The following is a 72,089-nucleotide window of genomic DNA, read 5'->3' as shown; positions in this document are numbered from 1 at the left end:
TTTCACCGAGCAATGTGAAGAAACGACCAGGAATTATTCTAATGAAAAGTAATTACAGTTCCCTGAATGTTTCAGGCTGAGATTACCGCAATCATTCAAATGAGGAATCATCAGATATTTACAATGAGGCATCGAACGGGAAGTCATTGGTTCCATTATGGGTTCGTTCACCTGAACAGTAAATTGATTTTTATGTTGTAGTGTTCGTACTAAGAAACAATTAATGCAATTAAAATGCGAATAGCACTATATTTATGAGAAAGACTAACTCCAACAACTGTGCAAATTATTGTCATGGCAGTGACTGGAAAATTACGTTGTAATCTAAAAAAAATTCAATATTTTAAAAGCACTTTGTTGTGATGATGATTGGATATTCATTAAGATCGGTAAACTGAGAAATTTAATATGGTGCTAGCTTTATGATTCAGAAAAATGAGCCATTCAGTGATTATTCAGCAGAATTGCTTTTGGTTCAAAAATGCAGGATTACAAGAATTACATGTTTCCATCCATTGGTTTGCTTATTGAGATGTAGCTTTAATTTACAACTTTTTGTTCATGACCAATGTTTAGACATTCATGTCAGACATACGAAGTAAATAAGTAGATAGTGAAAGTGCATATTGCAGTGAACATAAGATACAGGGAGCTTCCATAATTTTGTGATTATTGCACATTGACAAATAACTCGGGAGTAAAATATAATTATAAATCAACATGGAAAGCAGTTTTGTTTCTTACAACAAATTGAAAAAAATCCTTATGCGTTGCACATAGTTTGAAAACACATCAGTCACAAAAACACCAGTCAGAAATAAAATCAAGGTCATAAAAATCATCGGTTCATGACAATAAGACCCAATGAAGAGTATTCTGCTCAACAGCAGTTAGAGGACCTTGAACATCTTCATGTCGTTCTTGCAGAGAAAACTCTTTCATTATGCATAAAGAGTTAATATCGTAAATATTTTGACATGTGTATCAGAACTAGTAAGAAAATGAGAAGCAATTCACATGATTGTTTTCGTGAAAGAAAGTCAAAATAAATTAAATTTACAGATCCACCTTTCAGTATTTTCTCTGAATAAGCAGGTAAAGGTTTTTAATGCGCACAATCAATACGTTTTAGCCTACAGTTGTAGTAAGCCAAAATTAAATTATTTTGTTTTGCAATACTTCAACTGGAACCCTGATTGGCAAGCTGCTACATATGTTGATATTAGCATCCTCGGTCATTTGTAATAAATTTGTAATTTGTGTAAGGAAACCTTAAACGCATGTCACATAGTTTTTGATGCTTCAACTCTGGGAAAAACTTTCTGACCGTCAACACCATCTACGTATCTCATGATTGTAGAGACTTCCATCAAGTCTTCCCCCAGTCTCCGCCACTCCACAAAAAAGCAATCTGAGTTTTTCTCGCCTTTCTGAATCCAGGCAGCATCCTGGTAAACGCCCTCTGTACTCTCTCCAAATCCTCCATACCCGTCCTGTAATGTGGCGAACAAAAGTGAATACAATACTTCAAGTATGCCTTAAACAAAGACTTATAAAGTTACAACATGGCTTCCTGACACTTGTAACCAGTTCTCTGACCAATAAAGGCAAGCATACCATTTGCCTTCCTAACCACTTTCAGGGAGCCATGGTCTTCAACACCAAGATCCCTTTGAATAATAAAGCTGTAAGGGTCCTGCCATTAACTATCTACTTTTCCTTAACATTTGAGCTTCCAAAGTGAAACACCTCACACTTGTATGAATTAAACTTCACCTTTAATTACTCTGCCCATATCTGCAATTTATCTTTTTCCTCCTGCATTATATGACAACCCTCTACATTGTCCCCAACTGCACTGAACTTATTAACTCCCCCAATTCGATTATAATCCATTTCACTTCTATATAATTGTATCACAAACAGAAGGGTTCCAGTACAGGTACCTGTGGAAAAAAGACCGGTAATGAGGGAAATGCAGAATTATTGAAGAAATGAGGTTTTTTCAATGACAGAACAATTCTGATGAATAATCTTTTAAGGTGTGATTTTTGTTTTTAAATTAATCCAATGTTTTAATTCTCAGTTTATGGATATTAATGAATATCCAGTACAAACTGCTTTGTTGATATTCAATCATTTTAAGTGTTGAGTTCTAACGTTAATTATTGTTTAATTGTTATTTCAATTCACACACCATCATGAGATTCACAGTTTAGTTGAATCCATTATTTCTTACTGCCAGTATCAGAATGAAATATTAACATTCTTTTCAGATCAACTCACCTGCAATCAACCAAAGTTTTCTCATCCAACGTCTAACTATCTCATTCTCTTTCATTTGAGTTCTCATATTAATGGAGGAATCATTAAACAGTCTTATCAATTAAGAGATGGCTAACTATTTTTCACATAAATATTTCATTTTTTCCAACATATTGCACAATTACATTGCAAAAAGGAGATTTCTCATCATTCTTAAATTTGTTATCAGCCATTTTAAAACTAATTATTGTCAATATCTAACCGGTAAACATTGTTGAAATCCAATATCTTCAGCTGTCGATGTGGATCTACGGTTCAATACATCAACTGATGTAAACAATATTGCACTCTGCAATCTCTTAATCTTAGCAAAAATAATTTTAAGTGTTTAAACTTAGCTGGATTGAATTGGTTGTGAGCAAAAATGCAGTCTGAAGAAAGGTCACTGGCCCAAAAGTATTTACACTGATTTCTCCCCACAGATGCTGCCAGACCTGCTGAGTTATTTTCCAGTAATTACTGATTTGCTTGTGATTTCCAGCATCCACTGTTTTGTTTACATTCTTGTATTGATTGTATTTCACTTCAATTCGAACATTTCTATATACCTGATTATTACAATAAGAGCTAAGTATTTTTCATGTTAAACATGATTTGAATTTTCCGAGTTTCTTGTGTAAATAAAACAGAATTAACAAATGTTTGTTCTATGCTTTAACAATAAATCTTGAATTCTTAGCAATCCTAATTTTTTGAAAATGAGGAAAGTAGTCACATTGAATGATTAATGCTTCATTTCCATTTCATGTGCATTACAAAGCGTGTTAATTGTTATTTATGCAGATGAATAACTGCTTCAAACATATTGACTTACTTGATTATCATGAGATCTATGTTTATTTAAGATCATTGTTGCTTCGTTCCTTCATTATTAGAAATAATTAATTCTTTTTATCGATCCATTACACTCTGGAACTGTCTAATACAATCCTAGTCCAATTATAACAATAAATATCTCAGTAGTTTTCCCTGTGAATAAACACAGTAAGTATGTGATTATAGTCCTGCCCTTCCTGCATGGGAATATTAGGGAGTGCTCTGGTAATGTGTGTACTAGTCGACCAGGGGGCATGGGTTCAATTCCCACCTTTAACAGAGATGTGTCAAAACACCTCAGAGTTGATTAGAAAATATCTAAGTGTCGATTGAACTTCTTTTCAACCAACATTGTCTCAACTTGTAACTGCTGTTCATTATAATGATCACAACATCTTGAATTTATTTGCTTCACATCACTGATTAAAGTATGAATGTTATTACACTGCTTCTAAATACCTCTCAACTTTTCATAACTTCGCAGTCTTAAAGATTCTACAGTATATATAATTTTTAAGGTGAGGGGGAAAGATTTAAAAGGGGTTTGAGGGGCAACTTTTCCTCAGAGTGTTTTTCACATATTTGGATGAGCTGTGAGAGGAAGGGCAGAGGCTGGTACAATTACAACATCTAAAAGACTTTTGGACAGTTTATTGGATAGAAAACGTCCAAAGGGTTATGGGACAAACACAGGGAAATGGGACTAGTTTAGTTGAGGAAACCTGGCCGGAATGCCAAGTTAGGCTGAATGGCCTGTTTCCGTGCTGTATCAGTCTAGCATTCCACAATTCAAACTTCACTGTGATTGGTAAAGGAAAGAACAAACGGGTGTTAATTCTATTTTGTGTCCATAAAAAAGTGATATGAATTTTAAATAATTTTGTCACATGAAATAGTTCGCTCCTATTGTGATTAAAAATACAATGCATGTGAGCATTGAAGTGAAATATAATTAAATCAATTCAACTGTGTTTCCATGGTTAAAATAAAAATTGATCTTCACAATCATTGTGAGTTTGTACATTGCAATATCTTCACATTACTTCATGTACTGAGCCATTATTACACATTTATACCCCCAACTGAACTGAAAAATAATTAGATATTAGCAACACTCAGATTTTCGAAAATCTATCAGTACACTTCGAAGAAGGACAGATTCAATTTCGCTACATGACTGCAATGCGCAGACATGAACAGGAATTTCTGCAGTGATAAGTAGTTACAGTTCTCTGAATTCATAAGGCTTAGATTACTGTGATTATTCAAATGACCTTAAGTCAGTTTGCAAAGCGCGTTGGATGCAAAATGATTGGTTCCATTGTGGGATAGTTGACCTGAAAACAATAGCATTGCTGCAATGGATTAAATTAAAATATGGATTAAAATAATATATGGATCTGACGATACACGTTAGGAAGACAAACAAATTATTCTGCAAGTATTATAAGGATAATGAATTCAGAATAAATGTTTTACTCTGAACAAATAAATTGACTCAATATTTTAAAAACACTTTGCTCTGATGTTGATTAGACATACACTATGATCGGTAAACTGAAGACTGAAATATAATACCTAGATTGATGGATTGAGGACAATAGATGAGCCATTCAATAGTTATTGAAAAGAATTTATATTTTTGTCAAAATGCAGACAATACAGAAGTCATGCATTTCATTCAATGAGTTTACTTGAAGAAACATGTGTTCTTAATTTATGAAATTTTATTCTGATCGATGTTCAAACATTTGTGTCTGAATTAGGAAGAAAATAAAAAGATAATGAAAGTGAATATGAGAGTGACCACAAGATACAGTCCATGACATTTGAGAGAAAAAGGAATTTGCATAATCTCATGAGTATTTAATGTTAATAAATAATTAACTCCTCAGGTACTGAAGCAGTCCAAGTCCAAGTACAACAAGATCTGGACAGTATCCAGGCTTGGGCTTACAGGAGGCAAGTAACATACATGCCACACAAATGCAGGCTATGACCATCACGTGTAAGAAATAACCTAACCACCATCCCTTGACATTCGATGGTGTTACCATGACTGAACATCCACTATCAACATTATCCTGTGCATTATCATTGATCAGGAACTGAGTTGGTCTCACGACATAAACACAGTGGCTACAAGAGTAATTCAACTCCTGGCTCCTGAAATCCTGTCCAAACGCTACCAGGCACTAGTCAGGAGTGTGATGGAATACTCCCCACTTGCCTGGATGAGTGCAACCCTAACAACACTCAAGAAACTTGATACCATCCGGAATAAAGCAGCCCGCTTGATTGGCACTGCCGCTGCTGAGCATCAGTGGTGGTGGAGGTGGATGCTTGTGGATGTCCTAGCTGCAATCTCTGCTTCTTATTATTAACAACGATAAAAGAATCTTACATTGCTCAACTTTCTCATCAAAACCCAGTACTGTATTCACCCCAACCCTCCAACCACAAGGGATGAACTCAGATTTATTCAGTTTCCTCATTTCTCCTCCCCCTACCTTGTCTCAATCAAATCCCTCGAACTCAGCACCGCCTTCCTAACCTGCAATCTTCTTCCTGACCTCTCCACCCCACTCCATTCCAGCCTATCACGCTCACCTTGACCTCCCTCCACCTATCGCATTCCCAACGCCCCTCCCCCAAGTCCCTCCTCCCTACCTTTTATCTTAGCCTGCTGGACACACGTTCCTCATTCCTGAAGAAGGGCATATGCCCGAAACGTCGATTCTCCTGTTCCTTGGATGCTGCCTGACCTTCTGCGCTTTTCCAGCAACACATTTTCAGCTCTGATCTCCAGCATCTGCAGTCCTCACTTTCTCCTCCAGCCCTTTTATACCAACCAGCAGCATTTCCACCACCAATAGCAGCTCCTCTTAAAATATTTTGTCAGTAACTTGTAATAAACTGGTTACGACAATTACAACTGAAAATGTGTTGCTGGAAACGCGCAGCAGGTCAGGCAGCATTAAAGGAGTAGGAGAATCGACGTTTCGGGCATGAGCCCTGCTTCAGGAAGGTCCTGAAGAAGCAGTGAACCACATTTTGAAATGATATTTCGAAACATAATATAGATTTTGTTAAAACTGAAGTAGGTGTTCAACTTGCTGAAAGGACACAGACAGTAGAATCTGAGGTGATCATGAGCAGGTGGAGGTGAATGTGGGAGACAAGCTGGGACTGTATTGGATTAGTCATGGTGCGAGGGAACAAATGCTGGATACAGGGTTTCAGCAGATGATGGACTGACGCTCAGGTGAGCCATCAGAAACTGAGCAAGTGACCACCATCTAATAGGACAGAGAAACTGATCCATCAGCCTGAAACTGACTGACCACGTGGCTGTCAGTGACTCCAACACAAGTGAATGGAAACATTGCTCAGAGCCTGTTTCTGTAACATTTAACACAACCAGGAAATGGAAAGTGAATAATTAGCTGAAAACAAAGCCACTGCTCGGTTAGAGTCAAAATCATTCAATGTTCAGTTATTGAACATTATTGACTCAGAATATTCTAACCTGCAGAATCACAGTAAAAGGGGAAAGTAAACAGCATTCTTGGCAAAGACATAATGAACCAACTGCTTGTATAAAAACAGCTCAGAACAAAGGGGTTGAATCCTCTACAAACTGACAAACACAGATACCATTAGATTTATAGAGAGTGATTGGAATTCTTTAGAAAAACACTTCCCTGTTTATGGTGTGTGGTAGAAACCATTCTCAGTGTGAACTGCCACTTATTTGCTTTGAAAAGAATCTCTGTTTCCCCTCAGAAAAGCAGGTGTGTCACGCACTTACAGACTGACGTACAGACAAAGGAACCCTGTTGTGAGACTCGCAGGTTAATTAAGCTATTAGTGACAGTCTATTGCACACAACAAGAGCTTAGACCACAACAGATTCTAGTGAAATCAACAATGCAATGAACAAGGTGAATTGGTTTTTATAATCTTGCAACTTCTCTCAATCAAATAATCCCAGTCAACATTCAAACATTTTAAAACTATTAATACAATGTGTACATATTTATTTACTTTCGTAATTTCCTCCAAAAATATATCCGATAATTCTCTTCAAAATATATTTTAAATGGTCAATTCATAATCACAATTCATTTCCAATTATTCTTAGAGCAGAACAAATTGTAAACTAAAATCGTTTTCATGTCAATAATGACACTAGAAAATTTAATCTGTAGTTTAACCATATTTCCAAATATTGTTTTGGTTCATTATTGCAGTGAAGCTGAAATTAAACTCTATTTTTTTTCTCTGATATCCTTCCATTACTTTATTCCCTAATAACAATGTCCATGGTGCAATGGGTGACAAACATTAAATAAAATTGAATTTTCATTGCAAGAACTTGTACAAATAATCACATATTATTCAGTTCATTCATTGTCGTTGATTATCAGTTATTTTCACTGTATGATCACGTTAAATTCACTTAAATAATCACAGTACAATTTTCACCTTTATAGATATGTCAAATGAATGTCAAATTATTCTTATTTCATGTAAAAATAAATTCACATTTTGATCTGTTTTATTCCAGGAATGACAGGATGTGTTGAATTATTATGGGAAACAGGAACAAGTGAAGGTGGTGGCTCTTAGACGTGAGGCCTTAAAGCCAAAGGGCCAGGTGGTAGTTACAGTGGGGGGAGGTACCGAGTGCCCCGCTCTCCTCAGATGGCAGTGAGGATGATGACAAAGCGGACACGTATGGACAGAAGGGCAGCAATGGGTGGGATCACCCACCACCCTGTAAGGCCCAGTAGGCTATGTCCATGGCACCACTGGGCATCAAAGCTCAACTTGGACAGACAGTAGGGAGCAACAAAGGGAAGTGTCAGAAACCAAACATGAACAGTTCACCCGCTGAATGACAGATGTTGGTGAGTTAACACCCAGCCTGATAGAGAAATGGTAATAATGGGCCTTATTGGGAGAATATGGATGAATTAGTTGATGTACAGTATCACCGATGATGGTGCCAGGCCAAAATCTGTCAGGCCAGATACCCTGACGTGTACATGAGAACCTGTCCCTGCAATGAGAGGGTGAGGGTGTGAGCTGGTTCCCCCAGTGCACAGCCGATCAGTGTCTCCAGGCATTTACAGATATTACAGGGACACACTGGGGAGGGGACAGGCTGAATGGACTAAAATAACCTTGGTGTCTCAGGGAACAAAGGGTAATATCGAGGATCATACAGAGAGGAAGCCTGACGTGTGTAAGGACCATGGGGGATTACCAAACCCCAATCTGTGATGATGATGTCATTTTTTTGTTTTTAAACTGGGATCCTATTTAACTGTAATTATATACATGGGACTCCCAGTGGGAGATCATTCTAACCACTTTCTGAATTGGACCATGAGAGCTGAGGCAAACTCAGAAACACAGGGGAATAGCTGCAGTACAGAGAGTGTAACCAGACTGGCAATGTTACAAGGGAAGCAAGAAATGTCACATAGCCAAGGAACGGAGGCAGAGAGAGGGAGATAGATGTTCACATTGTGTGTGTACCTGTGTTCACGTAGGCACATGAATATTCTTTGATGCTGTGTTTGCGAACCAGCAGAACAAATATTAATACAGGAGCATCTATATCAATGACTGATATGGATTTGCCCCTTACCACCTCAATTACTAAAATGAGAGCAGTCGGAGAAGGAATCAAGGAAGCTGAATGAAATAAACTTCTCCCGACGCAGATCATGCATATGGAAAAATATATTCAGATGTCGGGTGTGGGAAACTGAGGAAGGGACCACTCTGGGAGTTGTCCGTTTCGAACAGTTAGGACCAACTATTGATGTAGAGACACAAACTGTAATATGGGAACAACCTGAACAGGCCTGGGACAGGAAGCAAAGGAGAGTCGACATCTCCAGAGTAGTTACCTTGCAGGGAGACTGGAACAGTCAGGGAATCTGGGGAGTTATAGCTAGGACCCAAGCAGCAGTGTGGGTAACTCAAACAGGAATGTGGGTTATTATTTGTAGATCCTGTAAAGATCAAGGGCCCTCTCACTCCCCACACAAACCGGATCCCATTAAAGCTGAGGAGGCAGTAATTGTGACAGTGTCAGATTGACAAAAGTAGTGAATAGTCAGACCAACAGTATCCCAGACTAACTCACAGAAGCCGGTCGGCTCATCCCACCTCATTATTGATTATACCTCCCTCAGTGAATCCGCCACTAAAGAGTATCCTACATTAGCGAACCACACTACTGTATTTAATGGATTGAATTCGCAACAGGATATAGTTTCAGTCCTTGATATTGTGAATGGGTTCTGGTCCATACCTGTGGACCTGGAATCCCAGAATAGGCTGGTGTTTACTGGCTGAGGAAAATAGTACTCCTGGATCCAGTTACCTCAGGCATCCCACAATATTCCACTATATCCCACCAATATATGGCTGATGGAGTTAGTCACATTGATCTTTCCAACACCTCATGACCTCAGATATTAAACAGAATATAGGGTCAGGTCAGGCAGGCCGGGCTTAAAATTAACCCACAGAGACTGGAAAGGTAGGGAGAGATGTACCGGGGACATCACATCAGGGAGATCAAATCAGGAAGGAAGAGGGGACAATCCCAGCGGAACGATAGACCATGATTTCAAAACTATCCATCCCCACACCGTGAAGGGGGTAAGGCAAACTTTAGGATTGTTTAATTACTGTGGGAATTTTGTGGAGAATTCTCCAGAATTGGCAGAACCATCACAAGATGAAAATGTGTTGCTGGAAAAGCGCAGCAGGTCAGGCAGCATCCAAGAAACAGGAGAATCGACGTTTCAGACATTAGCCCTTCTTCAGGAAGGAGGAAAATGTGTCCAGCAGGCTAAGATAAAAGGTAGGGAGGAGGGATTTGGGGGAGGGGTGTTGGGAATGCGATAGGTGCAGGGAGATCAAGGTGAGGGTGATAGGCCGGAACCATCACAAGCCCTGACAGAAGCACGGACATTAGTCAGGGGTCAGGGAGTCAACATGAACACAGACAGTCAGCATGCCTTTGGTATTGTTCATGACCATGTATTGGCCTGTGCTCAGTGAGGGTACATCACCCTGTCTGGGGGCCACATAGAGCACGAAGTACAGGTCAGAGAGTTAGTGGGAGCAGCTAACTATCCCAGTGAAGCAGCAATAACGAAGATTAGAGCTCACAGGGAAGTAGAAACCCCACACCAACGGGGCAGTAAGTTTGTGGGTAAGGCGAGTGAAATACTGACTGAAACAGGGCAGATATTTGGGGAAGTGGCAGTGGCAGTAACTGCATAAGTGAGCAAGGAAAGTTTAAAGACCTTCATAGATACAGCCCCACAATTGAGAATAATTTCATCAATAGGCTTATAATTCTAGATTTGTATTGAAATCAAATTCCACATCTGCTGTGATGGGATTCGAATCAGGGTTCCCAAAATATGACCTGGGTCTCTGGATTAACAGCTCGGCAACGATACCATGGGGCTGTTACCGAGCTGCCAAGGGACGGTTTTTAGGGTGGAAACCATATCCTTGATCAAACAGGTAGAAATTAAGGAGAGCTGATAGAATGGAGGAGAATTGAAGGAAATGGGGGAAGAGAATGACCAAGTTTAGGTTCAAGGCAGCAGAAACTAAAGCCACCAACAGGGAGGAGAATAAAAGAAGAAACACTCACACAGCTGGAATTGGATAAATGCAGATACCTCAGGGAGGGGTGGAACTACGCTGGGAGGACAGGGTAGGTTAAAAAGCAGTGAACCATATTGTGAAATGATCTTTCTGAACATAATACAGATCAGGTTAAAACTGAAGTAGGTGTCTTACAGAACTTGCTGCAAGGACACAGACAGTAGAATCTGAGGTGATCATGAGTATATGGAGATAGAATGTGGGAGACAAGCTGGGACTGTATTGGATTAGTCATGGTGCGAGGGAACAAATGCTGGATACAGGGTTTCAGCAGATGATGGACTGACGCTCAGGTGAGCCATTGGAAACTGAGCAAGTGACCACCATCTAATAGGACAGAGAAACTGATCCATCAGCCTGAAACTGACTGACCACGTGGCTGTCAGTGACTCCAACACAAGTGAATGGAAACATTGCTCAGAGCCTGTTTCTGTAACATTCAACACAACCAGGAAATGGAAAGTGAATAATTAGCTGAAAACAAAGCCACTGCTCTGTTAGAGAGTCAAAATCATTCAACGTTCAGTTATTGAATATAACTGACTCTCAGAATATTCTAACCTGCAGAATCACAGTAAAAGGGGAAAATAAACAACATTCTTGGCAAAGACAGAATGAACCAACTGCTTGTATAAAACCAGCTCAAAACAAAGGTGCTGAATCCTCCACAAACTGACAAACACAGGTACAATCACTTTATAGATAGACAATGAAATTCTTCAGAAAAACACTTCCCTGTTTATGGTGTGTGGGAGAAAACATTCTCAGTGAGAACTGCCACTTATTTCCTTTGAAAAGAGTCTCTGTTTCCCCTCAGAAAAGCAGGTGTGTCCCGCACTTACAGACTGACGTACAGACAAAGGAAATCTGATCTGAGACTCGCAGGTTAGTTAAGCTATTAATGACAGTCAATTGCACACAACAAGAGCTTAGACCATAACAGATTGTAGTGAAACCAACAATGAAATGAAAAAGGTGAATTAGTCTTAATAATCATGCAGCCTCTCTCGATCAAATAATTCTAGTGAACTTCCAAATATTTTAAAACTATTAATACCAATGTATACATATTTATTTCCTTTCCAAAGTTTCCTCCAAAAATATATATCTGACTATTCTCTTCAAAATATATTTTATATGGTCAATTCATAATCACAATTCATTTCCAATTATTTTTAGAGCAAAGCAACTTGCAAACTAAAATAGTTTTCATGTCAATAATGATACTGGAAACTTTGTTATGTATTTTAACCATATTTCCAAATATTGTTTTGGTTCATTATTGCAGTGAAGCTAAAATTAAACTCTTTTTTTTTCTCTGATATCCTTCTATTACTTTATTCCCTAATAACAATGCCCACGGTGTAATGGGTGACAAGCATTAAAATAAAATTGAATATTCAATGCAAGAACTGGTACAAATAATCACATATTATTCAGTTCATTCATTGTCGTTGATTATCAGAGTTATTTTCATTGTACGATCACGTTAAATTCACTTAAATAATCACAGTACAATTCTCACCTCTATAGATATGTCAAAGTGAATGTCAAATTATTTCAAGTAAAACCAAATTCACATTTTGCTCTGTTTTATTCCAGGAATGACAGGATGTGTTGAATTATTATGGGAAACAGGAACAAGTGAAGCTCGTGGCTCTCAGACGTGAGGCCTTAAAGCCAAAGGGCCAGGTGGCAGATACATTGGGGGGAGGTACCTAGTACCCCGCTCTCCTCAGAAGGCAGTGAGGATGGTGACACTGACTGGAACGGGTTAGATGGTGAAGCAGCCACGTATGGACAGAGGGACGACAATGGGTGGGATGACCCACCGCCCATTAAGGCCCAGAAGGCCATGTCTATGGCACCACTGGGCATCAAAGCTCAAACTTGGACAGACAGTAGGGAGCAACAAGGGGAACTGACAGAAACGAAACCTGAACCGTTCACCCGCTGAATGACAGATGTTGGTGAATGAACACCCAGCCTGATAGAGAGATGGTAATAATGGGCCTTATTGGGACAATATGGATGAATTAGTAGAGGTACACAGTCTCACCGAAGATGATGTACGGACCCTCCCTCGGGCCAAGATGCCCTGAAGTGTACAGCAGAATCTGTCCCTGCAATGAGAGGGTGAGGGTGTGAGTCGGTTCCCCCAGTGCACAGCCGATCAGTGGCTCCAGGCATTTACAGATATTACAGGGACACACTGGGGAGGGGACAGGCTGAATGGGCTAAAATAACTTTGGTGACTCAGAGACAAAAGGGTGATATCGAGGATCATACAGAAAGGAAGCCTGAGGTGTGTAAGGGCCACGGGGGATAACCAAACCCCAACCTGTGATGATGAAATAGGCTTGATGTATTTAAAAGATGACATGGGACCCTATTTAACTGTAATTATAAACATGGGACTCCCAGTGGGAGATAATTCTAACCACATTCTGAATTGGGCCATGAGAGCTGAGGCAAACGGAGAAACACAGGGGAATAGCTGCAGTACAGGGAGGGTAATCAGACCCACAATGTTACAAGGGAAGCAGGAAAGGGCACATAGACAAGGAATGTAGGCAGAGAGAGGGAGATAGGTGTTCATATTGTGAGTGGCCTGTGGTCACGTAGGTATATGCATAGCCCATGAATATTCATTGACGTGCTGTTAAGGGGCCAACACTTACATGATTCTAACACCGGAGCATCTTTGTCAGTTACCGATAAGGATTTACCCCTTCCCCCCTCAATTACTAAAATGAGAGAAATCGGAGAGGGAACCTAGGAAGCTGGATGAAGCAAATCTGCCCCGATGTAGACCGGGAGTATGACAAAATGTATTCAGATATGGAGGTGTGACACTCAAGAAGGGACCAATAGAATTGCTCCTATTTGTTCTAAAATGGCAACTATTCACATCAACACCCGAATTTAAACATGGGGATGCTCCGACTAGGACTGGGACAGAAAGAAAAGGAGAGGCAACCTCTCCAGAGTAGCTACATTGTAGGGAGACTGGGACAGTCAGAGAATCTGGTGGGTTATAGCTTGGACCCACTCAGCAGTGTGCGTAACTCAAACAGGAAAGTGGGTTGTTATCTATCGACCTTGTAGAGATCGAGGGCCCTCTCACTCCCCACACAAACGGGATCTCATCAAAGCTGGGGCTGAAGACGCAGTAATTGTGACAGTGATAGATTGACAGAAGCTGGAAATAGTCTGTGTCAATACCTGTGGACATTGAATGGCAGATGAAAGTGGTGTTTACTGACCGAGGAGAACAGTCCACCAGGATACTATTACCTCAGGGATCCCGCAATATTCCTGTATATCTCACCGATGTGTGTTTGATGGATTTCATCACACTGATCTTACCAACACCTCATCACCTCAAGCGGTGAGAAAGAACATATCCCGATATTATACAGAGTATTGGATCAGGTTAGCCAGGCCAGGCTTAAAATTAACACACAGAGAGTGCAACTGGGATGGTAGGGAGAGACGGAACTGGAACATCATGTTGGGGGGATCAAATCAGGAAGGAAGAGGGAACAGTCCCAGCGGGAACAAAAACTATGATTATAAAATTATCTATCCACACACCGTAAAGGGATCAGGCAAACTTTAGGATTGTTTAATTATTGTGGGAATTTTGTGAGGAATTATCCAGAAATAGAGAACCATCACGAGCCCTGGCAGAAGCGTGGACATTAACCAGGGGTGAGGGAGGCAAAATGCACACAGTCAGCATGCCTTTTATATAGTTCATGACTGGGCTCGGTGAAGGTATATCACCCTGTCTGGGGGCCACATTGAGCATGACGAACAGGTCAGAAAGTTAGTGGAAGCAGCTAACTTTCCCAGTGAAGCAGCAATAATGAAGATTAGAGCTCACAGGAAAGTAGAAACGCCACACCAACGGGGTAGTTGGTGAGCATGGGTGAGCATACTTACTGAAACAGTGCAGACATTTGAGGAGGATGCAGTGGCAGTAGCTACAGAAGCGAGAAAGGAAAGTTTAAAGACATTTCCAGAAACAGTCCCATAGCAGGAGAAACAGGAATGGGAAAAGGGTGGGGCAGTAATAGGACATAGGATGATCCAGCAGTGTCACTGTATAAGACAAACATTATGGAAAACATATCATGGACTGGCCCATATTGAGCAGGATAAAATGCAATATCGGATGATCAACTACAGGGTGTTCTGGAACAAGAAGGTTTTGTCGAAGGAGTGTAGTCTGTACACAGTGTGAGCCAGGGTAAACAATCAGGATAAAATGGAGACAGCCGCAGGGACCCAGGGGCCCACGGGAACAATTACAGATGGATTTTACATACACCCCCATCCCAATCCCAGGGAAGGAAATCCTGCTGGGTCTTTATAAACAGGTTTACTCAGTGGGCAGAAGCAATCCCCTGCAGATTCTGACTAAGGGACACATGTTCCAGGAAACAAAGTTAAGCAGCTCTGTGGCCTGTTTGGTACTGAGCAGAAATCCCATCTCACATCCCACCCCCAGAGCTCAGGGACAGTAGAAGGAATGAAGCAGACACTGAAAACTAGTCTGACTAAGGCCCTGACAGAGACAGGCAGGGATGGGTTAGTGTACTCGCCACAATCCAAATGAACTATGCAGCTGCCAGAGGGTATGGTAGTGGGAGAGCAGGAGATGTACAATGGCAAGGATAGGGTGAAACAATTTGTGAAAGAACTGACAAAGCAACTGCATGAGCTGAGAGGGGAAGTTGCAGACGGACAGAGAATCAGAGACTGGGAAAGGGAGTTCATAAACATCCGAGCTGACATCCCGAACCCAGGAGATCGGGTCAGCGGGGAAATATTAGTGGAATGTATGAAAGAAATACATCAAAATGCTGGACTTGGCTGGGGGAGCCACAGAATTCCAGAGAGGGCACTCTTCCATCCTGCATTAGTAAGGAGCTCTGAATAAACATTGGTCGTGCTGCTCAGCACAGAACTCAAGGCTCCTCTTTGATATTTCTCCCAGTAACAGTTGTGCAGGGGTATGTTGGTGGCTGGAGGTCTGTAACCAGTGCCTCTGTTCCAAAAGGGTCAGAGCTGGGACATCTGTCCTTTGTAATACATATAAATGATTACCCTGAAAATGTAAACGATTTAATTAGCAAGTTTATAGATGGCACAAAGTGAAGAAATTGTGAATCGTGAAGAATGTTGTCAAAGGAAACATCAAGGACGAGATCAGTTGTAAGGTTATGCGGAGAAATTGCAGATAGATTTTAATTCAGACAAGTGAAGACGTGATGCGTTTTGGGAGGCTCATTGTAAGAGGAATGTATACACTAAAAGGAAGTGCCCTGAGCAGCATTGATATACAGAGGGATCTTCAGGTGCAAGTTCACAGCTCCCTGAAAGCGGTGAAGGAGGTGGATGGCAGGCTTGCCTTCTTCTGTCAGGGGACTGAATATAAAACTGTCATTAGGCCACCTTTGCAGTATTGTGTGCTGTTTTGAGCACCGCATTTTTAGGAGGATGTGGAGGCTTTGGAGAGGGTGGAAATGGGTTTACCGGGATGTTGCCTGGATTGGGAGAGGTTGGAAAATCTTGGATTATTATCTTTGGAAAGTCAGTGGCAGTGGAGTGATCCGAGAGGCACAGAGAGAGTTAATAATCTGAATCTTTTTCCAAGTGGAAATTACCAATTCCACAGGCCATAGATTTAAGGGGAGAGGCGGCAAGTTTAAAGGAAATGAAAACTGAAAGAACAGCAGATGTTGTAAACCAGAAAAAAATACAGAAGTTTCTGAAAAAGATCAGCAGTTCTAGCAGCATCTGTGAAGAGAAATTAGTTAACATTTCTGTGGAAGGGGGACCGAACCCGAAACATTAACTGATTTTTCTTCACAGATGCTGCATGACCTGCTGAGCATTTCTAACAACATCTGTGCAAGTTAAAAGGGAGTTGTGTCAGACAAGTTTCTTTTGTAGGAGGTGGTCAGTGTCAAGAATGTACTTGTTTGAGAGATGGTAAAAGCAGAAACAATCACAATGTTTAAGAGGCATTTGGACAGACTAATAAGCAGGTGTGGGTTGGCAGGGATATGGATCATATACAGGCAGATGGAACCAGTTTGGAATTGCATCATGATCCACACAGACATGGTGGGCTGATTATTCCGGTGGTAAAAACAATGACTGCAGATGCTGGAAACCAGATTCTGGATTAGTGGTGCTGGAAGAGCACAGCAGTTCAGGCAGCATCCAAGGAGCTTCGAAATCGACGTTTTTGGCAAAAGCCCTTCATCAGGAATAAAAGAAGGGCTTTTGCCCGAAATGTCAATTTCGAAGCTCCTTGGATGCTGCCTGAACTGCTGTGCTCTTCCAGCACCACTCATCCAGAATCTGGTCTCCAGCATCGACAGTCATTGTTTTAACCTCGCTGATTCTAACCCTACTGTGAATCCTCTTGCAAGGATGCCTGTCTTGAAGAAGTTTTCCTCCTCTCTCTACAAGAATCTCGGGGAGTCCCTCTCCCACTGCAACTCCCAAGTCATTTCCTCTGCCCTGAAAGCTTTTATTTCTGATGAAGGGCTTTTGCCCGAAACGTCAATTATTTCGGTGCTGTACTGTTCTGTTTTCCAGGGGGGAGAATGTGTGGAGCGAGAGATAATATTTTGAGTGTAATATGTCTCTTCTTTAGAACACACAGTAAGTTGATGCATTTTGAGAGAAGCAATGTAGAAAGGGAATATATAATTGAATGGCACAGACATAGAGAGCAGGACAGCAGGAATGCGGGACAATGTGAACAAATCCCTAAAGGAGAGATAACATAAAGTGTTTTGAGTAAACGTATAGGATGTTGGGCTTCATTAATAGAGGGAATGATAACATACTCATGGAAAAGATGCTGACCGTTGACAAAGTTCTAGTTAGGTCACAGTCAATCATTGCATCCAATTGTGGTCAACAGATTCCTGGTCAGGATGAGGAAGTTAAAATACCACAGAGGGGCCTGTGCCATACTTTGCTTCTCTTTCCGGATGCATTGGCGACTCAAGGGTTAAACATTCTCCTGCCAAAGGTCTTACTGCCATATTGTAAGAGTACAAGGCCTGTACTCTTCCAATACAGACTGAACACCTCAGTAGGGGTGAGGCAGACTGTATCTTCGAAATAGAACCTCTTGGAGCCACACATGTGATTCCACCATAGTCCCAGATAGAGCAATGTGCCCTTTCTAGACAAGACTGAGAGCCCTGGGCACAACCCTGTTAAACTGCCTCCTGCTCCCATTGTCTAACTTCCCCTCCATATTAGCATAGGTAAATGAATCCCCCATTTACTGAAAGAAGAACCCTTCTGCCTGTATCTCTTCCCATCAACACATAATCATGGATAATACGATAATCAGTTTTTGTAATCCATTCACACATTTTCACAGGACATCGCCATTCATCAAGATTTGTAAATTCATAATTACCTGCTTTAAAATATGTAATGGCAATCGCCCATGTGACTGATATGCCTTTGTCTAATTCTTACTAAATATACTGTCTCTGTGGGTAAGGCAGGGATTCATGAAGAAGAGTCTGTACAAGTCGACACTCGGCTACTTTAGAGATGCTTTGAAACTCTTGCCAGCTGTCCGATAATAAAGCTACTGCTGTTGTACAGAAAACTTGTGTCGTCTGGATTTGTGGAACAAAACAGACACTAACAAGGAAGGATATGAGTGATCTTCAGGGTGTGGAGTACAGACTTACTGGAGTGGTTTACTGATGTAGAAAATGCAGTCACTGGAATGATTTGAAGAGATTGCTATTTTCTTTGAAATAAACAAGTTAAATATATTTTTGATGAAGCTGTATCAGATTATAACAGACCTAGATATAGCAGACAAAAATATCTGTATTCGATAAGTGATGGCACAAGAATTAAGACCAGATGTGAGGTTTTGAGACAGTGGGAGATGAGTAAGTATCTCTGCTGACTGTATTGGCTGGAAATATGCAGAACATGCTGCCTATTATGGTGGTGCAAGCAGAGAAGATGAATGATTAATAAAATCAATTATATCAGATCTGAGGGAAATAAAATTGCAGAGTTTGGGGGACGGATAGGGGAATGAGAATGTTGGATTCTGCTACAGAGAGCCAGCCTGGATTTGATGGCCCTCTTTCTGTGCTACAATGCATTTTATTTGGACTTGCTTAACTTGCTCTGGTCACTGATTAAATTGTCATTGAGGAAAATCTGCTCAGTGTTCCCACTCAGACCAATACAGGCTGTCCCTCCACAGCAAGAGATAATGTTTACTGCGTTATACTGGATTCTGGGGGTGGTGGGGGATGGGGGTGTGTGTAACGGTGTGTATAACAGTCTGCCAGCATTTATCTGTAATGGCAAAACACCAGTGCAGCCACACTAGTGATCACCTCTGGAAATGTGGGGAATGCAAGAAGGGAATTCTTTACCCATCCCACCTGGAAACTGGCCAAACCAGTCAGACTGGGGAGCTGTTCACCTGCTGTGTGTGTGTGTGGGGGGGGGGGGGGGTGGGAGGGATTCACTCAGGCATCCATTCTGCTTTGACACCACTGAATTTACTCATAACCACAAGTTGAAGGATTTTTTTTCTCTTGTTCACACCAAGTAATGAACAATGGTTTTGGCAGCTCATAAAGTTTTGCATATAGAGAACTTACTTTTGGAAATGTTCACAACATTGTTGAACATGTACAGATTCACACTGGGTAGAGACTTTTATTTTCCTTTATCCATTCACATAGAACATAGAACATAGAACATAGAACATAGAACAATACAGCACAGAACAGGCCCTTCGGCCCACGATGTTGTGCCGAACTTCTATCCTAGATTAAGCACCCATCCATGTACCTATCCAAATGCCGCTTAAAGGTCGCCAATGAATCTGACTCTACCACTCCCACGGGCAGCGCATTCCATGCCCCCACCACTCTCTGGGTGAAGAACCCACCCCTGACATCTCCCCTATACCTTCCACCCTTCACCTTAAATTTATGTCCCCTTGTAACACTCTGTTGTACCCGGGGAAAAAGTTTCTGACTGTCTACTCTATCTATTCCTCTGATCATCTTATAAACCTCTATCAAGTCACCCCTCATCCTTCGCCGTTCCAACGAGAAAAGGCCGAGAACTCTCAACCTATCCTCGTATGACCTACTCTCCATTCCAGGCAACATCCTGGTAAATCTTCTCTGCACCCTCTCCAAAGCTTCCACATCTTTCCTAAAGTGAGGCGACCAGAACTGCACACAGTACTCCAAATGTGGCCTAACCAAAGTCCTGTACAGCTGCAACATCACCTCACGACTCTTGAATTCAATCCCTCTGCTAATGAACGATAATACTCCATAGGCCTTCTTACAAACTCTATCCACCTGAGTGGCAACCTTCAAAGATCTATGTACATAGACCCCAAGATCCCTCTGTTCCTCCACCTGACCAAGAACCCTACCATTAACCCTGTATTCCGCATTCTTATTTGTTCTTCCAAAATGGACAACTTCACACTTGGCAGGGTTGAACTCCATCTGCCACTCCTCAGCCCAGCTCTGCAGGATGAGTGTGTCGCTGGCCCGGTAGCATTTACTGCCCATCCCTAATTACCCAGAGGGCAGGTAAGAGTCCACCACATTGCTGTGGGTCTGAGGTCACAATGTAGGCCAGACCAGGGAAGGATGGCAGCTTCCTTCCTGAAAGGGCATTACTGAACCAGATAAATGGTCATCATTAGATTCTTAAATTCCAGAGCTTCTTTTATTGAATTCAAATTCCCCCAAGTGCTGCAGCAGGCTTTGAACCCAGGTCTTCAGAACGTTATCTGGGGCTTTGGATGAACTGTATAGTGACAATACCGCTCGGCCAATACTTCCCCACAGTGAACAGTGGTTTTCTGGTTCATCAGAACAGGGTAATCACACATACGTTTGCTGAATAATTGCAGGAGTTGGATGTTGATGGGCTATTGACACCCATCTCTGAACCATGTATTCTGGGGTTTGTTTCTATTGTCTTGTTATCTTTTGGGGATAAAAACAGTTCCAATTAGCTTTCTATTAAACGCATGGCAATGAAGTCGATCCAATAACTCTCAGGCAGATTAGTTTCTTTTGAAGGGCTCTCCATCTCCCCAACCTCCTCCACCCTCACCTCCAACAGTACAATAATGTCACAGAGTTTCTTTGTGACTATGAATGAGACAATCTGATCAGCTGCTTCTTTCCCAACTCCTTTGTCATGTTGGATCTTAATCTCCCTTTGCTGCAGTTATGATCCTGCCTCATTATACAGTGATGCTCGCATTTCATTTCTTGGCCTATCCGTGTTCATGATACTGCATGTAGCTTCTTGCATATATGGCTTACAGTGCAAGAGTTTAGCTCTTTCCTTCCACCAACAGCAGTAGAATTGTACTCCAAGAAAACTTACAGAATCACGGCCCAGCATATTCCCCAACTTACCTCTTACCATCAAACCAGAGGATCAATCCTCGTTCAACTGAGAGAATTCAGGAGGGCATGCCAGTAACAGCAGCATGAATACCTAAAAAAGATGTGTTAACCTGATGAAGTTACCAAAGAGGATTACTTGTGTTCCAAACAGCATAAGCAGCAAGTGATAGACAGGCGAAGCAATCTGGGAAACAACAGAACAGATCTAAGATCTGCAGTCCAGCCACATCCAGTTGTGAATGAAGTCAGAGCACAGCTGGAGTTCTGAGGACTGTTCTCTTCAAGATATTAACCAACAAGAATGTCAGACTGGATTAATTATCAAAAAACTCAAGTCCTTTTGACATTCATATATTTACAATCAGTATTCAATTTACCAAATGTAGCTGAAGGTAAAGATAATCTTCAAGTGATTGTAACAGTGGAGACATCTGAATACTTGATCAACAAATTAAAGCCTGTTGTGTTTAGATAGTAATAATTTTAAAGAGATTTTAAAAAGTAAGGTGGCTTGAATATAATGGAAGAAGTTGATTGGTAGGAAGCTGATAATCTTGTTTTAATCTGAAGTTAATTTAGGATTAGTTAACAAATAAACACATGGTCAGGAATCCCAGCCCTATGGAGTGCACATCCAGTTCCATTTGGGAAAACCAGGACACTTCTTGTCTGAGCGACAACCACAAGAACATGGAGGTGACACGGGAAATGTCAGGAACACTCGTTTGACTGCGGTTAAAGTACTGCCCACACTTCTGATCCCCTTATTCCAGGGTTGATGTGATCACATCAGAGAGGGTACACAGGAGATTGATCAGAATGTTTCTACAATTGGAAAATTTCTGCTCTGAGGAAAGGTTGGATAGGCTGGGGATGATTTCTGAGGAGGATGTGCTGAGATTTAATTGAAGTGATAAAATGCTGAGGAATCCAGATCGAGTGGATGGAACGAGCTATTCATTAACTGAGAGGTCAGAAACTGGAGGATATAGATTGAAACTAATTCCCAGAAAGAAGGGGAGGGGAGAATTCATTTCACTCAGAGATGGTGGGGAGCAGGAACTAATTGATGGGGTGGCAGAGGCAGTAACCAGCATCACATTAGAATAAAAGGACATGGATGTAACTGAGATGCTGGAACATGCAGGGCTATGGACTAAAGTCTGCAGAATGGGATCATTGTGATTGATTTAACATTTCTCCAGAATATTAAACTCAAATCCAATTTGAGAATTTATGAACATCATCCGACCTGAATTCCAAATGTCAGAATAAATTTATCAGAAAGTTACAGCACAGATCGAGGCCACTTGGCCTATCCTGCATATGTTGGCTGTAATAGAATGACCCAGGCTTTACAGCGTTCTGTCCTCACCAATGAGAGCAACAATTTCAGACTGCGTGCTCTGCCCTCGATGTTGTTATAATCTGTTTTTATAATGTATATCTTTCATAGCTGCACACCTTATTTCCTTGTTTCTTTCCCAGCCCTAACTCCATTCCCTGTGACCTTGAGGGACGACCATTTCTGCTGTTTAATCTCTGCTGCATTCCCCCATGTGCCAGACTGTCATTTTGTCCTTGTCTCACTCCCACCTTGCTCAGAACTTGTGACATTTCTGATGGTTGGCAGACCTCTGTGACTTCACTGCGCCCCCTGGGTCAGTGGCACGAGTTTTGAATTATCTTCCTCATGATCTAATTGGAAAACTTTCTGGCTGCAATTTCCCCCAGATTTTATTTTGAAAAAAAAAGAGGATTTGTGTCAGAGTCAAGTATTTGTAACATGAGCCTTCACCTACAATCCTGAGCACTTAGACATAATATGTGACCCTCCCACAGATGTGCAGGTTTGATGGATTGGCCGTGCTAACATGGCCTGTTGTGTGTAGGTTAGATGGGTTGGGTTAGCTATGCTAAATGTGGGGTTATGCAGGTAGGGTGGGACAGCAAGTCATTGTAGACTTGATGGAGTGAATAGTCTCTTTGTGCACCTAAGGGATTCTGTAATTCTAACTAGTTGTGATTGTTGTCATATTTTCCTCAGTCCAGGTTCATTCAACTCAGGTACACATGCTGCCTTTTGTGTTTCTGTGGGTGCTGACTCAATCCTTTCATTCCGTTTTACATCAATTTCACACTGTATGAGAGGGTGGGACTGAATGTGTAAATTTAAATACTCCAACCGAAACCCGCACAGGTCAGGAACTGTTTCTGCTACTAGCATCACTCACAACCGGAAAGTAAAGGTTCAGTCACAAATCTGACAGAAACACAGTGGTTATAATCACCAGAAAAGGCTTAACATCTTAAAACCCTTTTCTTAAGAGGAGGCTGAGAGACACCCTGGTACAAGTAGGAAGCTTTGCGTCTGTTTTCAGAGATTTGAGGTTGAAATCATTGGGTTGAAGCATGTTTCATTGCCCCAGGTCATCAAAGGTGCTATCGAAATGTGCATCTTTCTTTCTGCCTATCTGTCTGAGTCAACAATCAGATGGATGTGTCATTGTCTGAGTGTTTTCCCAAATCCCTGATTGAATCTGCCTCCCCCCACAATCTCAGGTGCCAGCTGCCTCTAGTCCACCCACATGGGCATGTTGAAGAGCATGACAGGAGAATGGATTGAAACTGAGAGTTCAATGCCAGAATGAAATAGGAAGAAGGAAATAAACAGGATCTTTGGATCCCAGGGGATACAGACTCCAGGATTAGTCCTTGTGGGCATTCCCGCAGTAACACAAGACAGCATCCCATGATGAGAGTTAAATCCGGGTGGCAGTGGAGGGAGCCACTGAACATGAGCAGGTTTAGTTCAAACACAGGAGGTTTGTTCAGTCAGTAACAGTGTGTTAGACATGGAGGTGAAGTGAGCATTGAGGGGAAATGTTACCACAAGCTGCAGATGGATAACTTTCATTGGGACAGGAGGAAGCCATTCAGCCCTTCAACCCTGCTCTGCCATTCAATAGATCATGGCTGATTTGTGGCCTAAGTTGCAATGTTCAAAACCTCCAAACTCATCAATAAACTCCTCTGCAACAGACAAGATCAATATTCAAAAACGAAACATCTTCAAATGCTGGGAAATCAGGAACAAAAACAGAAAATGCTGGAAAAAAAATCAGCAGATCTGGCAGCATCTGTGGAGAGTGAAACTTTGGGTCCAATGACCGGTCAGGTGACCAGCTGCAGCTGACCATTCTGCCTTTTCTGTAACACTCTCTGGAGCAGGTTCTGGTGCGAGGGGAAAGAGACTGTCAATAACAACTGAGAAAATATGAGGATGTGCTCAATCAGAATAAAACACATTTTGGTCTTTCACTTTTAATTCAACTGTAAACATTATTCATTATCATTTCAGAAATAAGATAATAGGTCGGAAATCAACTCTTCATGTCATTGGGTCTGAGAAACTGTTAATTCTGACCTGATCCAGCCGACATGTGAATCTAGATACTGAATAACGTGGTTGACTCTGAACCATCTCCTGGGCAGTTAGAATGGATGACAAATGCTGCCCCATCAAGCCGTGATCCCACGAACAAACAAAACAAATCCAATCACTGTGGTTACTTGTGAACTCGCTGGTGTTATTAGAATAGGACGAATGGGAAGGTTTATGGGGTAAAGGGAGAATAATAGCATTCAGTGAGGTGATCCTTTGGAGAGCTGATGAGCCAATCAGCCTCCTTTTGCACAGTAACAATTCAGTAAATATTTCATTCTGAGCCCTCCAAGGAAATATCAGGGCAGGGTTTGTAAAGAGGTCAGATTGAATTAGTGTCTCGGTGAGCACAAGGGAGACACAGGTACAGAGAGCTTTTGGGATGGATTAAATTATATTTTATACATTTGCATAGTCATCAACATTACAGCAGTTAAAACTGAGAGTGTAATTAGAGCAGCAAATACATATTAAACTTTTATGCAGCTAAAGGGGATGCTGGGTAAAGATACCGTAGTTAGTGTTTATTTTATTCCAGGCACACCAGCCTAGGAGCACATCCTTCCTGGATCTATCCTCTCGAGCTCTTGAAGATTTTTGTTCCTTTGAAGTGTTTCGTGTTTAGATACTCCAGAGAAGACAACTTCAAGCTCCTCAATCTCTCCTGCCAGGGCAATGCTGCTGTTAGAATTCAATTCACTGGTGCATGTTACTGGCTGCTTCATGGACTGGAACTGGAACTGGAAATTGAGACTGAAAGGTTACTGTATAAAATATCTTCAATGGTATTGCCAGACGTGAGTGGTTTTAGGAAAATGACCTTGACTTACGGGCATTAAGCGTCAGAGCACTTCCTGTTGGGGGGCATCCTGTTTAGATTCAATCTGTTGATAACTATTAGAACTGACTTGCACTGGCTCTGTCAAAGTGGTCAGAGCATTATGGCTGTCATCGAAGCTGGTAACAAACTTCCCACGGGTTAAAAATCGTAAATGATAGAGTAGGTACGAGGTCTGATGTCACTGTTGGAGAATTGATGTTGTTGTTAATCACATTAACTCGGCTGGAGTTGACTGAATTTATATTATCTCTTTCTGAATCTCAGGATGTCTCTCTGGGCAATAAGTCTCCACAAACAGCAACGTGACAGTGAGCAGGGATCATCTGTTTTGATTTAAATTGTGACTGTAGCACTGCTGTGGATCAGCCATGGGAAATACAGTGTTACAAGGGTGGAGTGCTCCAGGTGGGATGCTCTTTGGATGGTTGGTGGGGTTTGATGGGCCAATTCTCTTCTGCCACACAGTTGGGATTCTATTCTATGATTGAAGATAAAGACTATTCTATGATTGAGGATAAAGCAGGGCGACCTTGGAGAAGGAGCATGTGGTATGTGTCAATGCTCTCGATGCCTTTTGACAGAGGTGGGCATCGCAGGGTATACAGTGCTTTATCTCCACTGCTACCCCCTCACCCCTAACTCTACTTTGATTTGGTCCCTTCCCAATCTGTCATTTGTAATGGTTTGCTTTGCCCGTAATGGGCTTTGTTTGTAAATATTCAATTGGTTACATGGGTGGTTTACTGCTGGTGATTATATATTGACAAAACCCAAAATGGTGTAATGATGAATGTGGGAAGGTTACTCAGCTTGTGTGATAACATGTCTGGGTAGGAGAAAAGGGGGGAAAAAGAACACTTCATAGCTCACAGAAGGAGAACTGAAAAGCAGTGAAGTCAAACCAAAAGGTTCAGACAAGGAGGGAATATTTCCCTGGAGCTTGAGTAACTGGAAAGTGATGGTGTCCAGGAATAGACAGGATCTTGTTTTACAAGGCGTTTAATATTTTTAAAAACTGTTATATTCAGATAGTTTCATTTCTTTTAGTTTTATTTATTGTGGAATAAATAGCTACAATATTTTAAAACCAAATTCACAAACCTTGTGTTAAAGACAAGTGTTAAATAAAATCCATCCAACCATCCCTCTCTGAAAACTGATGTGGACGTGCAATCTCCTGGAGAATCCCTGCCCACTTCTTCCTACCTGGTAGATCGCAGCAGGAGGCCATTCAGCCTTTCAATCCTGCTCCACCATTCAAGGGGAAACAGCTAACCATGCAGCTCTATCTCCTGTTCCTGCTGTGTTCCAATCCTCTTTCATGACTTTAACTCGAAGAACTATATCTAAGTCCCCCTTTGGCTTCACTGCCTTTTGTTCCAGTGGTGTTGTGGTGTTACTGTGTGGGTGTAGGCAGGGGTAATGTGATGGTACTGCCTCCTGGAGGATGCACTCAGCATCCCTCAACATCCTGCAGTAACAGCAATTGGGTTTCCGCAACGAGAGTTAGAAACCGTTTCCAGGATATGGGCATCACTGGCTCAGCCAGCATTTATTCCCCATCTCTCGTTAGCCTTGAGAAGATGGTCGTGAGCTGCTGTCTTGTACCATTCACAGTCCATTTGGCGCAGAGAGACCGACAATGCTGGGAGGGAGAGTGTTGCAGGATTTTGGCCGAGTGATTCTCCATCTTTGGTTCATCAAATTCTGGGTAACCTTATCATGATCGGCAAATGATGTTGAGATTTCAGTCTGCATATCTTCATCTAGCACTCTGTATAAAGGAATATGTACAGATTAGAAATTCAGAACAGACAATTCTAGTTTCTCTGGAATATCGTTTACCCCTTTCTTGCCCCAAAGCTGTAACCCTCCAGCCCACTTCCTCTCTCCCACCATTCTGACTCTACTACCCCCTCATGTACACCCTCCCCATTCTCATGGAGTTGTTGATGAACAGGTCTATGCCACCACTTCCCATCCTTGGTTAGACTCTGCACCCTTTCTGGGTTCATTTCCTTTCCCTTCAGTTGCTGCAAGTCAATAATGTAACAGCAGAATGAAATAAAATGAAACAGAAAGGGAGGTGGCGGATCCTGGACAGAAGAGGAACCTTCAGTCTGGGAGAATGGGTCAGATTCTTCTTTGTTTCTCATTGGTAGATTCCAGTGTTATGACAACTTGGGAATGTAACTTGGTTCCATGTGGGTGTGGTGACACTTTGACCCTCCAACAGATCAATACTACAAGCAAATGCGTTCCTCCTCCAGACAATCAGAGTGTGAAATACTTTCCACTAGTTACCCCAAAGCACATGCTCCAAAGCTCACCCACATTCTGTACTTGTGCAGTGCCAGGCTTACCCACAGACGTGCGGTTCCTGCCTCGGAATTTGGGAGTGCGGTCCCCATGCAGCCACTGGAGCCCTGTCTCTGGAACGTGAATGAAAAGTGTGAATGGAGGATGTTCTGTATCGGATCCCCATTCAGACACACAGGACATGTGAGCTGTCACTGGGATTTACTGAGACAACCTGATTTGTGATGTAAGGAACATAGATTCAGCCAACTGGGGGATAGGGAGGTTAATAAGGTGCAGTAGGTTTTAAGCAGAGGTGGCTCAGTGGCTAGCACTGCTGCCTCACAGCGTCAGGGACCTTAGGCGACTGTGTGGAGTTTACACATTCTCCCCATGTTTGCATGGTTTCGTGCAGTTCTCCAGTTTCCTCACACAGTCCAAAGATGTGCAGGTTAGATTGATTGCTCATGCTAAATTGCTGACAGTGTCCATGCACGTGCCGGTGAGACAATTAGCCATGGGAAATGCAGTGTTACAGGGAACGAGTGGGTCTGAATGGGATGCTCATCATAGGGTTGGTGTGGACTCGATGGAAGAATACCCTGTTTTTGCACTATAGGGACTCTATTATATTCTCATGAGGAAGAATGTACTTGTCTCGATGTGTTGGGAATCTGTGGAATTCCCCGTTCAAAATGCAGTGGATGCCAGGACAATGAGCCAATTTAAAGAAGAGATACAGATGTTGAATTTGCAATGAGTTGAAGGGTGAGAGAGAGCAGGAGGGAAAATCCAGCTGAGACCGAGCTGAGCTCAATCATCACCGTATTAAATGGCAGAGCTGGTTCAAAGGGCTGCATTGCCTCTCCTGTGCCCAGGGCTTATCTTCTTACGGTAATAACTGGAAAGCTGAATCCAAAACTCACCATCATCACCGAAAGAGATTTTCGGAAAATGACAGATAGTCAGGTGGATTAGCATTCCAAGCTTAGATAGTGAGGAAGCGTGTAGGAAATCATAATTTAGCAATTTTAAACTAAGGGGAGACAGTGATTTATGGTTTTAGATTGTGTCTTACATTCACACCGTCCAGAATACTCTGTTGTGAATATCTATCCTGTACTTTATTACAAAGCCAAGGTCTCTGACAATGAAAACCAAAACTCCCAGGAAACATCGCCTCCCCTCGTAATCTGATAAACAGACTTGTGATAAGTCTGGTTGAACTTAGAACACAGATGGAAAGCTGGAAGATTAGATCCACTCCCAAGATCCAGTGCTTAAACAAAAGGAGACTACAATAGGATGAGTCAGGAGTTGGCTAATGTAGACTGGAAGCAAAGAGTTTAGGGTGGGACAGTTGACGGACAGTGCGAGAATATCAAAGCAATTTTTTGAAGTGCTCAGCAAAATTACCGATCAGTGAAAAGGAAGGACTGTGGGAAAAGGAATAATCTGACATGGGTGGCTCAGGAAATAAGGGAGTCTATCAAACTGAAATAGAATGCATACAGATTGGCAAAGACCAAGGAGAAACTAGGAGATTAGAAAAACTTTAAAGATCAACAGAAAGCGAGATGGGATTGGGGGAGCAAAGTGATGAGTAACTATCCCCAGGGCCAGAATAGCAGTTTACCCTGCTAGAGGGGAACCTATTGTGTGGGGAACACATGGCCTCTGGAATTGTTGAAGCACTTAACTGTTACCATAGAGATAATCCTGATCAAGTTAAAAATCACAGCACACTCCAAAAGCTTGTACTTGCAAATAAACCTGTTGGACGATAACCTGGTGTTGTGTGGTTTTTAACTTTGCCCACCCCACCACCGGCTCCTCCACATCAGAATCCCGATAGATACCCCACTGAATCTGAAGTGCTTGTCAGATACTTGAGGGAGCCACGGGGGTGTGGGGGGGGAGGGGTGTGTGGTTTAACCACAAAGTGCTGAACTGAACAAGACTTTCTAACTGTCGTTGCCATGGAGATAATACTGAGAGACAGTCTCCATTCAAAGTCCCAAACCACAATGGGAGCTGTACATCGGACAGGCGGGGAGTTACCTGATGCTGCCTGAAGGTATTTTGCATGCCCACTATCCATGTAACTACCATGTCTCATCAATACAGACTCAAAGAAGACCTCTCAGAGTTCTGTGCCCAGTTATTCCTATCCAGCAGGGTTCAGGAATATGAGTACACAGCAGTCAGTCTACACAGTGGAGGATACGAAGAACATGGCTGTAATTGATCAGGAGACTAAGGAAGGTGAGGACCTAGATAATAACCATTATCGTGAAAGAGACAAGCTAATGGAGCTAAAAGTAAACAAGTCTCATTGCCCTGATGGAATACATCCCAGGATACCAACAGAGTTAGTGGGAGAAATAGCAAATGCACTTAGAGTTATAGAATCCTACAGCAGAGACAGGCCCTTTGGCCCAAACTGGCCCATGCTGATCAGAATGTCCATCCACACTATCCCCATTACCCTGCACTTGGCCCATCTGCTTCTGACCCTTTCCTATCCATGTATTTGTCCAAATGTCTTTTACCTGTTGAGAGTGTTCCTGCCTGAACCACTTCCACTGGCAGCTCATTCCATATACATACCACCCTCTGTGTAAAACAGTTGCCCCTCAGCTTCCCATTTATTCTTTCTCCTCTAACCTTAAACTGATCCAATCAAGCCGTCCAATCCTTGAATTCCTGGGAAAAAGACTGAGTGCATTCACCTTATCCATGCCTCTCATGGTCTTATATACTTCTAAAAAAGAACCCCCTCAGTTTCCTCTGCTCTAAACATAAAATCCTCACTTGCCCAACCTCTCCCTATAACTCAGACCCCTGAGCCCTGACAACATCCTTGTAAATTGTTCTGCACTTCTTCCAGTTTAATAACTGAACCCTCCATTACATCCATCATATTTCCAGTGTTTCCCCGCGGTGCTGGGACCGACGGGACAATGCCAATGGATTACAATCCATGATCGAGAATGAACCCCTTTACAACAATCCCCTTTTCATAGTGTTCCCCACGGTGCAGGTATCCTTGTGTCTTTCTGGTTGTATGGTTCATTAAAGACTTGTCCTTCTACAAAGCAAAGTTGTGGCTTAATTGTTCCTGGGAAATGTGCCATGATTTTCTAGACTTTCAAAAACAAATGAAATCTCTCTCCACACTCACCATGCTGACATGGACTTGGCTGTGTCTCAGTACTTTCCCAGTCACACTGAGATTTGAAATATTCACCCACGGACAGAATGTACACCTTTCCTTCCAGATGAAAAGGCCAATGATATTCAGATCGGCATGGATCCAGTAACCATCAGATCTGAACATGAAGTTCAATTTGTATTTCTCATCCGCAACTCCACCCTTTCAGTACCATACAACAGAGCACACAAGTTACCACTGTTAATACAAGATGGAAATTCATAAGACAATTGTAGTATTAAACTGTAGTTTCCTTGTTCCCCCAAAGCTTTAAACCTCAGTCTCACAATTTCTCTCTTCTGTGAACTGAAATCCAAACCAATCCCCCCAGTCCTTTCCTCCACACCCACTTCTCACACACTCTCTCTTCGAATTCAGTTTCCTAGCTCCTGATGAGAACCATCCTGCATACACTGCTTCCTGCACACTCTGGCCAATACCCATCTGACTAAAATGAGCCAAATTAGAATTCTAATTGCAGGCCCATCCTTGTCCCTTTCCATAACAACCCTGAATCTTCACTAAAGAGTTCTGATAACTTTCTGCAAAACGCTGCACCACTGATAGTCTGATCACATGTCAGGGTAGCAAGAAGGGGGCCATTCCTCTGGGTCCTGCTCCTAGAGGGATGAAGCTGCTAATGATAGATTAATCCCTCACACCCACAGCCTCCTTCCCAGGCACAGACCTATACTGCGCATTCTCCCACAATTGGCCAGCACTGCACCCGTGCACTGGTCTCCCCTCGTACAGCACGTGCTCCCGATCATACAAGAGTCCTGGTGATTGACAGTAGCTGCTGCGCAATATATCAGAATCCCTACCGTATGGAAACAGTCCCTTCGGCCAAACAAGTCCAAACCGACCCTGCAAACAGTAACTTACACAGACCTATGCCCTCTAAAGTAACCAATACTATGGGCAATTTAGAATGGCCAATTCACCTGCCCTGCACATCCTTGCATTGTGGGAAGAAACCCGCTCAGACACGGGGAGAATGCACTTACTCCACACAGACAGTCGCCACGGCCGGAATCGAACCCGGGTACTTGGTGCTGTGAGGCAGCAGTGCTAACCACTGAGCCGTCTCTATCGACGGGAGGGGGCGGGGCGGGAGGACTGGGTCAATGGGATTGTGAACAGTGAATGAATGTGGAGGACACTGGAGGATGGACAGGTCAGTGAGGGACAGGAGCAGTGCAGCAGCAGGAGGGGATCCTGGACAAACTGAGCAATGGGAGAGTCTGACAGGAGAGAAACTACAGGAAGGTTCAGTTTGGAGACTCAGGCAGGGACAGCTGGGAGACTGTATGGCCTGGTGGCTTGGGCAGGTTTACTAATCAGCCTCTTCAAAGATGCTGTTACTCAACTCTGAGCCTCATCCTCCTAGTCCAGAGGTAAGGACACTTACACGGTTTCCTGGTGGGCAAGGGATACAGGGATTGCCTTTCAAAAGGAACTCCCCTGTGTTGGTGACATTAACAAGACTCAATACAGACTCACTGACAAAATGCTGGTGTCCTTGAACTTCATTCAGAATATTAACACCTATAACTGGGCAACGCAGACCCCAATGTACAGAGTTAAATCCTGGATACTAATAACAGCTTTGTGCATGGGAAATCATATCTCATGAATTTGACTCAGTTTTTTTGAAGAAGTAACAAAGAGGATTGCTGAGGTCAGAGCATGGACATGATCTACATGGACTTCAGTAAGGTGTTTGAAAAAGGTTCCTCATGTGAGACTGGTCAGCAAGGTTAGATCGCATGGAGTACAGAACTGGCCCGAAGGTAGAAGGCAGAGGGTGCTTTTCAGGCTGGAGGCCTGTGACCAGTGGAGTCTCAAGGATCGGTGCTGGATCCACTACTTTTCGCCATTTATATCCATGATTTGGATGTGAACATAAGAGGTATTGTAAGTAATTTGCAGATGACACCAAAATGGGAGGTGGAGTAGCAGGGAAAAAGATTACCTCAGAGTACAAGAGGATCTGGATCAGATGGGTGAATGGGCTGAGGAGTTCAGTTTAGAAAAATGCGAGCTGCTGTATTTTGGAAAAGCAAACCTTAGCAGGACTTATACAGTTGTTGTGGTTCTGTTCGCCGAGCTGGGAATTTGTCTTGCAAACGTTTCGTCCCCTGCCTAGGTGACATCCTCAGTGCTTGGGAGCCTCCTGTGAAGCGCTTCTGTGCTGTTTCCTCCGGCATTTGTAGTGGCCTGTCTCTACCGCTTCCGGTTGTCAGTTCGAGCTGTCTTCTGTAGTGGCCGGTATATTGGGTCCAAGTCGATGTGTTTGTTGATAAGAGTCTGTGGATGAGTGCCACATGCAGTGGGGGGGATAGAAAGGGGTGGCACAGAGACAGATGGGGACAGAAAGTGGGTTTAGAGAGGAGGGGAACAGACAGGGGGAACGGGGGTGGGGTGGGCAGAGACCGACAGAGGGAGGGGGGGGAAAGAGACAGACTGGCAGATAAATGGGGTGGGGGGGGGGAGGGGGGGGGGAGGGGGGGGGGGAGACAGACCAACAGGGGGGAGAAAGAGAACAGACCGTCGGGGGGTGGGGGGACAGAGCATGGGGAACAGACAGAGTGGGAAGATGGAGAGTTATTTTGTAGATCTAAAACTCAACCCGGTTCCTGTTTTCTCATCCTGACCTTAATTCCCTCCGAAGAGCTCAGAACAACTGCTTAGTTCTTGGAAAGTAGAGTTTCAGAGAGATCAGGTGCTGAACATGGCATATGGGACACTAACATTTAATGGAATGTGCTGACCAATAAATGGACTCTGGTTCGATTCCACTGTCTGGGTGGTGTTTGCACATTCTCCCTGTGTGTCTGCGTGGGCTTCCTCTGGGTGCTCTTAATTTCCTCCCACAAATCCAAAGCCATGCAGGTTAGCTGGATTAGCTTTGGGTAATGGTAGGTTACAGAGTTAGGGTGGAATGCTGTTCCGATGGTTGGTATGGTCTCACAGGCCGAAAGGCCTGTTTCCACACTGTAGGGATTCTTTCACTGAGTATAGGGATTAGGAGGGCACGTTGTGGCTGAGTAGGGCATTGGTGAGGTCAGTTTTAGAATACTGTATTCAATTGTGGTCTCCCTGATTTCAGAAAGATGTTACCAGAATAGGACTCAACCTCTTAATGACAAGTTCCTGGGAAGTGTTGACAGACAAACAGACCATGCAGTGTGGGTTGATAGTTCCTTGAAAGTGTGGTTGAGGGTAGACAGGTCGGTGAAGGTGGTGTGCGGTATGCTAGCTGTTATTGGACAGTGCATTGAGAATAGGAGTTGGGAGATCATGTTTACGTTGTACAGTTTATTGGCTCGGCCACTTTTGGAATCCCCAGACTGCTTTCAATTCCAGTCTCCCTGTTATAGGAAAGATGTTGGGAAACTTGCAAGAGTTCAGAATGGTTTTACTAGGGTGTTGTCAATATTGGAACACGTGAACCATAGGGAGAGGCTGAATCGGCTGAGGCTATTTCCCTGCAGCACTGGACACTTTAGGTGGCTTTATTGAATTTTATAAAATTATGAGGAGCAATGATAGGGTGACTAGTCATGGTTTCATTCTTCCCAGGGTAGGGGAGTCCAAACAAATGTGAATCTTTTTTCCAAGGAGGAAATGACAAATTCTAGAAGAGAGGGGGCAAGTTTAAAGGATATGAAAACCGAACCAACTGAAGATGCTGTAAACCAGGAAGAGAAACAGAAGTTTCTGGAAAAGCTCAGCAGGTCAAGCAGCATCTATGAAAAGAAATTAGGGTTAACGTATCTGAGGAAGGGTGACCAGATCCGAAACTTTAACTGATCTTTCTTCACAGATGCTGCATGATCTTCTGCGCATTTCCAACAACATCTGTGTAAGTTTAAAGGGAGTTGTTAGGAGTATATACCTGAGAGGAACTTTATAAAGAGCGAGTGAGACCACATCTGGAGTAATGACAGATGTTTTGGTCCCTTTATTTAAGGAAATACATCATTCCATCAGAGGCATTTCACAGAAGATTGACTGGGATGAACCCTGGTTTGCAGGGAGTATCTTTTCAGAAAAGGCTGAAGACGTTGGGACTCTACTCACTGGATTTGGGAAGAATGAGAGGGGATCTCATTGTAACATGTAGGATTCTTAAGGAGTTTGACAGGGTAAATACTGAGAGGATGTTTCCCATCATGAGGGAGTCTGGAACCAGATTCTGGGTCAGTCACAGAATCACGGATTCTATTTTGGATTCGTCAAGTTGAAGGCAACACCAACACAGGTGAGGGGTTTCAGTAGCAATGGAGCTGGGGTGTGGTGGAGACAAGCAACATTTCAGAGATTGGAATTCCTGGTGTTTGTGATTGTGTAGATGTGTGATCAGAAGGTCACCTTGGGGTCAGGTATGAGAGCAATATTGTCAAGAGTGTGGAACTGCCTCAGACAGTTCCCAGGGAGAGGGAGGGGCTCAGCAGTAAGGGAAAGTGATTTGTAATAGCAACTGAAGGCAATGGGTTTAACCACTGCAACATCCGTTGCAGGAAATTGCAGCCAATCGCGTAGTGGGAGTGTGATGAGCAGTTTGATAACTGAGTAATGGAGAGGGATGATGGGGAGGGAGAGCTGGGCATTGTCAGTGTACATGTGAAACCTAACACGGTGCTTTTGGACGATGTCACCTCCTGGCAGTATGTAGGTGAGAAACAGGATTTGGTGATATCTGTGATTTGGTGAGGGGGAGTGATGAGGAGCAGCAGCCCAACACCAAAAGCACTATTCCTACATTAGTGACATCACCCAACTCCACCCTAGTCTCAGCTCATTTACAGAAATACTCGTCCATCCCTGTGTTATCTCCAGACTTCATTATCCAAACACACTCCTGGCCAGCCTCCCACATTCAACTTACATGTAATCTCAAGAGTATCTAAAACCCTACTGCCCAAGTACTCACTTGTACCAAAACTTGTTGATCCATCAAAAGGCTCCTATTAACAAGCAACAATTTAAAATTCTCACCCTTGATGTAATTCCTGGCGGTGAACATCCCTGTCTCCCTGCAGCACACAACCTGTGAGACCCCAACAACTCATTTTCTTTCAGACTCCCAAAGATGTGTCTATTCATTGCTTCACCTGTCTGGCTGTTTCTACTGTTGCCAAGGCAACACGGTCTGGAATTCCCACCCTAACCCCCTCAGACCTGCTTTCCTCCTTTAAGGTATTCCTGAAAACCTGCTTATTTGGCAATTCCTTTGATCACCAGACCTAATATCCTCATCTGTTACCTTATTTCACAAGTTCTCAATCATATGTCTATGCAATTATAAACATGATAAAAAAAAACAACTGTTGTTGATTTGCACACACATTGTCAATTCTTCACTGTCGCTGAGTAAATAATCTATAACAGCTCTTACCCAAACACATTGTGGGAGCACCTTCACCACACGAACTGCAGCTGTACAAGGAAGTCAAACATCACCTTCTCCAAAGGCAATGGGGCTTTGGCACTGATCACTGGTATCTGTGGAGGGAGAAACACACAGTTAATATTTCAGGGAGTGCAAAATGCATTATAGCGAGGGAAAATGGTGCAGAATTTGGGATCTTTAAATTTGTGTTTTACTACATGCACTAAGTTCTGTAAAACCTCTTATCCCATACCATGAAAATTTCCTCCTCTTCCTGGTCAATGTGCCTTTCCTTCCCCCTGCCCTTCACCTTCAGACATTTCCAATGCCTTGGTCACAAACAACACTGTGCTCTCAGTGAAGTTTATCACGTGGTTCAGTATTGCCCCGCCCCTCATTCATTCTGATTGGTTGAAGGACCAACCAGCACCTCTAGCCCCCTTTCCCCCACTCTTATTGGTGCTGCGCTGACATCAATAATCCGAGGCCCATTGTGGGCTGGAGCATGCTCAGTGCTTCCTGCTTTTGCTGCTGTTCATCAGGTATGAGAGAGAGAGAGGGCTCATTCCTGTTTCTCCAGATGTCAGACAATAACAACAACTACCTGCATTGTATGGAGCCTTTCACATTGACAAATCTCCTAAAATACTTCACGAATGATGGAAATGTTGATTAAAGAGAACGATTTTTAGATACATCTTTAAGGCGGAGAGAGGGAGTTAGGGAGGATATTCCAAAGGTTTGTGTCCTCGGCAGCTTCAATCGTGGAGTGATATTGGTGGGGAACAGCTCACAATGGAGAGAGCTAGTGGCTAACCATAAGTTGGATTAGTGGTGCTGGAAGAGCACAGCAGTTCAGGCAGCATCCAACGAGCAGCGAAATCGACGTTTCGGGCAAAAGCCCTTCATCATTCCTGAAAGGCCTACTTCAAGGACCGTAATTTTCCTCTGACTTGATCAACAATGCCCTCCAACACATACCCTCCACTTCCCTCACCTCCGCCTTTACCCCACCCCTCCAGCCACAATAAAGAATATAACCCTGCGGTCTTCACCTTCCACCCCACTAATCTCCAGATACAGTGCATTAACCTCTTATTCTGCTACCTAAAACCAGACCCCACCACCAGAGACATATTTCCCTCTCCAACACTATCTGTGTTCCGCAGAGACCATTCCCTCTGCACCTCCCATGTTCGGTCCACACCCTCCCCCCAACCCACGCTCCACACCCTTGACCCTCACTTGCCACCATGGGAAATGTAGAACGTGCGGCCACACCTCCCTCTGACCTCTGTCCAAGACCCGAAAAGGATCTTTTCACATCAGGCAGAGATTTGCCTGCACATCCCAAAACCTCATATACCACATCTGGACACTATGGGAAATTTAACGTGGTTTAACTAACCTACACATCTTTGGACTGTGGGAGGAAACTGGAACAGCCGAAGGAAACCCTCACAGATACTGGGCAGAATGTGCCAACTTGAACACAGACAGTTGCCCGAGGCTGGAATCAAACCCAGGTCCCTGGTGCTGAGGCAGCAGCGCTAACCACTGAGCCACAATACTGTGGGATCTTTGGTGCTGATGCGCTGCCCCACTGATACCTCAGTCACTCACCCTGCCTCATTTCCTAAGAGGCAGTGATGACGGAGTGAAACTAGACAGTTAATCCAGAGACCCAGATAACGTTCTGGGGACCCGGGTTTGAATCCCATCACGGCAGATGTTGGAATGTGAATTCAATAAATATCTGGAAAAAAATAATCTAGTGACAAGGAATCCATTGTCAATTGTTGGAAAAACCAATGTGGTTCACTAATGACCTTTAGGGAAGCAAAATGCCATCCTTACCTGGTCTAGTCTGCATGTGACTCCAGATCTAGAGCAACGAGGTTGACTCTTAACTGCCCTCTGGGTAAACGCAGCAATAAATGCTGGTCGAGCCAGTGACAGCCTCATCCAGTGAATGAGTAAAGAAAACAGGTCAGGTTTTGTTCCTTCTCTAGTAGGTACATCCTACAAACTGAATCTGAAATGTTCTCGTACACACTGAACAAATACCTTTCCATCCAAGCCCTTAACGCTACAGCACTCATAGGCCACGTTGGTAAAGTTAAAGCCACTTGTCATTGCATCCATATTATTCTTACAGATAATGGAGGTCTCCTGGTAAAATTGTGTCTCAATTCCCTGCTGAGTATTGGGAGAGAGTCTATAATACAATCCCAGTAAGATGGTCATCCCTTTCTTATTTCTCAGTACCAACCAAATAACTTGCATGGAGGTACTCCCAGGAATATCCTCCCAAAGCCCAGACATAATGTTATCCCTAAGCAAAAACACCTCTCTCCCTCTTCTGTTGGCCCCTTTCTATCCTTGCTATAGCATCTATACCCTGGAACATTAAGCTGCTAGTCCTATCCATCCCCGAGTGATGCCTCTGTAATTGCTGTAATATTGCTGCCATGTTCAAAACCATACCCTGAGCCCACCTGCCTGACCTGTCAGGTCTCTTGCACTGAAATAAATGCAGTGTAACTGGTCCGTCCCACCTCATTCTGTGACTTGCTCTTGCCTGTCTTGACAGTCTGCCTGGTGAACAGTACCAGTCTCAGACTCACCTCTTTTCTCACTATCTCTTTAGGATTACTCCGGCTCCCTCACTGGTTTAATGCCTCCCCAGTAGCACTAGCAAATCACCCTGCTCGTCAGGACCCCATGCTTTCCCCTTCCTATGCCATTGGTACCAACGTACAATGTCCTCCCACTGGTTATTTTCCCTTTTGAGAATATTCTGCTCCCTTTGAGAGACATCCTTGACACTGGCACCAGGGCAGCACCACCCCATTCTGATGTCTCACTGTCAGCTGCAGAAACGGCAGACTGTGCCCCTGACTAGAGAGTCCCCTATCACCATCGATCATGTGGAACTGGATATACCTCACATTATGTTAGAAGCCAGTCTCAGTACCAGTAACTTGACTGTCAGTGCTACATTCCCCTGAAAGTCTGTTACCACCTACATTTTCCAAAACCATATACTTGTCTGAGATGGGGATAGCCATAGAAGACTGCTGTACTACCTGCCTACCCCTCCTAGCTTTCCTGGAGGTAACCCACCTACCTGACTGTATCTGCAGTATCCTGCATTCCTGAGACTGCCCCTTATCACACCCCCCGGCTCCTGTCAATTCCTCACTGTCTTTAATCACTCCTCCACCAATCCATGCAATCCAATAGGATTTGCAATCACACTTCCTGCAAACAATCATCAGGATCATTGAAACTCTCCCTAATCTCCCACATCCGACAGGAACAGCACGCCACTCTACAACAGGCCATCTCTCCGCCTTAACAATCTACAGACCAAGACAAAGGCACAGTCTTACTGCTCGAAAAATACTGCCCGAGAATAACTTATTGCTTACGGTTCATATCTTAAACATTTAATCAAGAGACCGTAAGACATTAAAAAGAAATCCTCACCTTACTCACTATTGTAGATTTAATAAAATTAAACCGACTAAGATTGATATTTGAAGAGACTGAAACTCACTGAGCTGATCCCCGGCTCTGAATACTTCCAAGGGTGAGGTCTCTCTGAGGGCAGCTGTGAAATGTCTCTGTTCTCTTCTCTGCCCACTCCATTTCCAGAGAAATTTTTAACTTCATAGCAAGTCAGCTCAGAGAGGTCACTGCTTGGTTTTATTCACTGGGGGTTGCCTTTGCTGCCCAGACCAGTATTGATTGGCCACCTTTACTTGTCTTGGAGAAAGTGGTGGTTAACCGCCTCCCTGAAATGCTGCAGTCCATGTACACCACAGTGATGTTTGGACAACAATCCCCCTCTGGCCCCACAACCCTCCCTGTCTCTGTAATCCCCCTCCGGCTTCAGAAATTACATGGCCGTGGCATAAGATTTTTATTTAGATTCATTTTTGTTTAATACACTGGCCCAAAAAAGTGAAATATTTCGCCCCCAAACAAATTTCTGTTGATTGACCTTTTGGAGAGGCTGACACATGGAAGTTGCAGTATTTTATCTCACATTGTACACGTAGAATGATGGAACCTTCTTTTAAACATTGTTAAAAAGGGAGGCAATGGCTTAATGGTATTCCTGCCAGATGAGTGATATGTACAGTGTTCCGAGGATTTGGGTTAGAATCCCAACATGGCTGATGGCAGCATCGGAATTCAATACAATCTAGAATGGAAAGGAGAATGATGACCATGAAACTATTGTTGATTGTTAGAAAACCCATCTGGTTCACTAATGTCCTGTAGGGAAGGAAACGGTCATCCTCACCTGGTCTGACCTACATGTGACTCCAGACCCACAGCAAATGTGGTTAACTCTCAACTGCCCTCAGGAAAGTACTTTAAAAACTGTTAACAAATATTCTGCAGGTATCACTTAAAAACTGGCTGTTCCCATTGGGACTGTGAATGTCTGAACAGCCTGAACTAAAACAGAGTTTCAGCTTCACCTTCTCCCTGTCTCCCCTCACTGTTTACACCCAACTCCAGAACACTCTCATTGAGCCAAGCAGCCCTCACAGTGCAGCCCTGTCATTTTCATTGTCTGCTCTCACCTACACTGCCCTCAGCCTCCTGTACTGTTCCAATGTATCTCAATGGGAGCTCAGGGACAGCACCTCATCTTTCAATTCAGCCCTTTGTAACCCCAGAGTCAACATGGACCTCAGCAGTTTCTGAATGAACAGACAGTTGTCAGAAGCTGGAACATTCCACCTGAAAAGGTACTGGAATTTGAGTCCAAAAGGATTTTTAATGGGAAGTTGACAGCTTAACATCATAAAGTGGGTGATTGGGTCTAAATCTGAGAGTTCTTACAAAGAGACGAGGTGTAATCTGGATAAATCTGTGCTCCCTTTCAGGCCAATACCTCCTTCCTCTGCTGCAGAGCCCAGAACAGAGCACATACCCAAAGGGTGACCCAACCATGAATTTGTACATCTTTCTGCTTAACAAAAATATTGGAGATATTTTCCCACAAACAGATCAGACAAACCTTTCTCCTTCCACAGTTAAATGCCAATGATATTCAGATCCTGATGACTCCATTGACTGTAAAAACTTGCTTTTGAGATCCCAGCCTCAATTATTCTGATTTAATATCCTATGAAATGAATTCACAAAACAAAACTCACAGTCAGTGCAGGAAGATTATAAAGACATACTTTTCTCTTGGTATGTGCTTGATGTGTAAATACCTCTCTTCAAATCGCACCCCCCCCCCCCCCAATCCTAGGAAGGGAACATGCACATGCGCCTCACTGTACCTTGCCCCCAATAAAGATGGCAGCCATATCCCAGGGCCTATCACTGCCTAAGGGCCGCAGCCATTTTCCCATCTGCTGCAAACGCAGGACTAAGAGTTTCTAATTCAGACTTATGAACCGCACAGAGTGTAATTAAAACTTCCCAGTCTAAAGTGACTCATTATCTCCCTGTCCCCGAGGCCACTCTTCCCTTCCCTGTTTGCATCTCCCACATTCACCAACTGCAGAGTCACGTGGCACTGCATCGGCCGAGTTACTGGTGACGTGTCATCCCATTGGCCACACCCCTCATTCACTCCCATTGTTTGGATGACCAGCTGGTTCCACTTGGTCCACCAGTCCCACCACCTTTTCCTATTGGTCTGAAGCTGCCATCAATCAGCTGGACCCCATTGTGAGGTCACTGGTGGGATCCTCCCCCTGTCTGAATCAAACCCGGAAGGTGTACGGATGGGGTCAATCAGGAACAACAAGCAGAAGGTGCTGGGAAATCTCAGCAGGTCTGGCAGCATCTGGGAACAGAAATCTGTCCAGTGGCCCTTCCTCAGATCCGATGGGAGCTGGGAAAATTAGAATCTTGACAGCATGGAAACAGGCTATTCAGCCCAAAATGTCCACAGCGTCTCTCCGAAGAGTATCCCACCCAGACCCATTCCCCTACCCTATTACTCTACATTTCTCCTGACTAATGCACCTAACCTACACATCCCTGAATATTATGGGAAATTTAGCTTGGCCAATTCAACTAACCTGCTGATCTTTGTATTGCAGAAGATAGGGGTTAGAGAGTAAATAACAGGGAGGGACAGAACCCAAAGAGAGACTGGAGCATTTGGAAAGAAAAAGGAGTGGATTACGATCTGGCTGGGAGTGTGCATAACTGTTAATGGAGAGGACAGGAACCTGTGTCTGGCAGCATCTCAATGGAGGTGGCGGAAAAGGCGACTGATGATCTATGTTCTGCTGCAAAAATAGACCCTGAACATCTCTATCTCATGCTTACCGCTGTGTTCCAGTGAGGCCAGAACATACCAAATGGCCCCGTATTTCAAAGACTGCAATTTCCCCTCCCATGTGGTCAATATCATCCAATGTATCTCCTCCACTTCCTGCACGTCTGCCTTTGAAACCCACACCTCCAACTGCAGCAAGGATAGAACGCCCCCCCACCCCCCTCCAAGTCCTTACGTTCCACCCAGATACAACACATCATCCTCTGCCATTTCCACCACGTACAATCAGACCGCACCATCAGATTCTTAAGGGGTTTGACAGAATATATACTGATGTGTTTGAGGGTAAATACTGAGAGGGGAGTCTGAAACCAGATTCTGAGCCAGTCACAGAATCAAGGATTCTGCTTTGGATTCGTCAAGTTTAAGGCAACACAGACACAGGTAAGGGGTTTCAGTAGCAATGGAGCTGGGGTGAGGAGGAGACAAGCAACGGTTTAGAGATTGGAATTCCTGGTGTTTTGGATTGTGTAGATGTCTGATTAGAAGGTCAGCTTCGCGTCAGATATAACTGCAATACTGTGAAGAGTGTAGTTCTGCTGCATAGTTCCCAGTGAGAGGGAGAGACTCAGCAGTTAGGGAAAGGAATTTGTAAGGCAACGGGTTTAACCACTACAATGTTTCATTGGAGGAAACTGCACCTCATCGAGTAGTGGGAGTGTGGTAAGCAGTTTGATAACTGAGTAACAGTGGAGTAATGGAGAGGGATGATGGGGAGAGCGAACTGGGCATCGTCAGTATACATGTGAAACCCAACATGGTGCTTTTGCACAATGTCACCTCCTGGCAGTATGTAGGTGAGAGACAGAAGGGACCAAGGATAGATCCATGAGGGTCACCAATTGCAAGGAATTCAGAAAGGAAAGGGAGAGTGTAGATGGAGCAGGATTTTCGAACAACATTGAGGTCAAATGTCAGTTTTTCACAGAATGGGAGAGAAGGACCATAACCAGAAAAGACAGAACAGGAACAATGTCTGTGAATCGGTGAGGGGGACTGAGGAGGAGGAGGAGGAAAGAGAGTTGGAAAGTCGATGGTTTAGTGAGATTAGGGTAAAGGGTCAAGATGAGCTCTGATAAGGCTTGACATGAGATGAGATTGGAGAAAGATGTAGGTTTGGACAAAAACCGGGAACACCACGTGAGGCAGTTTGACTCAGTGAGCTAGTGGGGAAGCTACAGATCGGATTATCTCAGTCTTACTGACAGAGAAACTCCATGTGCTCCAAACTCTTGTTGTTGGAGAGAAGGATGGAGGAGACAGGATGATGGACAGTGTTTCACAAAGAAACAAAACCTGGGTAAGTGATATTTAAAGCGAGTGAACAAACCTAATGTATTTAACGTTTATCCAAAATATTAAAACAAACGACTGAAGTCCTGGTTTGAATCCCATCTTGGCCGATGGTGGAGTCTGAATTCAAGAAAAAATAACTGGAATTAGGAATCTCCTGATCTCCATGGAATCATTGTCAATGGCGAAAAAAATCCTGCCAACCTGACAGTGGCCCAGGAAGCGACTCACTGTATTAATCACTGCAAAGTCTCAACACAGGAATGAAACTGGATGGACCACTCGGCATCTAAGAAGGCACCATTTAAAACAACCACAGAATCAGCCCTCTCAATGGTGCAACGTCCTCCAGACTAACATCTGGATTTTGGTGCCAAAATGTGCAGAGCTGTCTCACAGACCAATCAAGGAACAGTCTGACATACCCATACTCATGAAATCAACCCTTACAGACAATGACCAGACACCACCATCACCATGCCAAGATATTGAGATTGTGGTGATGGAAAAGCACAACAGGTCAGGCAGCATCCGAGGAGAAGGAGAATCGATGTTTCGAGCCTAAGCCATTCATCAGCCTGACCTGCTGTGCTTCTCCAGCACCAGACTCTTGACTCTGATCTCCAACATCTGCAGTCTTCACTTTCTCCTGAAATTTCTGGATATGTCCAGCCCCACCAGCAGGACAGACCAGGCAGTGGTCGTGGCACAAGAGAGGGAGGATTTGCCCTTTGAGTACTCAGCATTGACTCCGGACACCAGGAAGTCTCAGGGCTCCTGCTGATTACCACATACTGTCCTCCCTTGGCTGATGGATCAGTTCTCCTTCATGTTGAACAACATTTGAAGGAAGCACTGAGGAAGTAAAATGGTGTCAAACGTACTCTGGGTGCAGGATTTCAATGTCCACAATCGAGACTAACTCTGCAACAGAATTACTGACTGGGCTTGCCAGGTCCTGAAGGACATAGCTGCTCAACTGATTCTGCAGCGGGTGGTGAAGGAACCAACAAGAGGGAAAAACATACTTGATCTCATTGTTATGAATTGACCAGCTGCAGATACATCTGTCCATGACAGTATCAGTGAGAGTGACCATCACACATTCCTTTTGGAGACAAAGTCTTGGCTTAAAGTTGAGAAAAACCTCCATCGTGTTGAGTGACACTATCACCGTTCTAAATGGGATAGACTTTGAAGAGATGTAGGATCTCAAACTGGGTATCTCTGAGGCACTGTGGGACATCAACAGCAGAACTGTACTCCAGCACAATCCGTAATCGCATGGGTTTGTAAATCCCGCTCTCACCCATCACAATGAACAGTAAAGGAGGGCATGCCAAGAGCAGCACCAGGCATAGCTAAAAATGAAGTGCCAACCTGGTGAATCTACCAAACAGGACTATCTGCATATCAAACAGCATCAGCAGCAAGCAACAGAGCTAAGTGATCCTACATCCAATGGAACAGATCGGAGCTCTGCAGTTCTGCCACACCCAGTTGTGAATGGTGATGGACAATTAAACAACTCACTGCAGGAAGCATCACAGATATCCCCACCCTTACTGATGGAGGGGCCTCACACACCCATGCACCAGATAAGATGACAGCATTTGCAGCAATCTTCAGCCAGAAGTGCAAAGTGGGATGATTCATCTTAGCCTTCTCCAGTGGTTTCTAACATCACAGATGTGAGTTTAAGCCAGTTCGGTTGAGTTTGAATAACATCAAGAAATAGTTAAGTAGTGCAAAGGCTATGGGCTCTGCCAATATTCTGGCAATAATACTGATATCTTGTGCTCCAGAACTTGCCACCCACCAAGCCAAGTACCACTCCAGCACTGGCATCTACCGACAATGTGGAACATTGCCCAGGGATGTTCAACACAAAAACACAGGGCAATCCAACCCAGCCAATTTCCATCTATCAGTCCACACTCGATCAGCAGTGACGTGATGGAAGATGTCATCAACTGGGCTACCAAGCAGCAGCTGCTCAGCAACAGCCAGCTGAGTGACACTCATTTTGGGCTCCACCAGGGCCACTCAGCTCCCGATTGTGTTACCGCCCTGATTCACAACCTGACAACCAGCTGAATCCCAGAGGCAAGGAGAGGGTGACAGTCCAGTCCCAGTCTAAGGCCACTAATTCTAGCTGATTCCACCCTTCTCTCAGCTCATATACTTTCATCCACCTAGTGTTATCTGCAGACTTCATTATCCAAACATACTCCTGGCCAGCTTCACACATTTAATCTCCCTGTAATCTCAAGAAAAACTAAATCTCTGTTGCCCAAGTACTCCCTTGTACCAAAACTTGTTGATCCATCAAAAGGCTCATATTCATAATCAACAACATAGAGCTACAGTGATGTACAGCTTGGAAACAGACCCTTTCCATCCAACCCGTCCATGCCGACCAGATATCCCAACTCCATCTAGTCTCACCTGCCAGCATCCGGCCCATATCCCTCAATTTAAAATTCTCACCCTTGATTTAATTCCTGGTTGTGATCATCCCTAGCTCACTGCGTCACACACCATTTGAGACCTCGACAACCCATTCTGTTCGAGACTCCCAATGATCTGTTAATTCATTACTTCACCTGTGTGGCTGCTTTTACAGTTGCCAAAGCAACAAGGTCTGAAATTCACAGCCAAAACCCCTCAGGTGTGCTTTCCTCCTTTAAGACATTTCTCAAAACCTGCTTATTTGACAATGCTTTTGGTCACCTGACCTAATATCACCATCTCTGGCCTTATGTTTAAAATTCTCAATAATATTTTTGTGGAATTATAAGCATGATAATAAAAATACAAACTGTTGTTGATTTGGACATTATCTTCAGATCTTTACTGTTGCTGAATGAATACTCTGTAATGTCTCTTACCCAAACACATTGTGGAAGCACCTTCACCACACAAACTGCAGCTGTACAAGAAAGTCAAACATCACCCTCTCCACAGGCAACAGGGCTTTGGCATTAATCACTGGTATCTGTGGAAGGAGAAACACAGTTGGTGTTTCAGGGAGTTCAAAATGGATTACAGGGAATGAAAATGGTGCAGAATGAGATAGTCAGAATTGGAAGGAAGATACACTTGCTTATTGGAAAAAGGAATTCTCGACCGTTAAAGATTTTCCGGAAAATATTGATAAGCAACACATGGTCAGGGGCTGGGCGGCAGTGAAAAATTAACTAACAAAAATGTCTGTAAAAATAATAGTAAAAAACCAAACAGACCAAAAATACACCCATTGTTCGAAATTGAGGAAGCTACACATTGACAAAGTGGTCATGAGGGAGCCCAGAGATGAAGCAGAACAGTATAAGCTGTTATGATCCCACAGTCAGAGAGATGTATACCACTGACACAGACCCTTCAGTCTAACTCATCCTTGCCAAACAGGTATCCGAACCTAGTCTATTCCCATTTGCCAGCACTTGGCCTATATCCCTGGAAACGCTTCCTAATCATATCATATGTCCAGTTAGATGCCTTTAACATGTTTTAATTGTACTAGCCTCTGTCATTTCCTCTGGCAGCTCATTCCACCCACTGCATGAACAAGTTGTCCTTTAGGCCCCTTTGAAATTTTCTCCGTTCACCCTATAGCAATGCCCTCTACTTCTGGAAACCACCACTCCAGGGAAAACACCTTGTTCATTTACTCTATTCATGCCCCTCATGATTGTATAAACCTCCATAACATCACCGCTCAGCCTATGGCACTCCAGGGAAAACAGCCCCAGCCTTTTATGCCTCACCCTGTAGCACAAATCCTCCAAACCTAACAACATCCTCGTCAGTCTTTTTTGAAACCTTTCAAGTTTCACAGCACCCTTCTGATAGGAGGCAGGCCAGAACTGCACACACTATTCCAAAAGTGGCCGAACGAATGTCCTGTACAGCAACATGACCTCCCACATCCTATACTCAATGCTCGAACCAATAAAGGAGAATATACTGAACACCTTCTTCATCATCCTATCCTTGACTTGCAAGGACTATGAACCTGCAGTCCAAGGTCTCTTTGTTCCGCAAACATCTCCAGGGCCTTGTCATTCAGTGTATAAGTCCTGCCCTGATTTGCTTTTCCAAAGTGCAGCACCTCACATTTATCTAAATTAAACCCCATCTGATCAATATCTCATTGTAATCTGAGGTAACCTTCTTCATTATCCACAATATCTCTAATTTTGTATGACCTGCAAACTCATTTACGATACCAAATCATTTAAATGAATGATGAAACAAATCCAGAAATAAACATCCATTTCTCGGAGTTTGAATGTGCTCTGTGTAAATCCTGCCCAATGACTCTGTACCAGAGAAAGGCTGCACATGCGCCTGGCTACACCTTGCCCCCTACAAAGCTGGTGGCTCTGCACGTGTCCAGTGAATTCTTGCCCCAAAGAAAGATGGCGGCGCGCACTCATGCCTGCAGCCACACTGAGGCAATTCCCCGTTTACTGAAAACACAAGACTGCGATGTTCAAATTTGTGTTTTCCGATGTGCACATTTTGTTTGTAAAACCTCTCCGTTCATACAGAATCTCTCTCACCTCCTGCGATTCCACAGACAGCCTTGATTTGCAGTTACCTATTATCTGCCTGGTTACTCATTTGTCCTTAGTGTATTTGTACAATCACCTTTGATTCTCCTTAAACCTATTTCCTAAAGCTATCTCATGTCCCCTTTTTGCCCTCCTGGTTTACCTCGAGTATACTCCTACTGCCCCTATACTCCTCTAGGGATTTACACAAACACAGCTGTCTCTACCTGCCATACGCCTACTTCATTTTCTTGACCAGGCCCTCAATTTCTTTCAACAGGCGGCATTCTGTACACCTACCAGCCTTGGCCTTAACAGGAACATTCTATCTATATACTCTTATTGTCGCAGGCCTATGGAGGCAATGGCAGATGAGGACAGAGAGGCAATCATTCCCAGTAAAGAGGAAATGTTGGGAAAGATAACAGCCTAAAGGTAGATGGGTCTCCAGGCCCTGATGGATTGCATCCCAGGGACTAAAGGAGATGGCGGGGGGGGGGGGGGGGGGGGGGGGGGGAATAACAAATAGACTCGTGAAAATTCACTAAAATTTGGTGGATTCTGGGATGGATTTGACAGACTGGAAGCTGCAAATGTGGTGCCACTATTTTTCAAAAGGACCCGTTAGCTTAACTTCTGTAATGGAGAAAATGCTTGAACCTCTCAAGGAAGTAGTGGTGAGATATCTGGGTAGAAATTGTCTCATTGAGCAGACACAGCATGGATTCAGGAAAGACAGGTCATGTAGAACGCATTTACTGGAATTATTTGAGGATACGACGAGTGCGTTAGACAAGGCACACTCGGTGGATGTGGTGTACCTGGATTTCCAGAAGGTATCCGATAAGTTGCCACACAAAAGGCTGCTGAATAAGGTAAAGATGCACAGCATTATGGGTAATTATCATTGATACAGGATGGGTTAACCAGCAAAAAATAATGAATGGGGATGAACGGGTGTTTGGATTAGTGTTGGCACTACAACTGTTTGCAATTTACACAAATGTTTTGGAGTTGAGGACCAAGTGTACGGTGTCAGAGTTCACATTTGATACAAAGATGAGGTAAAGCAATGTCTGCAGAGGCCACTGTAAGTCTGCACAGGGATACAGATGGGTTACGTGAGTGGGTAAGGGTCTGGCAGATGGAGTTCAATGTTGGGAAATGTGAGGTCATCCATTTTGGTCGTATGAACAGAAATCTGGATGACGAAATGGTGAAAACTTGCAGCATTCTGCTGTGCAGAGAGAGCTGGGTGTTCTTGTGCATGAATCACAGGAAGTTGGTTTGCAGGTGCAGCAGGTAATTATGGCAGTGAAGGGAATATTGTCCTTCATTGCTAGAGGGATGGTTATGCTGCAGCTGTACAGGGTGCTGGGGAGGCCACACCTGGAGTACTGTGTACAGGTTTGGTCCCCTTACATTAGCAAGGATGTACTGGTACTGTAGGGAGTACAGAGGAGGTTCACTAGTTTGAGTTGGGAGTTGAGAGGATTGGTGTATGTGGAGAGATTGAGAAAACTGGTTCTATAGTCATTGTAATTTAGAAGAATGGGAGGTTGCATCAGAAAAAATAAAATTATGAAGGGAGTAGATAAGACAGAAGCAGGGAGGCTATTTCCACTGGGGGCTGGTCAAACGACAGAGCATTACCTCAAAATAAGGGGGAGCAGATTTAGGACTGTGTTCAGGAGGAGCTTCTTCAGCTAAAGGGTTGTGCATCTGTGGAATTCCCTGCCGAGTGCAGCATTTCACGTTATCAACTTGAACGCCTTTAAGGCAAAAGGTAGATTTGTGAACAGGAAAGGAATTAAGGGTTATGGTGAGAGAGCAGGAATGTGGAGCTGAGGCCATGAAAAGATCAGCCCTGATCTTATTGAATGGTAGAGCAGGCTTGAGGGGCCAGATGAATGTTCTTGCCTTGTGCCATCAAAATTGGCCTTTGTCCAATTCAGAACCTTAAAGTTTATATCTGGTATATTATTTTCTGTAACTATTTTAAAAATAGAATTATCAGAGAATCCCAAGTGTGGAAACAGGTCATTCAGCCCATCACATTGATACTGACCCTGAAAGCCTCTAAACCTGCCCCTGTAACATTGCATTTCCCAGAGCCACCCAACCTACACATCCCTGAACATTATGAGCAATTCAGACTGGATAATCCACTCAACCTACACATCCCTGAATACTGTGGGCAATTCAGCCTGGATAATCCACCCAACCTGCACATCTTTGGACTGTGGGAGGAAACCAGAGGGCCCAGCCGAAATCCATGCAGAAAACCCCAATAAGGTGATCATCCCATTCTCATTTCCCAGTTCCACCTAAATAACTTCACTGACCATACTCCCAGGAATATCCTCCCTAAGCAAAAACATAATGCTATTTCGAATCAAAAATGCCACTCCCCCCTCCTCTCTTATCCCCCTTTCTATCCTTGCTATAGCATCTATACCCTGGAACATTAAGCTGCCAGGCCTATCCATCCCTGAGTGATGCCTCTGTAATTGTTATAATACCCCAGTGCCATGTTTAAAACCATACCCTGAGCTCATCTGCTTTCCCTGTCAGGCGTCTTCTATTGAAGTAAATGCAGTGCAACTGCTCAGTCCGTCTTCATTCTGTGCCTTGCCCTTGCCTGCCTTGACTATTTGACTTCTGAACTGTACCAGCCTCAGACATACCTCTTTTCTCACTATCTTCTTGGGTTTACACCCACTCCCTCACTGGTTTAATGCCTCCCGAGTATCACTGGCAAGTCTCCCTCCCTTCCAATTCAGGTACAATCCATCCTTCTTATGCAGGTCAACTCTACTCCAGAGGAGATCACAACGATCCAAAAAACGTGAATCCTTTTCCCCTGCACCAGCTCCTTAGCCACTCATCCAGCACCTCCTCCACTGTAATATGGACATTTTTCAAGATGTCACCATTTATCTCCCATGTACTTCTTCACAGTAAACACTAATGCAAAATACTTGTTTCCTAGCTCACCCATCGCCTGCAGCTCCACACAATGGCTGCCTTGCTGATCTTTGAGGGTCTCTATTTTCTCCCTAGTTAGCCTTTTTTTCTTCATGTATTTACAAAAGCCCTTCGGATTATCCTTAACCCTATTTGCCAAAGCTATCTCACGTCCCTTTTTTGCCTCCTGATTTCCCTCTTAATTATACTCCTACTGCCTTTATACTCAAAAATTTTTTTGATTGGAATAAATGCAAAATATAACATCCTGACAAAACAAACGAGGGCAGGACTTACACTCAATAAAAGTAGGGCCTTCAGTAGTGATATGGGAACAATGAGGCCGAGGGCTTCACGTCTTTGAAATTTGTGTTACATGTAGACAGGTTGGTTAAGAAGGTGCTTAGCAAACGTACCTTTATTGTTCAGAACTTTGAGTCCAGGAGTTGGGACGTTATGTTGAGGATGTACAGGACGTTGGGGAGGCCTCTTCTGGAATACTCTGTCCAGTTCAGGTTGTACTGTCATAGGAAGGATATTAAATTGGAGCAGGTTCAGAAGAGATTTACCAGCATGTTGCCATGAATGGAGTGATTGTGTTCTAAGGAGAGGCTGGATAGGCTGGGAATTTTTTTCACTGGCGTGCACAAGGTTGAAGGGTGACCTTATTAGAGGTTTGCAAAATCAGAAAGAGTGTAGATAAGGTGAATGGCCGGGGGAGAGGGGGATTCAAAACTCCGGTGCATTCATTTTGAGAAGAAATTAGAAAGATTTGAGGAAAGACATTCGGGTTTTTAAAAAAAAATTACACACGTGGAATGAACTTCCAGAGGAAGTGGTAGCTGTGAATACAATTACAATATTTAAAAAACATTCAGATAAGTACATAACTAGGAAATATTGGGATGGATGTGGACCAAGCGGAGGCAGGTACAATTAGGTCAGTTTGGAATTATGGTTGGCATGGACTGGTTGAACCACAGGGCCTGTTTCCTTGCTGTATAACGTTATGACTCTAATCCTCAATAACTCTAAATTCCTCTATCCTCAACTCTCCCGATCACTGTCACTTCATCCAGCCTCACAACTCTTCCTTATTTATATAATTCCTCACCAGCCACAGAACGCTCCCTATCTCATGTCCTCCAGTTTCTCAGATCTCTGCGATATGTGCCTTTCTTTAGTTCCAGCCTTGAGGATGCCCTCATTCACTCAATACTGCCCTCTGCCCCCTATTGTCCTGCGCTGACATCAATCATCGAGGCCCATTGTGAGGTGAGTGGTGGGATCCTCCCTCTCTCTGCCCTGGGATGAGCTTCAACATTCACAGTCAATGGGGCAGTATCACAGAGCACAGGGGCTGAGGCTATTCAGCCCATTTGGGATGTACACTCTCCCTCTGGAGATGCTGCAACTCTGTCCCAATTCCCTTCCCATTTGCCCATAGACCCCCAAATTTTCCCTTAAAAAGTAAGATTCCAAATCTGTTTATGAATAACTGCTGAGTCTGTCTCCAGCTGCCATTCAGACTGTTCCAGATACTCAGAACTTACTGAATAAAATAATGTTCACATATTCACATTATTTGCCAATTACCTGAAAATAGTTATTAAAATTGTGACATTGTTAACAATTCCCCTCTCTCTGCAGATTAGATATCCTAGGAACAAATTTGCACCTGGTCAAAATCACTGCTTAACCTTCTCAGCTCCAAGGACAATTATCTGTGCTTCTGCTAGCTCTCCACAAAACAGGAACACATCTTATTTTCATTTATTAGTGTCATAGAGATGTACAGCACAGAAACAGACCTTTGGTCCAATTTGTCCATGACAACGAGGAATCCTCAACAAATGGAGCCCCATTTGCCAGCTATTTGTCCATATCATTGGAAACTCTTCCTATTCACGTACCCAATCAGATGCCTTTCAAATGTTGTAATTGTATCAGCCTCCACTACTTCATCTGGCAGCTCATTCCACACATACACCACACACAGCTTGAAAATTTTGCCCCTTCGATCCGTTTTTAATCTTTGCCCTCTCAACTTAAGCCCATGTGATCTTATTTTGAACCCACCTAACTGGGGGGAAAAGACCCTGGCTGTTCACCTTATCCATGCCCTTCATGATTTTATAAATCTCCATGAAGTCACCTCTCAGGCTTTGACTCTCCAGGGAAATTAACCCCTAGCCTATTCAGCCTCTCCCTGTTGCCCAAATCCTCCAACCCGAGCAAAGTCTTTGTAAATCTTGTCTGAACTCTTTCAAGATTCACAACATCCTTTCCAGAACAGGGAATTTCAAACTTAAAACATAATTCCTGAAATAGCTTAATCGATGTCCTGTCCAACCACAATTTGACGTCCCAGCTTCTGAACTCAAAGCATTGACCAATAAATATAAGCATACCAAACTCCACCTTCACTAGTCTGCCTACCTGCGACTCTACTTTCAAGGAACAATGAACCTGCACTCCATGGTCTCTATGTTCAGCAACATTCCCAAGGACTTTACCATTAAGTGTAAAAGTCCTGCTCTGATTTGCCTTTCCAAACTCCAACAGCTTACATTTGTCTAAATTGAACCCAGTCTGCCATTCCTTGCTCCAATGGCCCATTTGGTCAAGACTCTGTTGCATTCTGAACTAACCTTCTTCATTGTCCACTACACCACCAATTTTGGTGTCTTCTGTAAACCCACTGACCATATCTCATATATGAACATCCAAGTCATTTATTTATGGATCCAATATCCATTCCTGCAGGACAATGCTGCTCACAGGCCTCCAGTCCACAAAGCAACCCTCCATCACCACCCTCTGCCTCCTACCTTCAAGCCAGTTTTGTATCCAAATGTCTGGTTCTCCCAACATTTCAGGTTATCTAACCTTGCTAACCAGTCTGCTATGTGGAACATCGTTCAGGGTCCATATCGACAACGTCCACGGTCTGCCTTCATTAATCATCTTTGCCACATCGGCTTACTCTTCGGAGGGTTGGTGTGGACCTGTTGGGCCAAAAGGGCCTGTTTCCACGCTGTAGGTAATTTAATCTAAAAAAAATCTTCAAAGAAACTCAATCAAGTTAGAGAGAGAGAATTTCCCACACACAAAGCCATGTTAACGAGCCCTAATCAATCCTTGTCTTTCCAAATACATGTAAATCCTGTTCCTCAGAATCTCTTCCAACAACTTACCTACCACTGACGTTAGGTTGACTGTTCTCCTGTTCCCTGGCCTTTCCTTACCACCTTTTTAAAATAATGGCACCCATCTTCCAGCACCTCACCGGTCACAAACAATGATATAAATACCTCAGGGAGGGGCACTGCCATCACCTTCCTAGCTTTCCACAAATTTCTGGGTTACACCTGATCAGGTCCCAGGGATTTATCCACCTTGCCACTGTTTTAAGACATCCAGTACTTCCTCCTCTGTAATATAGACACTTTTCAAGTTATCACTATTTATTTCTCCAAACTCTCTGGAATAGAATAGCATAGTATTTCTCCCACCTCCTGTTGTTACATAGATGGCCTTGTTGATCTTTAAGGGGTCCTGTTCTCTGTCTGCTTATTATTTTATCCTCAATGTATTTGTAGAATCTCTTTGGATTCTCCTTAAACTATTTCCTAGAGATATTTCAAGTCCACTTTTTGCTCTCCTGATTACCTTCGAATATACTCCTGTAAAAACTTGATCCTGTACTCCCAATTCCTCTGTCCCTGCCATATCTGCTCCCAGGAGAAGCAATTCCACTCCAGGACATCCCAGAAAGGTTTCCTCTTTCAAGGACCGGATTTCCCTCCCACTTGATCAACAATGCACTCCAACACATATCCTCCACTTCCTGTACCTCTGCCTTCCCCCCACCCTCCAACCACAATCAGAATATAATCCCCCGGTCCTCACCTGCCACCCACTAATTTCCATTAACCTCTGCTATGTCTGCTATCTACAGTCAGACCCCACCACGGGGGATATAGCTCCCTCACCAACACTTTCTATCTTCCACAGAGACCATAGGATCTTTGGTGCTGATGTGCTGCCCCACGGATATCTCAGTCAATCACCCTTCCAAATGGCCTAGTGAGATTATCACTAGATCGATAACCCAGACACCCAGGTAACGTTCTGGGGCCCAGGGTTTGGATCCCGTCACGGCAGACAGGGGACTGTGAATTCAATAAAAATTTGGAATTAAGAATCTATTAAAGACCATGAATCCATTGTTGATTATTGCGAAAAAAAACCTCATCAGATTCGCTAATATCCTTCAGGGAAGGAATCTGCCATCCCTACCTGGTCTGGCCTACATGTGACTCCAGACCTACAGCAATGTGGTTGATTCTTTACTGCCCTTTGGGCCCAGCCAGTGATACCCTCATCCTGTGAATGAATAACAAAGAAGGTCAAGTCTTGTACCCAACCATACTGTTCTTACAGATAAGTGATCTCTTAGTAAATTTGCTTCTCAACTCCCTGCTGACTATTGGGGAAGGGGGGGGGGTCAATAGTACCATCCCAATAAGGAGATCATCCCTTTCTTATTTCTCAGTTCCACCTGTATAACCTGCCTGGATGTCCTCCCAGGAAGACCCTCTTGAAGCCCAGCTGTGATGTTATCCTTTATCAAAAATACCTCTCCCCCTGCTCTGTTGCCCCCTTTCTATCTTTGCTATAGCATCTGTACACTGGAACATTAAGCTGCTGGTCCCATCCATCATTAAGTCATGCCTCTGTAATTGCTATAATACCCCAGTGCGATGTTCAAAACCATACCCTGAGCTCATCTGCCCGACCTATCGGGCTTCCTGCATTGAAATAAATGCAGAGTAACTGCTCATTCTGTGCCTTGACTGTTTGACGTCTGAACTGTACCAGCGTCAGACTGAGCTCTTCCCTCACTCTCTCTCTGGGTTTACCCACATTCCTTCACTGGTTTAATGCCTCCTGAATAGCACTAGCAACTGTTCCCTTCCAGTACCAGTACAATCCATCCTTCTGATGGAGGTCAATTCTACCCCACAAGAGATTCCAATGATCCAATAATGTGAACTCTTCTATTCCTATGTCATTGATACCAATAAACAACAGCCTCCCCTCAAAATGGTTATTCTCCCCTTTAAGAATATTCTGCTCCCTCTCTGAGAAATCCTTATACAAAAATTACACATTCGAATAAACCTTACACTCATCAGGTCAGCATAAAAGGATTACATGACACATTGAAGGTTTGGGGAGACCTTTTGAGAGAATGCGATGATTCAAAGGAGAATTTTTAAGCAGCAAATGGGATTGATCTGGAACACAATACTCACACACACAATGCGAATATCCAGATCCTGATATACTGAGTAATTCAATCAGAGTTTAGCAGAATATTTACTCAGATTACCAAAAGAATGTCCACCTGTAATATCCCGTAATACAAGTTTATAAAATCTGTCACTATCAGTTTAAGTTAGAAACTCACAGCATCCCTTCCTTGTGGCCCAGGATTACTGTACATATTACCCTTGAGGACATCAGCAGTCAACTCAGAGGGAAAAGGAGAGTGGAGATGGAGCAGGATTTTCCAACAACGGTGAGGTCAAATATCAGTTTTTCACAAAATGGGAGAGAAGGACATAACCAAAAAAAGACCAAAAGACAGAACAAGGAACAATATCCATGAATTGGCGAGGGGGAGTGACGAGGCAGCAGTGGAGGAAAGATAGTTGGAAAGTGAGTTTAGTGAGATTAGGGTCAAGGTGAGCTCTGATAAGGCTTGATAAGACACTGGAGAAAGATGTCGGTTTAGGACAAAACCAGGAACACCACGTGAGGCAGTTTGGCTCAGTGGGCTCGTGGGAGGGAGAGAAGCAGCTGATCGGATTATCTCAGTCTTAGTGACAGAAACTCCATGTGCTCCTCACTCGTTGTTGGAGGGGAGGATGGAGAAGACAGGATGATGGACAGTGTTTTACAAAGAAACAAAACCAGGGTTAGTGATACTTAAAATGAATGAACAAACCTGATGTATTTAGCTTTTACCCAGAATATTAAAACAAACGGCTGAAGTCCTGATTCGAATCCCATCTTGGCAGATGGTGGAATCTGAATTCAAGAAAAAAAACGTATTAGGAATCTGCTGATCTCCATGAAACCATTGTCAATGGCGAAAAAAATCCTGCCAACCTGACAGCGGCCCAGCCAGCTACTCACTGTATTAATCACTGCAAAGTCTCAACACAGGAATGAAACTGGATGGACCAGTTGGCAACTAACAAGGCACCAGAAATTACAATCACAGAATCAGCTCTCTCCATGGTGCAACGTCCTCCTCACTAACATATGGTTTTTGGTGCCAAAATGTGCAGAGCTGTCTCACAGACGAGTCAAGGAACAGCCTGACATAGTCATACCCATGGAATCATCCCTTACAAACAATGACCAGACACCACCATCACCATCCCTAGATATCGAGTGTGGTGCTGGAAAAGCACAACAGGTCAGGCAGCATCCGAGGAGCAGGAGAATTGACGTTTCTAGTCTAAGCCCTTCATCAGCCTGACCTGCTGTGCTTTTCCAGCACCAGACTCTTGACTCTCACACTTGATTTAATTCCTGGCTGTGATAATCCCTAGCTCCCTGCACCACACACACTTTGAGACCTCGACAACCCATTTTCTTTGAGACTCCCAACCATTTGTTAATTCATTACTTCACCTGTGTGGCTGTTTCTACAGTTGCTGAAGCAGCTTGGTCTGAAATTCGCAGCTGAAACCTCACAGGTCTGCTTTCAACCTTTAAGACATCCCTCAAAACCTGCTTTTTGGCAATGCTTTTGGTCACCTGACCTAATATCTCCATCTCTGGCCTTATGTCTAAAGTTCTCAATAGTATTTTTGAGAAATTATAAGCATGATAATAAAAATACAAACTGTTGTTGATTTGAACATTATTTTCAAATCATCACTGTCGCTGAATGAATAATCTATAATGCCACTTACCCAACCATATTGTAGGAGCACCTTCACCACACAAACTGCAGCTGTGCAAGAAAGTCAAACATCACCCTCTCCACAAGCAACAGGGCTTTGGCATTAATCACTGGTATCTGTGGAAGGAGAAACACAGTTGATGTTTCAGGGAGTGCAAAATGGATTACAGGGAATGAAAATGGTGCAGAATTTGATCGTCAGAAGTGGAAGGAAAATACACTTGCTTATTGGAAAAAAGAATTCTTGACTGTCAAAAATATTCAAGAAAAAAGTAATCTGATAATAGAGTAGTACATGGTCAGGGGCTGGGCCGCAGTTAAAAACTCATTTACAAAGGGTCTATAAAAGTAATAATACAGGAGTAAACATACTGAGGTTCGAGACTAAGGAAGCTAGATATTGACAAAGTGGTCATGAGGGAGCCCAGAGGTGAATCAGAGCAGTATTGGCTGCTGTGATCCCAGTGACTCTATACGAGAGAAAGGCTGCACATGCGCCTTGCTGCACCTTGCCCCCTACAAAGATGGCGGCTCCGCACGTTGTCCCGAATAAAGATGGCGGCGCTCACTCAGGTCTGCAGCCGCGCTGAGGCCATTCCGAATTTACTGCAAACTGAGACGTTCAAATTTGTGTTTTCCGATGTGCACAACTTGTTTGTAAAACCTCTCCGCTCATAGCAACACAGTTTTTCTCCCGTTTCCCTGTTTATTTCTTTCGTTACCGTATCCTTTCTCTCTATAACTTGCTGAGCATTCATTACGGCGACTCTGCGCCGCGCGCGAGGGTGATCACATGGTTTAGTTTAGCTCCGCCCTTCATTTACTTTGATTGGTTGGAGGACCAACATCCCGCTGGGTCAACCAGCTCCGCCCACCGGCCTTCCATTGGTCCGGACCTGACATCAGTCATCCGCGGGTCACTTTGTTGGCTGAAGCATGCGCAGTGCGGCCTGCTTTTGCTGATATGTTGGGTAATGTGATGGGAGAGTTTACTGAGGGTAGGAATTCCCTGTGTGTGAGCTCTGCAGTAGATTTCCTTTATTCATGGAGGGAATTGCCTTCCCACTCATGACTGTATAGCTGTGATTTATGAATTAATGCCATCTGAACCAGTACATAAACACCCCATTTTCACAACATCTGAGATCTTTAGCACATTGTATCACACTCTTCTTTGGAAACAAAAAAAAACATGAAACGGAGCCTGAAGGAATCGGAGCAGGAGTCGGGCATTCATCGCCTTCAGCTTGTTCCCCCATTCTATCAGATCATGGCTTGGCCAACCCAGGCCTCAACACCACTTTTATGCTTGATCCGCATAGCCCTCAACTGCCAATATTTCAAAAATCTATCTGCCCTCTTTTAAAATAATTTGAGACAGAATCACAGATTCCCTCTTGTGTGGAAACAGGCCCTTCAACCCAACAAGCCAGAACAACCCTCCAAAGAGTAACCCAAGTATTCCCCTCCCACATATAAATTTCACGATTGTTTGGGCGAGAAAATTCTCGCCATTCACTGAGAAAAAAAAATTCTTTCCTTTTTCTAAAATGAATGTTCCCTTCTGTAAGGTCCCCTGGTTTGAGACTTCACTGGTGCTCGAAGATCTAGTCAACATCTACCCTGTCAAGCTCCTCAGAATCTTGTTTCCATAAGATGACCCCTGCTTATCTATTCTTGATCGGTCAACCCTTTTGTCCTCAAAGCAGCTAAGTGAATCTTTTTTGAATGGTCTCCGATGTTAGTTTATCCTTTATTAAATATGGGAGCTAACACTGTATACAGTACTCCAAGTGAGGACTCAGCAACAGCCAGTGAGGTTAACCAATCCTCAGTCCATGCTAATACATTTCGCCGATACGATGAGCTCCTAAATTGTGCAATTAACTTTTATGTAGCACCTTATCATTTGCATTTTTAAAATCCAAATACAGGACATCATTGGCTTGCCCTTTATCAGCCCTGCTTGTTATCTCCACAATGAACTGTCGCAAATTTGTCAAATATAGTTTCTCTTTCACAAAACCCAGTCTACCATGTTTAATGATAAGCTTTTCTAAATATCCTGCAATTTCTTACTTTAATATTCGACTCTGTAGATTCTTTCAGTAGATTTGCTAAGTATGATTCCCCTCTCTTAAATCCATGTGGACTCTGTCCAATCCTGTCACTGTTCAGTAAGAAGCTTGACTGTACTCCAATATACTTAGTAAATGTATCTGTATTTATTTTTAAAAATTGATTACTTATAAATGCTGGACCTATGCAATATGAATGAATTAGTGACTCTGAATTTGGGTTATAATGTTTTTTCTATTAATTCCTTTTCGTACTGTGTTATGCAGACAGCACCAAGTGATCACACTTAATTGTGAGTAACTTTGAAAATAATATATTTTAAAAATGACATCCCAAAATGCTGCCTCATTATTGTGCAAGGAGGATTTCGCATTCAATAGTTTGCAGATAAAATTGAACAGATTTTTGCTGCAATTTGGCCAGACTGCAGGTTACACCAAAGTGGCAACTCTGCTCTCAAATTCTTACTTGACACTTCCCAAGGCGATACTGATGGGTCTTCACTTTGCCATTCTGGGTCACCAGCTTTATTTCCAGGTTTATCCTATAATCATCCTAGAGCTTGTAATTTTAGACAACTTCTCTTTTAGGTACATATGTAATTATCATACTGAAATGTTGCACTGAATGGTACCAAATCTGAAATTAGTCTCTAATCTGACCCTTCTACAAATGTATTGGCATAAGTCTATGCCAGTTATGTTTCTGAAGCCTGTGATTCCTGATGAAGGGCTTATGCCTGAAACATCAACGCTCCTGCTTCTTGGATGCTGCCTGACTTGCTGTGCTTTTCCAGCATGACACTTTTCGACTCTGATATCCAGCTTCTTTGGTCGTCACTTTCTCCTTTGAGTAGATTAAACCAAGAATAACTTTTATTGATCAAAGTGCACTAGGAACCAATTCATGAAATTCAGATATCTCACATTTACCTTAACTATGGGAAGGCTAAGTCATGACTAAATTATTGTCAATAATTGAAACCATGCTGACAAACTTGTGCAGTATCAGTGCCTCACCTTTACAGTATTCCCAGATATCGCACAGCTGCACTATTTTGTTTTGCACTGAGCTATATGTTGTTCTCAGTTTTTCTTTGTGAAAGATTACAAAATTAACTTGGATGAATGAACTTATAACTTCTTTAACCAATGTTGGGAGAAAAAAAATGTCAGTATTTCAAGTGCTGTTAAAGTAAAATAAACTGAATCAGTAGAAAGGGTTTAAGATGGATATGGAACAAATGCTGGCAAATGGGACTAGATTAATTTTGGATATCTGGTCAGCATGGGCAAGTTGGACTGAAGGGTCTGATTTTGTGTTGTACAACTGTGACTTCATTCTCTTAATTATTCAAGAAGTTGAATACTTCGAGGAGGAAAAGGAGAATTTATTCAGAGAATGCACGTGAAATGATTATTGAGGTGTATCAAACTCACATTGTTTCATGACCTTTTCCTCTGGGTTCTTCAATGACCAAACTTGTTTTGTTATCTGAATAACTATGTATCATGTGATTTGTTTCACATAAAATATTTCATTAGGATCTTGCGAACTATTAAGAAGTGTTCATTTTTAAAATTTAGGTAGCTTGATTATTAAGCAAGAAAAGGTTAGCGTTTTACTCCCACTGAATCATTCCTCTATAAAAGGTAACAAGCTTTTTATTTTTTCTGGACTTTGAATATATGGAAGTCAATTCTGAAAGATAAAAATCCTCGTCGGTAATGTTCCCACATATGTGGAGTAATTGCTTCTGGTCAGTCTTCAGGTTTTTGAGGCTCGGAAAGAAATGAGTTGGTTAAAGTAAGCAACATCATTTGGATCGACTATGCTCATTGGGGAAACTTGTAGGATCTGTAGAAGGAACACGTGTTTCAGAGTGTATGCAATAAACCTGAACATTGTTATTTTTTCACAGAGCTTGTGACCCGACTGGAGCAGCAATGAAGCTCGAATTGTTTTTAAATTTCCGAGCTTGCCAAATTATTGTCGGTAAATGCAGGTGACTTTATCAAAGCACATTTCACACTCCCCAGCCAGGAATTTGATCCCAATTCTGTCAGTCCATCCATTCCTATGGATAAGAGGTATTTTAAATGTGAGCACTCCATTTAACTATTTGAATTGAATACTTCAGTGGTTACATCCTCTTGGATTCTTAATTTCAAATTACTCAATGTGATTTTTTTGTCCCCCCTGAATTTGCCAAGCACTGGGCAATTCTGGAATACTCCAAACATTTACAATAGATGCATTCACACTATTGAAGGCAACCTGGCAGATTTGAATACCATTCAGGTAGTCAACAACAATGCATAAGTAACTTTATGAATTGCTTACTGTACACCAACAACGCAAGCCAAGTATTAGTGAAACCACAGATTCTCTCCCAAGGATTCCAAAATCTAAACAGTGCATTCCAAATATGCTCACTATCACCATCTGGGAGCAGTCTCCCAAAGTGCTCCCAGAATTTAGAAAGCACATACACTACCCTCCATAGCTAAATCTGCTGTCACAGGCTTCACTCTTATTGCATGCAATGACATTTATTGTTCAGTTCTTTAACGTGACAAATGATTTTACAAACAATTTATAAAATACTTTAAATCCTGAAGAAATGTGATGTCAGCCCTTTGTAGAAGTGAATGGAAAGTGTGATGTTTGCTTGACCTTTGGCTCTATGTATCAGACCGAACTGAACCTTTAGCAAGATGTGGGATGTTTCCCACACACCTTGTTTAAAAAAGCAACAATTATGCTCTTAGATTTAAATGTTCAATCAGGTTTAATAAAAATCCTTCCAAAAACTGAGTTTGACTTCAGCTCCTTTAAAGAGACATGCTCTTGTCCTTCAATTTTGTGACATGTGATCATTCTTTGGTGAAGGTGGCTGTGTGAAACACTGCAGGATATTGTGCTGAAGTGCCTCATTGGGTGGATGAGCTTTATTACTGGTGTAACTTGGCTAATTTTGAGATGGAATATTATTGAGAGTTAAATCTTGTTTTTAAACCGAGACGTGCTTGTGTAACTCAAGTGTGGAAACTATGCTCACGTTTGCAATGAACCTTTCACTTTTGGAGATTAGTATTTTTCTGATCGGTTTTGTAAATAAAGTTCACTATAGAAAGCACAGTGCTGGAGAACTGCAGGTCCAGCAGCATCTCTGAGGGGAATAAAACATTGGAAGCTGCAAGTCTCATGACCATTTGTCCGTTCAGACGAAGAGTCACTGAAATTGAAATGTAACATTATTTTTCTCTTCACCGATGCCCTCAGAACTGCTGAGTTTCTCCAGCACTTTATTTCTGGGATTCAGATCTCCAGCACCTGCAGTTTATTGTTTTGTTATAGATCCTATGATTTGACTTGGGGAGCGAGAGGCAGCAACTGTGATCAACTCGGATAAAACTCTCCAACAATGGAAAACAAACACATAGTTCTTTATACTTTGCAAAACACGACTGTAAATAAGAAATGCAATTAAGCTAAGTGCAAGGCGGCATACCACCTGCTTTGTCTCAAACTTGCTACTCATCTTTGAGAACTAATCTGTCAGAATTGTATTTGCTCCCTTCCTTTGAGATCACAGTCCACAAATGTCCCAGTTCCAATTCCTGGGCCGGGCCCAGTTACCACATTGCTGTGGGGTGGGGAGCTTTGTGTCAGCCTGAAGTTTTTGTTAAGAGCAACATTGTGGGTTGAAGTTGACGGTTTTGGCGAATATTGCGTCATCAAAGTTGGAGGAAATCCTTCCGAATATATTTATTAACTGGACTGAACCTGTTTACATGCTGCCCTGTTAGTAGTGCGGTCATATTCTCAGTTAATAATCACACAACACCAGGTTATAGTCCAACAGGTTTAATTGGAAGCACACTAGCTTTCGGAGCACCGCTCCTTCATCAGGTGATTGTGGAGGGCACAATTCTAAGGCACAGAATTTATTGCAAAAATTTAGTGTGATGTAACTGAAATTATACATTGAAAAATACCTTGATTGTCTGTTGAGTCTTTCATCTGTTCGAATACCATGATAGTTTCACTTCTTTCATGTGTAAATCCCAAAACCTTTTTTTAAAAGTTGCATTCCTGACAGTGGCTCATCAAATCACTCATTGTATTAATCACTGTACAGTCTCAACAAAGGAATGAAACTGGATGGACCACATTACATCTACCAATGCACTGGAAAATACAACACAATCAGCCCTCTTGACCCTTCTGTCTCACTGTGGGCCAAAACAGCAGCAGAACTGTACTCCAGCCCAATCTGAAATCTCATGGCCTGGTATATTCCCCACTCAACCATTAACATCAAGGCAGGGGATCAACCCTAGTTCAATGGAGAGTTCTGCAGGGCATGCCAGGAGCAATACCAGGCATAACTAAAAACGTGGTGCCAACCTGGTGAAGCTACCCAACCTGCATGCCAAACAGCGTAAGCAACACCAAATAGAACTATGTGATCCAACAACCAATTGTTCAGATCTGAGCTCTGCAGTTCTGCCACACCTGGTCAGGAATGGTGATGGACAATTAAACAACTCACTGCAGGAAGCATCACAGATATCCCCACCCTTACTGATGGAGGGGTCTCACACATCCATGCAACAGACAAGACAACAGCATTTGCAGCAATCTTCAGCCAGCAGTGCCAAGTGGATGAGCCTTCTACATTGGTCCCTGACATCACAGATGTGAATCAACTTGGTTGAAAACTTATTTCAAATCAGATCAAGAAATGGAGAAGTAGTGTAAAGGCTGTCAGCCCGACCAACATCGTGGCAATAATACTGATGGCTGTGCTCCAGAAATTGCTGCCCACCAAGACAAGTCCAGCACTGGCACCTACTGACATTGTGGAACATTTCCCAGGGATGTTCAACGCAAAAACGCAGGACAGAGCCAGCCCAGCCAATTTCCCTCCATCAGTCGACACTCGCTCAGCAGTGAAGTGATGGAAGGTGTCATCAACAGTGCTGTCACGCAGCTGCTCAGCAATAACCTTCTGTGACACCCAGTTTGGGTTCTGCCAGGGCCACTCAGTTCCTGATCTTGTTACAGACTTGAATCACAAACTGACAAACAGCTGAATTCCAGAGGTGAGGGGAGGGTGATAGTCCAGTCCCACACCAAGACCACTATTTCAACTTCAGTGATATCACCTGACCTCACCACAGTCTCAGCTCATTTACTGAAACTCTCATTCATTTATTTTATTAACTCTAGATTTCATTATCTAAACCCACTCCTGGCCAGCATCCCACAATCACTCTCCCTATAATCTCCAGAATATTGAAAACTCTACCGCCCAAGTGCTCACTTGTACCAGAACTTGCTGATCCATCAAAAGGCTCCCATTTATAAGCAACAACAATTTACTTTCACACTCTTGACTTAATTCCTGGCTGTAATCATTCTTATCTCCCTGCACCACACACCCTTTCATATCTCAATAACTTAGTTTAGACTCCCAATGATGTGTTTATTTTTGAGTTCAGCTGTGTGACTGTTTCTATAGATTCCAAGGCAACGTGGTCTGGAATTCCCACCCTCTAAGATCTGCTTTCTTCCTTTAAGACATTCCTGAAAAATTGCTTATTTGGCAATGGTTTTGGTCACTGGACATAATATTCTCCAGCTGTGGCCTTATGTCAAAAGTTCTCAATATTTTTGTGAAATTAAAAACATGTTGAGTTGTACAGATATCTTCTACTCTTCACTATCGCTGAGTGAATAATCTGTAATGTCTCTTACCCAACCACATTGTGGGAGCACCTTCACCATTCAAACTGCAGCTGTACAAGGAAGTCAAACATCACCCTCTCCACAGGCAACAGGGCTTTGGCAATGATCACTGGTATCTGTAGGAGAAATACACATGATGTTTCAGGGAGTACAATGTGAATTATATGGATTGAAAATGGTGCAGAATTTGACTGTCAGAAATGGAAGAAAAATCCACTCACTATTGGAAAACAAGAATTCTTGACTGTCAAAGATATTGTGTAAAAAAATAACCTGATAATGGAACAGCATACGGTCAGGAGTCGGGCAGCAGTGGACAATCCATTTACAAAAAGGTCTGTGAAAGTAGTAGTAAAATACTAAACATGGCAAAAATACACTCATGTGAGACTGAGGAAGGTAGATAATGAACAAGTGGACATCAAGGAGCCCAGAGGTGAATCAGAGCAATGTTCACTTTTATGATCCCACAGTCAGAGATGTCTAGCACAAAAACAGAATCTTCAGTCCAACCCATCTATGCAAACCAGATATTCTAACCTAAACTATTCCCATTTGCCAGCACTTGACTGACATCCCTCTGAACCCTTCCTATTCAAATGCCTTTTAAATGTTACAATTTAGGTTCCTTTTGAATTTTCACCTCTCACCCTAAACCTATATCCTCTTGTTCTGGGTTCCACCACCCCAAGGTAAACACCTTGTCTATTTATGCGATCTATGCCCCTCACGATTTTATAAACCTCTTCAACATCACACCTCAGCCTACGACACTCCAGGGAAAATGGCCCCAGCCTATTATGCCTCTCCCTGCAACTCAAATCCTCCAACCCTGGCAACATCCTTAAAAAAAATCAATTCTCAAACCTTCCATGTTTCAGTGCCTCTTTCTGATAAGAGGGAGACCAGAATTCCACACAATATTCCAAAAGTGGCCTAACCAATGTCCTGTACAGCTCCTTTACTCAATGCTCTGACCAACGAAGGGAAGAATCCCAAACAATTTCTTCACTGTCCTATCTACCTGTGACTCTACTTTCAAGGAACTATGATCCTGCATTCCATGGTCTCTTTGTTCAGCAAGACTCTCCAAGACCTTACAATTCAGTGTGAGTCCTGCTCTGATTTGCTTTTCTAAAATGCAGCACCTCACATTTACCTAAATTAAACCCTATCTGCCACTCCGCAGCCCATCAGCCCATCTGATCAATATCCCATTGTATTCTGAGACAACTTTTATCACTGTCCACAATACCTCCAATTTTGGTGTCATCTGCAAACTTACGAACAGTACCGGCTCTATTCACATCCAAATCATTTAAATGGATGAAGAAACAAATCCAAGAAAACAAAACATCCATTTCTCTGGGTTTGAATGTGCTCTGGGTAAATCCTGCCCTCTGACACTCTACCAGGGAGGGCTGCACATACATACCTCTGAACTTTGCCCCCAACAAAGCTGACAGCCGCGCACGTGTCCAGTGAATCTTTGCCCCGAATAAAGATGGCAGCGATCATGCAATGAGGTTATTTTCCAGTTTACTGCAAAAACAGGACTGTAAGTTTCAAATTTGTATTTTCCGATGTGCACCAAATGTTTGTAAAACCTCTCAGCCCATACCAACACCATTTCCCTCCCACTTCCTGCTGTTTATTTCTTTCCTTACCAACAGCTCTCCATCCACACGTACCGCACATCCGCGACCACCGCAAGGATGATCACGTGGTATAGTCTAGTCCCGTCCCTCATTTACTCTGATTGGTCGGAGGACCAAATGCCCCGCCAGGTCCTCCAGCTGTGCCCCTGCCTTTTCCATTGGTTTTCCGCTGACATCAACCACCAGGGGCCCATTGTTGCCTGGAGCATGCGCACTGCTTCGTGGCTTTTGTTTCTGTTCATCAGTTACAAGAGTGAGACACAAAGTTAAAAATCACACAACCACCTGATGAAGAAGCTGCAAAGCGAGTGCTTCCAAACAAACCTGTTGGACTATAACCCGGTGTTCTGTGAATTTTAATTTTGTCCATCCTAATCTAACACCAGCACCTGAAAGTCAAGAGTGTGGGAGGAATGCAAAATATAACAACAAAAGTACTAGGAACAGGAGAAGGCCGTCCTGCCCTTTGAGCTTGCTCTGCCATTCATTAAGATCATGGCTGATCATTTCGTGGACGCTGAACCATTTACCAACGTTCTCACCATATCCCTTAATTAATTAATTAATTCTTTTTTGAAAAGCTACCTTAGCTTTAAAAACGTTACTGAACTAGCATCAACGACTTCCCTGGGCAATGAATTCCACAGAGGTCAAGAAGTTCATCTCAATTCAGTCCTAAATTTGCTGCCTCTAGTCTTATGGTGATGCCCTCTTGTCCTAGATTCACCTGCCAGTGGAAACATTCTCTCTACTTCTGTTTTATCCATTCCATTCATTATTTTATATGTTTCCCATTCTTCTGATTTCCAATGAATATAATCCCAATCTACTCAGTCTCTGTTAAGCTAACCCCCTCAACTCCGGAATCAACCTTGTTAACCTCCTCTGCACCCCCTCTCGTGCCGGTACATCTTGAGCAAGTAAGGAGACAGAAACTGCATGCAGTACTCCAGGTGTGGCCTCACCAGCACCCAATACAGCTGGGACATAACCTCTGCTTTTAAACACAATCCCTTCAGCAATGAAGGCCAAAATTCCATTTGCTTTCTGAGTTGATTGTTGTACCTGGTGACCAACCTTCATGCAGAAGGTTACTCAGGTGCCCCTGCATAGCAAATGATGCAACTTTTTAAAATTCAAGTAATAATCTCTTTTTTAATGTTACTCCAACCAAACAGTAGGACTTTACATTTATGAACATTATATTCCAAATGCCAGACCATTGCCCACTCACTCAATGTATTAATGTTCCTCTGCAAAGTTTCACAGTCCTCCGCACACTTTGTTCTGCTACTCATCTTAGTGTCATATGCAAACGTTGACACCCTACATGTGGTCGCCAACTCCAAATCATCTGTATCAATTCTAAATAATCGCAGTCCCAATACTGATCCCTGAGGCACACTGTCAGTCACTGATTGCCAGCCGGAATAGTACTCATTTATCCCCACACTTTGCTTCCTGTTAGTCAACCAATCTTCTATCCATGCTAATACTCTACTCCTAATGCCATGCACCTTTATATTATGCAACAGCCTCCTGCACAGCACCTTGTTGAAGGCCTTTTGGAAATCCGGGTACACCACATCCACTGGGTCCTTGTTGTCCACCTTGCTCGAAATGTCTTCATAGAATTCCAAAAGATTTGTGAAGCATGACCTGCCCTACATGAACCCATGCTCTGTTGTCCAATGGGACAATTTCTATTAAGGTTCCCTGCTACTTCTTCCTTGACAATAGACCCAAGCATCTTTCCCACTACAGAGAATAAGCTAACTTGTGTATAATTCCCCACCTTTTGTCCACCTCCTTTTTAAAAACGTGGCATCACTTTTGCTGCTTTCCAATCTGCTGGGACTGCCACAGAGTCCAATGAATTTTGGAAAATTACTGCCAGTGCATTTTCTATTTCTCCTGGCATCTCCTTTAGTACCCTGGGATGCATTCCATCAGGCTCAGAAGACTTTTCTGTCATTAGGTCAATTAACTCCAACAGTCCAACACTAGCTGTTCTGTAATAATGATGGTTTCCAAATCCTCACCTATCTTTGTCTCTTTGCTAATTATTGGCAAGCTATCAGTTTCCTCCACTGTGATATCCCATAATTAAATGTTCCTTCTCATTTTCGAAAGGACCAACATTTACTTTAGCCACTCTTTTCTCATTCAATATAAAATTTTGTTTTCTGTCTTTATAGTCTGTGCTAGATTTTTTTCTCATGTTCTATCTTACTTTTCTTTATAACTCTTCTGTGGCTTTCTGTTGACCTTTATAGTTTTCCCAGTTCTAGTTTCAGGCTGTTATTGGCCACTTTGCATGCCTTCTCTTTCAATTTGATTGCTTTCCGTAGATACCCATCACAGAGTATGCCTTTTCTTACAGTCCTTCCTTTTCACTGAAATATATCATTGCTGAGCACTTTGTAAAGTACTTCTGAAAATCTTCCACTGCTCATCAACTGTCCCACCATAAAATCTTTGTTTCCAGTCTACTTTATCCAGGTTCTCCCTCATTCTATTGTAGTTTCCTGTGTTGAAGCACAGGACCCAGGTATTAGATTTTATCTTCACACTCTCCATATGTATTCTAAATTCAACCATACAGTGATCACTTCTTTCAAGAGGATCCCTAACTCTGAGGTCATTAATTATTCCTGTCTCATTGCACAGGGCCTGATGCTGGATAGATTGCTCCCTTGTCAGTTCCATTTCATACTGTTCAAGAAAACTTTCATGGATACACTTAATAAACTCAAGGCTACCCTGACTGAGCTGGTTTGATCAACCTCCATGTAGATTAACATCACCCATGATAATAGCCAGACCATTTTTACAGGCAATAGTTATTTCTTTGTTTATTGCCCATCCTAATGTGATGTTATTATTTGATGGCCTGCACACTACACCTGTCAGTGACTTTCTTGTTGGAATTTTGAATGCATCATTCCTGTTTCTCCTACTGTACAGCAATAACAACAACTACTTGCATTGTATGGAATCTTTTACAATGGCAAATCTCCTAAGGTGCTTCCTGGATGATCAAAACGTTGATTAAAGAGAATGATTTTAAAATACATCTTAAAGGAGGATAGAGAAGGTTCGGGAGGGTATTCCACAGACTTCTGCCCTTGACAGCACCATTCGTGGAGTGATGCAGGTGGGGTGGGTTGGAAAGGGAATGTGCAAAGGGGAAATGGAGGAGCACAGGCAGTGCATAAGGTCTTAAGGACAGAGGAGGTTCCAGACTGAGTCTCTCTGTCACAGAGTACGGCTGCCTCATGGAGTTTGAAGCTCTGCAATGGGTCCATGCATGTCACATTAGTCGAGGAGAGTATAACGGTGGCTGAGAGAACTTTTGATGAGGACTAGTCGCCTGAGGTAGAGTGCGCTGAGGTTAGAAACAGAAGAGGAGAGGTCACACTCCTTGGAGTTTTTTATAGGCCTCCACAGAGTTCCAGGGAGGTGGAAGAGAGGATTAGCAAAATTATTCTGGATAGGAGTGAAAGTAACAGGGTGGTCATTATGGGGGACTTTAACTTCCCCAAAATTGACTGGAAATGCTATAACTAATACGTTGGATGCATCAGTTTTATCCAATGTGTACAGGAGGGTTTCCTGACACAGTATGTTGAAGGGCCGACAAGAGGGGCAGCCACATTGGATGTGGTCCTTGGTAATGAACCAGACTAGGTGTTTGATTTAGTTGTAGGTGAGCACTTTGGAGTGTGACCATACTTCAGTTAAGTTTAGTTTAGCAAGGGAAAGGAATAAGTACATGCCACAGGTCAAGAGTTATTGATGGGGCAAGGGCAATTATAATGCTATTAGGCAAGAATTAGATGCACAGAATGGGGTAGCAAAATGTAGGGTATGCAGACAATGGAAATGTGGAGCTGGTTTAAGGTATTGCGTGTCCTTCAGCGGTATGTCCCTGTCAGGCAGGC

General features: G+C 43.1%; 1 long non-coding RNA gene across 9 annotated transcripts; it reads right to left on the bottom strand.

Moving 5' to 3' along the window:
- Nucleotides 1-26,055: 26,055 nt before the first annotated feature.
- LOC140484548 (uncharacterized) lies at nt 26,056-59,440 on the bottom strand. 9 transcript variants are annotated; one of them, XR_011962283.1, is made up of 10 exons: nt 58,877-59,116; nt 58,662-58,768; nt 57,683-57,765; nt 52,083-52,187; nt 47,032-47,138; nt 41,564-41,671; nt 36,529-36,635; nt 33,193-33,590; nt 27,976-28,044; nt 26,056-27,386 (listed from the first exon to the last, which is right to left on the bottom strand). It is a non-coding gene; the product is annotated as an uncharacterized lncRNA (long non-coding RNA). The 9 variants fall into 9 exon arrangements; XR_011962281.1 differs by lacking the exons at nt 47,032-47,138; nt 52,083-52,187; nt 58,877-59,116 and adding exons at nt 55,969-56,055; nt 59,374-59,440; XR_011962282.1 differs by lacking the exons at nt 47,032-47,138; nt 52,083-52,187; nt 58,877-59,116 and adding exons at nt 55,969-56,055; nt 59,160-59,241.
- Between the last annotated feature and the right edge of the window lie 12,649 nt (nt 59,441-72,089).

Source organism: Chiloscyllium punctatum, chromosome 13, assembly GCF_047496795.1.
Source record: "Chiloscyllium punctatum isolate Juve2018m chromosome 13, sChiPun1.3, whole genome shotgun sequence".
NCBI classification, from domain to species: domain Eukaryota; kingdom Metazoa; phylum Chordata; class Chondrichthyes; order Orectolobiformes; family Hemiscylliidae; genus Chiloscyllium; species Chiloscyllium punctatum.
Note: the sequence above shows the minus strand (reverse complement) of the source record. Positions and strands in the feature narration are given on the sequence as shown.